Source organism: Archocentrus centrarchus, chromosome 13 (assembly GCF_007364275.1).
Source record: "Archocentrus centrarchus isolate MPI-CPG fArcCen1 chromosome 13, fArcCen1, whole genome shotgun sequence".
Taxonomy (NCBI): domain Eukaryota; kingdom Metazoa; phylum Chordata; class Actinopteri; order Cichliformes; family Cichlidae; genus Archocentrus; species Archocentrus centrarchus.
Genome location: NC_044358.1, coordinates 37053624 through 37125712, shown reverse-complemented (window position 1 = coordinate 37125712; position 72089 = coordinate 37053624). Strand labels below are relative to the sequence as shown.

At 40.5% G+C, this 72089-nt stretch overlaps 3 protein-coding genes and 1 long non-coding RNA gene across 4 annotated transcripts in view; 1 reads left to right on the top strand and 3 right to left on the bottom strand.

Annotated features, from left to right (window-relative positions):
* rap1gap2a (RAP1 GTPase activating protein 2a) overlaps window positions 1-29935 on the bottom strand; it is a 92182-nt gene extending 62247 nt beyond the window's left edge. Inside the window, exons 1-2 of the mRNA XM_030744743.1 lie at window positions 29829-29935; window positions 7009-7044 (exon numbers count right to left, since the gene is read on the bottom strand). Coding sequence (XP_030600603.1) covers window positions 7009-7044; window positions 29829-29869 — 77 coding nt within the window. The 5' untranslated portion in view covers window positions 29870-29935. The remainder of the gene's footprint in view (window positions 1-7008; window positions 7045-29828) is intronic.
* Window positions 29936-36236: 6301 nt separating this feature from the next.
* LOC115790510 (von Willebrand factor A domain-containing protein 5A-like) lies at window positions 36237-50450 on the bottom strand. The gene is made up of 17 exons (XM_030744306.1): window positions 50411-50450; window positions 50087-50289; window positions 49770-49992; window positions 47677-47843; window positions 47479-47593; window positions 47209-47357; window positions 47046-47134; window positions 46804-46948; window positions 46275-46354; window positions 46070-46184; window positions 45784-45942; window positions 45597-45700; window positions 45110-45330; window positions 37423-37497; window positions 36650-36798; window positions 36398-36521; window positions 36237-36316 (listed from the first exon to the last, which is right to left on the bottom strand). The coding sequence occupies exons 1-17, from the start codon at window positions 50448-50450 to the stop codon at window positions 36237-36239; spliced, it is 2238 nt and encodes a 745-aa protein (XP_030600166.1).
* A 1336-nt stretch (window positions 50451-51786) lies between these two features.
* Window positions 51787-53840, top strand: LOC115790508 (S-formylglutathione hydrolase-like). The gene is made up of 6 exons (XM_030744305.1): window positions 51787-51940; window positions 52164-52288; window positions 52382-52501; window positions 52900-52998; window positions 53143-53310; window positions 53497-53840. Exons 1-6 carry the CDS (start codon window positions 51787-51789, stop codon window positions 53593-53595), a joined length of 765 nt encoding a protein of 254 aa, XP_030600165.1. The 3' UTR covers window positions 53596-53840.
* Window positions 53841-62605: 8765 nt separating this feature from the next.
* LOC115791244 (uncharacterized) lies at window positions 62606-65128 on the bottom strand. The gene is made up of 2 exons (XR_004020852.1): window positions 64996-65128; window positions 62606-63374 (listed from the first exon to the last, which is right to left on the bottom strand). It is a non-coding gene; the product is annotated as an uncharacterized LOC115791244 (long non-coding RNA).
* Window positions 65129-72089: the final 6961 nt, after the last annotated feature.

The following is a 72089-nucleotide window of genomic DNA, read 5'->3' as shown; positions in this document are numbered from 1 at the left end:
CACCTTAAGCCATGTGTAAGACAGCAGGCAAATGTGAGGAGGTGCTTATTTTAGCAAATGAAGTGCAAATATAAAGAAACTAGAGCATGAGAAAAACCAGTAAAATAGGATACTGAGTCAAAACGAAAAGACCCGCAAGATTTTTCAGACCCACACTGCAGTCAACACACCAGATAAAGTTTTTTTTTTGGCAAAAAAATAGCAATAAGTAATCACCATAAATAATCAAATCATAAAATGTAATAATAGCAAGCAAATGCATGAATGAAACAAAACTTCCCTGCAGTTGGACCGAGGACCCACGTGCACTGTGGCCACTACAGGTGAAAACTTGCACTACAAGTCACAGCATCTTTCTGCTGGTTATACTGTGATGTACTTGGCGATGAAGTCTGGCCCGCAAGGCGAGACAACCGAGGTTCGTCACCATGGTAATGAGCCATGCTGGACCATCAGTGGATCATCAGTTCTTGCTGCCATGGCAACAGCCGTGGCTCCCTATAGGCTGCTGAAGACAATATGGCTGTGGTTTTGTCTTGCAGTGGTACAGAAACGAGTCTTCTGGGTTTAATGTGTATATCAGGATAAATTTATTTGGAGGATGCCATCATGCAGAATTGTGGCTTTAAAAAAACAGGCAGAGAGTAACATAATAAATTTATAAGTGCAAATACTTAGGCAAAAGCAAACTAAAACATGGCTCCACAAGACAGAAGGCAAATAAATAAATGAATAAAAAAGCCTCCAATTCATTAAGCATGACTTCTATTGCTTTAATGACATAATATTACATGAAAAAGTCTCTTCACAGCGAATAATTGATTCTTATGTCATCCCCAGTAGCACTTTCAACAGGTCTACATGATAACAGGTGGGACAGCTCTCTGCACTGATCTAGTGAGGGTGACAATAGAGAAACTGTTCCACCCAGTGGATCTTTTACTTCACTTCAGCTGGTTTCATTGCAGTGCACTGATTGCTTTTGGTTGTTGCTGTAGGAGTCAGTTTGTGACAAACGCATGGACTCAGCTCCCTCTTGTGGCGACAGGGGAGAATGAAATATGTGCTCACAGCACACACACACAAAGTGCGAGGATATCAAGGTTTCTAAATAGGTGACTATGTCCTACAAAGACTTCAACTTCTGAATCAAGAAAAAGATCATTTAAGTGATTTTAATAGGTGCTGTTACGTTTGCTGCAATGTCAAAGTTAATCATTATTATTTTCATTACAATAGAATCATTTATTATTGTGTAACTTCACTGGAATTAGAGGTGTGAGATGAGAGGAAGTGCGACATCCTTTGCTGAGCACACGAGGATGGGTGGAGTTCTACCACTTCCCACACCAAACTGCTAGTAATGCACCCGCAACTGTGTGGTTGCTTTCTAAACCCTTTTTTCACACGCTCAGAGGCAGAGGGAAACAAAACACACAGGCAAGGCCTGAAGTTGTATTTCTGGAAGAAGTGAACTGAAACTGAACCACCTGATCTATTCCAGCTTGTGTGTATGTGTGACTGTGGTTATATTGAATCCTGGTTCCCAAATTAACCCTCGCTGAAGGTCACAGTCACTGCGGGCAGTTGTGCATTAGATATTAACTGAGTGAACTTCTGTCCTCGCTTTTTTTCCCCCCTCTGTCGGTGATTGCAGGCTTATATTAAATTACGTGGCAGACTGTATTGTGTACACTGCATCAAGCACTTCCAATAAGCAAAACACAATAAAGCTGACAGCTCATTAAGGCTGCATACAGCCTTCCTGTGACTAATCACTGCTTCTTCTCCTTGTGCTATAGAGCAAAGCCTCGAGCTTTAATAAGCCATCACCTAAAGTAAATATAATACCAGAAGACATTCAGTCTCCTGTTTGTTCGGTGGTCACAACTCGCCACCGTTCCCTGCAATATAGAACGTACACTAAGAGAGAGATTAAATGCCAGGCTCCAGAAATAGCAGCGGCCCATTTGCTCTTTTCCATGATGCTGGCAACCAGATAACATTTACACCTGGCCCCAAAAACTAGGCTAGACAATGATAAGAGAGGGGAGCTTTTTTTTTTTTAGTTCTTTTTAAAAAGAAGAAGACGTCTCCTCTTATCATGTCCACTTTCACATTTCCTCGTCTCTCGAACCTGTCAGCCTTATTTCTGCCACTCACCCTGCTTCTCAGTCTGCACAATAATCCAGGGGGACGATAATGTAAACGTCTTTTATATTCGCAAAAGCAAAAAAATTAATTAAAATAAATGTACAAGTGCAGGCGCTGATGAAGTCTAGTTACAGCCTTGGAGAACACCACAGCTCTATCTGCATCACATCCACAATAAGCCGTCCATATGAGCTGCTTCAGATTTAAGCAGCTGCTCCACTTAAACAGAGCAGAGAATGAATGGAAATGAAATATAACAATGTATAATTAGCAACAAGTGGCTGTAGCCTCTGTGCAAACACACGTATGCATGCTAACAACAGTATTATCAAGAAGCCAAGCAGACAGCTGGCTGTGACAATAAAGCAATCTGTGGTTAACCATGTTAAACAAGATATCCACATAATTTGTTCTGGTTTACTGCACTGTGGAAACATTCTCCTATTGCGGGAAAAGAAAGCGGCTCTTACAGGAGAAAGCTGGGAGCTATGACTGTGACACAGAGCTTCACTAACAGAAACAGACGGATCAATCCTTTAGACTGATTTCACATCCTGTATATCCACCTCTCTCACACACACACGCACACACACACACCAAAGCAATCATCCGATCTGTATCAAACAGTGTGATGAGCAGCTCTATGACTGAAGCATCAAATATCCTGGAGTGACACTTTTATTACAGTCTGCTCCAGTACACTCTGATCTGTCCTGCTGCAGTCCACACTCCTTTACTTCACCACACGTGAAGTTGGAGTAGATTCCTTTCACACCCTGCTATAGTATAAGGATGCATGTTTTTACTGGGTCAACAGAGTACTCACAGCACCTTCAGGTTAAAAAAAAAAATCCATGCAATAATATGAATATATTCATAGGGATCAAATCACAAATCCACTTTTCAGACTTTAATAACTTCTCAGCTGGGGAAGAAACTACTCTACTGGTTTCATGAAAAAAAGTGGGAGGTAATATAGGGGGGAAAAAATCTGATTTAATAATGTAATAAGGAAAAATATACACGCTAGATAAAAAAGACTGCAGCTACTCACCACAGCTTGCGCGGCATCGTCACACAATATTAAGAAGCTGATCAGGTGCAACCTTACCCCCTTTCGTCCTTTCTCTCCTCTTTTATCCCTGTTTGTCCACTTGTGATATTCACTCACCCTCAGCACCACTTAAAGACAAAACAGATGCATGTGCTTGCTCACACGCACACACACGCGAGCACACACACACACATACACACACACACACACACACATGCACACGGGCTTGATTATGCAGTTATTAATGAGGTGACGGCTGTCCGGTGAAGGAGGAGAGATCTCTTTGTAGCAGCCGTGAGCAAAGAAGAGGCAGAGGGAGACCGGGATTAATGGCAGAGGAGAGATGAGACACGGGGAGAAAGGGTTGGAGCAACAGAGGAATAAACAGCGCACTCAGAACCAAGGGCAGACATGACAGAAAGGGGAGAGGAGAACAAAATAAAACCCTCACACCTGCTGCCCTGCAGCTGCAAACTTTGAAGTGTGCACTCCAGCTGATGTTTTTGTGCTTTTGGCCTTTCACGTTCTCTTGGTTCCTTTCCTGTTCCCTTGTGGCTTTACTCTCCTGTATGTTGCTCTATGTAGTCTTTTTCATGACAGAAATTTAGCCGACCAATGAATCAGGTATATGACCAATGTCCTGAGTATGAAGTGTGGATTTCAGAAAGATCCTGCTTGTATTCAGTAGATTATTCCAGCTGTCACAGGGCATTTCCTGTGACCCATAACCATATGATTCGCCATGACTACAAGAGTAATGAACTCACCTGTATCTATTCATCTAGCCCTGCTTCCTTATCCACAAATCAATGACATACTGTAAGATATGAACATAAGTGTCTTCTCCTTTTTTTTTTTCCAACCCCATAGTTCCTGCCTCTGCACTGTTTTCTTGCATCTAATGCTTGGATCAAACACACGCAAGCACACACACGCACTTACACACAGGTCGGCGTTATTCATTGCTCGGGCAGAGCAGGAGCTCCAGCAGAAGTCACGACTCACTCATTTATATTCAGACCCACTACAGAGTAGATGATCTAATGACACCTGGCCATGCAGGAGACACTGAAAATGTGTTTGTGTGCACAGCTGTTTGCATGCGTGAAAACAGATAAAAGACGAGTCCCACTTTACATGTTGCACACTAACCTGATTTATTTTTCTAGATAGACTACAAATTATAGCAGCATCTGCAGCCCTATTCCAGCATTTTGATCCTGTGTTTCTGGGCATGCTCTAAGTTATTATAGTTTGTAGTAAGTAGTTAACAGGCAGCCGTTCAAGTACTGTGCATGCAAACTTTTCACACCGTCATAAAACATCTTAATACCCAGTACTATTCTTGGTCCTCTTATTCTGGAGAAATTCAAAGCAATCACTTGATTAAACAGACTAAAAACAACTCTCCACATAAACCCAGACCCTGGATCTGTAAAACAGTAAAGTACGCTTGGAAAAATCTCTTTTCACACATTTAGTCTGTAATCTAATTTAAAACAAGGAACAACATGACTGCTTGTTTCTTACGCAAATCAACTTGTTCCAGGTATTTTGTCAAATCAAGATTACTGATCCTCGATTCTGCTAAATCCGCATGCTTTGTACATTTTATACTGTAAATAGTCCGGCCTGTTAAGGTTCAACACACAGGCACATCATGTACATTGTATATAGTGTTATTATTAGTAGTAGTATTAAGGTTAATATTGTTTGTTGATTTTATATATATTCTTTTCTTAATAGTGTGAATTATTATATCTTTATTTATATTTATAATAACTGCAGCTGCTGTTACACCCAAATTTCCCCTCTGTGGGACAATAAAGGCTGTTTCTTCTTCTTCTTTTTGTTTAAAAACAAAATCAGTTCTTATGAGTCTTGGAAAGAAGCCGACCTCTCGTAGCATAATATGGAGATTTATTTTGCTTGTCAGATGATACGTGTAGAGAAAGTCTTGACACTCAACTCACTGACCACCATCCAGACTAGCAAAAGTTTTTAAAAGTCTTTCCTGCATGTAAAAATCTGTTCAGTGCTCTAAAACAATCCATTTGGCATAATTAAATAGATGGCGCCATCACGGCAACTACGGACAGCGAGGCACAGGAGGTGAACACAATAGGTTTAAATAGATACATTTTTATAAGATTCAGTGAGAAAAGTAGAGTTGTATTCACACACACAAAAGCCCTTCACCTCTCATCACTACGGCACCCTCCTTTTGTGAGGCTTGCTGGCTTCTCACACGTAATATCCTCAGATTGGAACATGAAGGATGTACACAACTGTGCAAGTGACACAACTGTGGAAGTGACACAACTCTGGAAGTGACATTCACATTAGTGCTCTGCACCAGCCCAGAATAAATGAAGGTAAATGCAGCAGCAGTCAATCTACACCTCAAAAATTGCTGCACTGTGTAATTTCCACATCACCAGATTGTTTCTCTAAACCTGCAAAGTCGCTGCACAAATTTAAATCCACGTCAGTCAGCATCAATCGTCGCTTTCCAGCGCTGTGAAATATAAATGAAAATAATAACTGCTTGTTGAATGCTGTTAGTTCTTGTTAACAAAATGTAGGCATCCAGTCTAAGACCGAACAATGCCATCTAGCCAGTCAGCCAAACAAAAACAAAGCAAGTGGTCAGACAGCTGCAGCTACGATGGGTACTTATTGGAGAAAAATAAGGGTGTGTTATGGTACATGCGACCAAATTTCATGCAGCCACTGAGAAGTAGACCTCCATACGGACCAAAACAAACCAAATCCAGACAGAAAACATTTCAGTCCTCAGTGGACTTTGGGGGGTTCAACAAGCCAAGAATTTCTTGTTGTGATGGCAGCAGCCACTGAATTACCATGCTGCTTGCAAACAGTCTGAAGTGATGCACAGCAGTTCTTCATAGTATCATCCTTCAGCTGTAGGCTTGAACAATCTCAAAAAAAAAAAAAAAACTCAATACAATGTTAATGTCAGCTTACAGGCTTTTATACTAACCTAATGAAACTAGTCTTTGTAATGCCTTCTATAACTCTAGCATGTAGCAATGTGGCTTAAATATCTGCATTTCCAGTGCACCAGACCTATAATTAGTTATTATCAGGCCGCACAGTCCAAACAAACTTCACTGACCTTACCTGACTGGGTTTTTCCTAAGGGGGAAAAACCCAGAACATGCTGCTTAAGCCAGCATGTAGCATTCATAAACCGCATTCATAAACCACATTCATACCTGGGAGTCACGGTACAACCACACAATTTACATATGACAAATAATTTCCACTGGAGCAGGAGTGTCTCACTCAAATACTTGGCAATACAACTATTTGAGTGAGATGCTTCCTCCTTGTACAGGTATTACCTGCCAACAGGTACATGCTGGCAGTGACCGGGAGTCGGAGATTTGTTTGGAGTGCAGTGTGAGAAAGAGGTGTTCATTGATAGATGTGTGAAAAAATCCGTAGATCTATAGTGAACGGACCGCTGAGATTTGTAGTCAGAATCCATCAGTGTGATGGAAAATAGGCTTATCTTACCTTAAGTTAAGCTTTCAGAGGGTTTTTGGCTTAGGTGTGTTTACACAAAATATGGCTTTGTCCTTGACTAACAAAGTTTAGAATATGTGACTGAGTTTAGAAAGGAGAAGAAGTTTAGCAAAGCCAGACTCTGTCAGAGTGCCTGTGAAAACTACAGAAGGAACAGAACTTACCACAGCAGCCCGGGCGCTTTGCTGTATGTCATTCTGTCTCTAAATATTCAAAAATAACAAAAAACAAACAAACAAAACACTTACCGTGCTTTCAGTGCTGACAAAGTGGGCTTGTCAATCCTGGAAATGAAGCAAGAGAAGGCAGACACACACAGAGAGGGAAAACATTATTGATCATGCCTGATATCAATATGTCCAAGCAGCAATTCAGTTCTTGATTCTAATTACTCTTAATTTACAGTAATAAGGACATAAACACAGGAAGATGTTCAGCTAAAGATGGTAAAGAGCGAGATTCATGTCTCCACTGTGCTTCCTGCGCTTCTGTGGCTTAGAAAAAAAAAAAAAGGTCATTAAAAATGTGCTTGCTTCTGTTTGCATTAATAGATGCAGCAGGGTCAGTGTAATCCACTGCAGAGAGCGGAGCTTATGACAGACAGCTCCATTTAACAAAGTCGCCTCTCCACAAGCTGCTCAGACCATTTATGAGACGTCTCAGTGCTTCACTACATACTGGCCATACTACACATGAGAAACTGCTGTTCTGGTGACATTGGCGTGAGTCATCTGAGGTTTCTCTATAAATGAAACTATAAACATGTCGGGTCTCATTTTAATTTATTTTGTGTACGTGTATTTCAGAGGCAGCTGTTCTGTTATTAATTCTTTAATCCCATCTACATGGAGACTAAACCAAGGAGAACAGTGTCTATTTTACAAAAATACTGTTTATATTCTCATCAGCAAATGCATGCGTTACCACAACGTGCACAATACCCAGCCCGAAAATTTGAAACATTATTTGAATGTTTTCCACTCGTTTTGAATGATATCAATGATAGTCAACGATGATCAGAGTTCTGTGACGTTACATGGTCATGCAACACAACAGATAGTCAAATGTCAGAAGAAAAAGTTTCCATTTAGCTTCAGTTAGTTCAATATCTACCTACAATAACTACTGCATTTTATGCATAATTCTCTTCAATGCATTTTAAATTGATCTCTGTTAAGAAATCGAGTACAACAAAAGAAAAAAGACCCAACCATTTGCTGCTCTGCTGCAGCAGCACTTTACTGCCACAATTGAATCCTGCACTGCGCATGCTATGATAAATGAGTTAGCCTCAGTCATATTGTACTAGAGCAGCAGCCTGAGCACTTATAGAATTGCAGCTGAAAACATGCACCATCCACATTATGGATGAATAACTCACTATATGATACAATCTATTTACTCTCAAAGTTTAGAGCTAAGAGAAATAATACCATTGACTGTGTGGGTATGTATGTTAAAATACATTATGGGGCCAAAATCTCACCCCCAGATGCTGAAACAAATTTTAGCAGTAACTCCGCTACTTTATTAGGTACACCTTTCCAGCACTGGGTCAGACCTCATTTTTCATGGCAGTGCTTCAACAAGATGCTGGAAACATTCCTCAAAGATTTTGAGCCATGTTGACATGATATGATGTGGCGGCTGCACACCCACAATACAAATCTCCCATCCCACCACATCCCAAAGGTGCTCTGTGGGACTGAGCGCAGTGAACTCATAAAGAACTGGATGGGATCAGCATCAATACTCAGCTAGGCTGTGGTAATGGTACTGAGGGGCCCAAAGTGTGCCAAGCAAATATCGCCCACACCATTACACCACCAGCAGCAGCCTGAACTGGTGATACAAGCCAGTATAGAGTCATTGTTTCATGTTGTTTAGGCCAAAGAAAGAAATCAAGATTCATCAAACCAGGCAGCGTTTTTCCATATTTCTATTGTCCAGTTTTTGTGAGTGCATGAATTGTAGCTTCAATTTTCTGTTATTAGCTGAACAGCACCCAGTGGGTCTTCTGCATCCGTGTACCTAACAAAGTGGCCAGTGATTACATACAACAACATTATATACCATAGTCTGTCAGATTTTTCTCCAAGGAAAGTCATAGATGTCACAATTGTTTGATATAAACTGCAAGTCCCGCCTCTTCCTCACCTCTACATTTGATTTTACATTTACTTATGAACCAATCAGCAGATGTTTAAGCAGCTTCCGTGCATCCACGACTAGATGGACTAATAGTTAAATTAAACAGATGGACGGTAAATTTAATGTGACCAACATTTTGAAATTGTTCAAACACAATCCTGAAAACGTTTGCATTTTAAGGAACTTTACAATGAGCGCGATGCCAGTTTGCATCTAGATGCTGCGACATTTAAGCTCATACCCAAAATGAAGAGGGATCACCTTTCTTGGAAGCATCAGGGTGTATAACTGTTCTTAGCTGACAATGCACAAGAATTTCACAGGATGTCACAAGTTCAGCACTCATCATCACACCAGAGAGGTGCATGTTCCTGCCACACCCTCCCTAATCTGGGCAGCAAACAAAACATAATCCTGTAAATTTCTAATAGTGCTCCAAAAGACAAGAAGTATAATCCGCCTTAACATGTCCTTTAATCTCAAATTCAGCTTTCAAACGAAGACAATCCAAGACATAATTCCATGCACTTTAACACAATTTTTTATAAGAATTTTGTGAGTCATACCTTATCATGCCATATTCATCTTGCACTAAGCCTGTGGATAATTAACATTTAATCTTCAGTCACAGGGCATTCAAACATGTGCTGAGCCTGTACAGTGTATCGGTCACAGTAACACTGAGCTACTTGAAATAATTAATCCATTATTAGTCAAAACTAAAGCAACAATCGTTAACTTTTAGTCATTTTTGACCACTAAATTGTACTTTCTCAGAATCACCTTTGATTGGTGTCTACCAGTGAATTTTCTCACATCCATCCTGGAAGTTGTAAACCGTGATCTGTATTAAAAACTAAAACAAAACATGAAATTCTCTTTGCAAATCTGGTGCAGCACCCTTTTAAGAAAAACAAACAAACCAAAAAAAACCTCTTTTCGTGCTTGTTTTTTTTTCTTCTGCAAAACAACATATTGCATGCAGTGCTGCTGCTCCTCAGCTCTGTCTGTCAGAGGCTATTTCAGCCTGTCTGGCCTGTGCTGCATCAGCCCAGCTGGGAAGGCTAAGTGCTCTGAAGATGTGCTTCAGTGTCAGAACGACTAACAGCAAGGGAGCCAGCACAAAAACCCTCCATCTGACTATGTCACAGCATTCAGTGCTAAATGGGCTCCCTGGCAGCTTCATCATGGGAACTTCTCTCAGCCAATAGCGCGAGAGAACATTAGCAGAATGAGCTGCATCCCTTACCAGTAGAGCAGCAGCAGCAGCAGCAACAACAACAACTGCCAGAAGGCAGAAACAAAGCAGCCTGTTGAATATAATCCCTCCCTCAACAGAGACAGCACAGGGTGAAACTGTACATTATCACACACACACACACACACACGCACACACACACACACAAAGGACAAAGTGTTAGAGGTGTGACACAGAGGAGCAGCCTAAGCCCTCCACCCATCCTTCCTTTTCATAAAAAAAGTTTACATTTCTGCTCCACACACACACACACACACACATACCGTAACAACACCTAAAACACACTGCAGCTGACTGTAAAGCACAATGGGAGTGATTCAAACTCAGTGTAGAATTACATGTAAATGGGCTCAAATATGAGCATGCACACACATAATTCAAACTTTCACAGACACACACATGAGCATTCAATGAAAAAGGCAACATACCATCCAAATCCACCAAATGACAGACTTCTCCTCCTCAGCATTTTGTCAGTCTGACCTTCTCAGCAGTCTCTCCTCTGGGAAATGTGTACCCTGCTGTCAGTCTCTCCCTCTCTCTCTATATATATACTCTGTATACTTGCACTTTGTCTGTCTCTGTCTGACCCAGGCTCCCTGTCTCACTCCCTCTCTGGGCTCCTCTCTATTTGCCCCCCCTCTCTCTTCTTGCTCTTTTCCACCTGCCTCTCCAGAGCTGTTGTTTTCCAATTTGCCACTTGACCTGTCAACAACTTTCCTGAAACACCAGTCCTCAGGCTGTCAAACACAGGGGCAATCTGACACACTGACACATACAGGTACACACATTTCAGCTGGGGTGGGGGGAGGAGCCAAATGAGGAGGGGCCACAACCACCCATCTGAGTCTGTGGGTTTATTTCCCACACAAGCACACATAAAGAGCTACACATGCAGCACAGTTTTAATCTCTATAATCACAACAAAACACCTTCACACTGTCCACCAGGAAACGTGATAACTGCCTGCACTTTGTGTCCCCTGCTGAGCGTACTGATGCAATGGTGACACACAGTTTACACTCACAAATGCAAAAATGCTCCTGAAAGAGCAAAGATGTGCACGGGTATAAAAAAAAAAAAAAAAAGGCAAATAACTTGTGCATTTTGATTGTATAAACTTCAGGCTAATGCTGCACCAACCAATGTGTTCTATGCCATTTCCATTTGTAATCTATTAAAAGTGTATTAAAGGGGTGTGTGTTGAGTGGAAAATATGCCAGTTGCTTAACAGAGGAGTCAGACTGGTTTATTTTTGTTGCACTACTTAGCATTAATAACTCCTCTGAAGGAGAAAAAAAGAGCAGCACAGTTGTGCAGAAAGACTGCACTGAAACCTCTCATGTTGTGACCAAAGGGAGTGTCCTTCCTGACGCCCTTCCTTCTCACTCTGTTGACGGGTCTCACTCTCACAATTAATATGCATACAGTGTAGTGAAAGAAACAAAAAAACGGTTTGAGCAAACCTAATGGGACACATAGATTTCTTTTTTTTTTTTTTTAATTCCCAGACTCACTCCATGCACACCTATAACACACAGTTCATTTGAAGCACAGCTGCATGTACAAAGCTTTTGAGGGAAAAACAAACCTACATGCCTCATCTGTGGTTCTCTGTGCAACTGTCTGCAGAGGTGGCAAAATAGAAACATTCTTCACTTCAGCAGAAGTGCAGATGCTCGTGTTAACACAGGTAAAAGCTTTTTCCTGAAGAAAAAGTGAAATATACTTTAAAAGCTGCTATTTGAGGGACATTTCTAACAGCTATTTTTGTGCAGAGGAAACTGAACTTTGTGTCATATTAATATAATAATATTAATACTCAGGAATCCAAGCTCTGTTTCAACCTAAATTCTAATTCTAATGACTTTACTCAGCTTGAACATATGCTATGTAGAAGACCAGCAGAAAAAACAGATAAAAAATCTAGCTCAGTTTGCTGTTGCCTACATTGTAGATGGGCGATATATATATATATATACTTCATTACTTCCGACCTCTGGTGATCTGTTACTTTCAAACTTCACAAAGTTACAAAGAAAAGCAGCATACACACTGCAGCTTTATATACTCAGCAAACAGCCAGCATCACGAAGCTTTGCTTTGCATAAACTTTAGCTCAAAACCTGAACTGTAAATGTTCATGTTTACATTGTACTCTCGGTCCTATTGTTAAACTGAGCATTACTACCAGGTCTCAGACGGCCCAAAATGATGCCCAAGGTTGAAACTACTAATGCTTTGGTAAGGGCTACCACACGACCTTCGGTGGTGATTCACAGATTATGTAAGCGATGAGGTACTACAGGCTGCTTAAGGTTGCTGGTGAGGTTTTTTGTTATTCACCCGCGCAAAATAAAGTGGGAGGATATGCCACCATACCCTCCATCCAGCCGGTGTCGGTCCGTGAGGGTTTATCTTTCCGCTCTATAGACTCCAAAACCACAAGGAGCTGAGCCGTGAAGTTTGGCACGTGTTCTTTAGTCTTCAAATATGTGCAGCACGATATTCGTATTCCTGGATGTTTAGTACCCTTCGTACAGTTTGGTTTGGATGTGTTTATCTGAAGTGGAGAGTAAAGACACGGAGGATTTCAGGCTGCTAATGTTAATACGATGATAATATATGCATATGATATGCAACCTTTTTCTCATGCCTGATTGGCTTAGCTTAATCAAGTGATCATATTGTGCTGTGTGATTGTCTTTTTCTAATTTCTTGGACATTTTTTTTGTGTGTGTGTCTGTTCTATATGGAAGCTTGTTTCCGCCACTAAAAAAATTTCGACTTCTTTTTCTCAGTGGCGGCTCCAGAAATATTTTTCTGCAGGTGCTAAGGGGGGGCTAAGCGTTTTACTGAGGGTGCTATGAAGGATCATTTGTTATTTCAGTTCTCAACACACACACAGACACAAGCTATTTTCTTGGGGGTGCTACAGGGGTGCTATGACTTTTCCAAGGGGAGCTATAGCACCCCCTTGCACTCCCCCTGGCGCCGCCACTGCTTTTTCTCGATGTTATCTTGACATCTAAATTTATTTTATATTTTCATTAATTGCAGGAGGATACCCCATTGGTGATGGATCTTGTTTTGTTTGCTTTTTTTCTTGTAGTTGACAGATGTCAATATCTTAAGTTTATGTTTCATAAAGTGGGAGCTGCTAAGCATTGTGTACTCATTAATTGATTGCTGCCACTGACATTTATCAGAATTCAGGAGCTGAAAAAATATTTCTGGAAAATTTTTTGTGGTGTGTCACGGCGCAGTTGTGGTGATAGCAGTCATACGTTACAAAACAGGCAGATGTAAAACTCAACACTTTTGTTTAAACTTAAACCCCAGATGGGGCTAAGCAACAATTAACAAAGTCAACCCCCACACTAGTTAAACGCCTTCATCTACGGCAAGTGAAGTGACAACATGATGAACGAATTGTGCAACAGTAGAAACATAAAAAGAAAGTAATCCATGTAACGATGATGTAAAGAGCTGAGGAATAATTCCAATTATGAGCAAGTAAACCAGCTAAGAGATTATTTTAATTTCAGTTTAACTATAAAATAAACTTAATAACAGCTTTCTAATTTCACAGGTCCTGGTTAGTGCTTTCGTGATGCCTGTTCCCAAACAGAGATGCTGTTTGCAAAAATAAAATTTGCCTTTTTGCTAATCCAGCCACCATCCCAGTGCAGCCCTGTCACAAAGCATGCAATCACTACAACTAATAACCTACACCTCTTCAGACAAATATTGTATCGGTTCACTTACATTTTTATTCTTTTAATTTTCAGGGTCTTTCTTTTGGATTGTAAAAAATTGTTTCACTTATTCTTTTCCATATTGAAACAAATATCACATCCTTCTGTCTTTGACGAGAGCCTTACTTTCATTTCCAGTCATTTCAAAACGCAGAACAAGAAACTAAACACGCACTTTAGAAGCCTGTTGAATATGATGACAGTTAAACGCTTTCACAATGAAACCGACATGTTTTGTCTCCTTAAGTTTGGCACTCACTCTCCCTCTAGTGGTTTAGAGATGAAACTATAAATACAACCGCAACAGCAGCAAAATGCGAATATGAGAAACACGAGAGTTAAAAGGAGAGAAAAATTGTTGGATCTGAAACTTGAACTGTGTTGAAATTCTTGGTTTTGCTCACGTACTGTAAGGAAGAAAAACTTTTGGATATACTCATGGAGGACAGTCCATAGTGTCATGGAAGATTAAGCAGAATAAATGCTTAATGCTGAAGCATCTCATGCCACTTTATGATACACAAATAAATTGGTTTTGGCCACAGGAATCTGTTTTCTGCAAAAATGATTCAAAATCAAATGTACTCTACCCGGCACCTAGCTGCACACAGGAACAGTTAGACACGGCTGGTGACGCAGCAGCTGGAGAGCCAGATGTTACTCTCCTCTTTCTGTGGATGAAAGAGAAAAAAAAAACCCTACTGAACAAATGTAAAATAACAACCTTTTGCACACCCCCCCCCCCCCTCAATTTCTGTTAATCTATTTCTAAGAAATACTAATTCCACATATTATAGCAGGGGAGGAAATAAGATTAGTGATTGAAGACTATTTCTGTTTTTCATAAATGTCTCAAACTTAATGTGTCATTAGGATCGAAAGTATAACATAAGCCATGAACGTGAAAGGCTGTCACTATGGTGATGACATCATTTAGCCGGTGTGTCAAGTACACACCCTGTAAACAGTATTGTAAAACTGTATGGATCTTTCTCTTGGTAAAAATAGCTTTAATAAAGCATCGTCTGGAGGGACAGTAACTGCATGGTGGGCAGTTCTTTGTTTTAATTACTTGCTGCCAGAGATAAGTCAGAGGATCATCATCTCTTTGTTTAGTGTTGCACAACTTCATTTCTTCAGTCTAATGCCAATATCTATTTATACTGTAGCAATTGTACCATGGCCAGTTTTCTGTACCTTTGAGCAACAACATTGCCGCAAGTGCAGTTTTATGAACATTTTGAAATAAGCATCTTTATGACGGCCATATTTCCCCACAGTTATAAATGCAGCGCATCCAGTTTGTCCTTGAAATCTGAAACTTGCATTCGCACCACTACCGCCACAGTTTCTGTTACCGCAGATGTTTGTAAGTGGGTTGGGTGACATCACCCGACAGCAACCAGTTGGCTGATGTCACTGGGTCACCGCAGTGTGTTTTCTACTGATAAACAACACCAAGTGCATGGCAGCTGTTACACTACATGAATTTGTTCAAACTGTTTCAGTATGAGGAGTTTATCAGCAGTAAAGACTGATAATGGCACTGCTTTGTGCCACAGACGTCACGCTGTAAAGAGAATACATGGCACTCAGACAATCCTGGAATTTATCTGAGCCTTCAGGCGTGCTAAAGATGGCGATTTTCCCATCCCTGCATGAAATCAGTAGCTGAAATGGGAAACATTAGCCAGTCACGTCGATGCACTGATGATTGCTCACACTGGAGGTTCACGACTGTTTTAGCTGGGTGGTGGGGTCTGTGCTTGTTATTGGAATAATGATATAGAGAGATGTGAATTCGCTTGAGTTTTGTTCAGTGCGCCCATGTGATGAGCATTGATTGAATGACTGATCGCATTGTCACTTGTGATTGAGCCTTTGATAAGATAAGATGGCATTACTTTGGCCTCCAGTAACACTGTGAGAAATCTTGGAGTCATTTTTGACCAGGATATGTCCTTCAATGCACATATTAAACAAATATGTAGGACCGCTTTTTTGCATTTGCGCAATATTTCTAAAATTAGAAACATCCTTTCTCAGAGTGATGCTGAAAAGCTAATTCATGCATTTATTACTTCTAGGGTGGACTATTGTAATTCATTATTATCAGGCTGTCCTAAAAGCTCCCTGAAAAGCCTTCAGCTGATCCAAAATGCTGCAGCTAGAGTACTGACAGGGACTAGAAAGAGAGAGCAGATTTCTCCCATATTGGCTTCTCTTCATTGGCTCCCTGTTAAATCTAGAATAGAATTTAAAATTCTTCTCCTCACATACAAGGTCTTGAATAATCAGGCACCATCTTATCTCAAAGACCTCATAGTACCATATCACCCCAACAGAGCACTTGGCTCTCAGACTGCTGGCTTCCTTGTGGTTCCTAGGATACTTAAGAGTAGAATGGGAGGCAGAGCCTTCAGCTTTCAGGCGCCTCTTCTGTGGAACCAGCTTCCAGCTTGGATTCGGGAGACAGACACCCTCTCTATTTTTAAGATTAGGCTTAAAACTTTCCTTTATGATAAAGCTTATAGTTAGGGCTGGATCAGGTGACCCTGAACCCTCCCTTAGTTATGCTGCTATAGGCCTAGTCTGCTGGGGGGTTCACATAATGCACTGTTTCTTCTCATTCACCTTATTTACTTTGTTTATACTCCACTCTGCATTTAATCATTAATTGATATTAATCTCTGGCTCTCTTCCACAGCATGTCTTTCTCTCCCCTCAGCCCAACCGGTCGTGGCAGATGACTGCCCCTCCCTGAGCCTGGTTCTGCTGGAGGTTTCTTCCTGTTAAAAGGGAGTTTTTCTTTTCCACTGTCCTTTCCACTGCTCATAGGGGGTCGTTTTGACTGTTGGGTTTTCTCTGTATTATTGTAGGGTCTTTACCCACAATACAAAGCGCCTTGAGGCGACTGTTTGTTGTGATTTGGCACTATATAAATAAAACTGAATTGAATTGAATTAAATTGAATTGAATTGAATTGAATTGAATTGAATTGAATTGAATTGAATTGAATTGAATAAGATAAGATAAGATAAGATAAGATAAGATAAGATAAGATAAGATAAGATAAGATAAGATAAGAGTTTCAACAAAATGAAATAGAAAAAGAACAAATGAACTGTAGCAACAGATATTATAAAAAGATTATGTACAAGAAGAAATAGAATATATTTATTTAAATAATGCACAAAAGTCTTGAGCCACCCCTCATTTCTTTATATTTTGCTAGGAAAATGAGAAATAGGTGCAGTGATTTAATGAAACATGGAAGGCTCTTCTTTATTTTAGAGATGGCTGCAGACACTAACAATTGTCCAGCTCTCCTGACCTCCTTTGTACATACTGACAACAATTACAGTCCAAAATTTTAAATTTGGATTCATCACTTCAAAAGCTCCACTGACTTTTCAGTCCAGTTCTTGTGTGATGTGGCATACCTCAGCCTTTTCTCCTGGTTTCCCCTCATTAAAAATGGCTTCCTGACTGCCAGCCTTCCACTGAGACATTTCTGATGAGGCTTCAGTGAACAGTGGATGGATCCAATGAAGTTCATTGCTGTTTTTTTCAGACATTGTTCATGTGCTGTAGATTGATTTTTATGCCTGTGTCTTCATTTTTTGTCCTCCAAATGTCCAGTTTCCTCAAAAATCTGAAGGACACCGTGCTAAGATATGCCAAGTTTTCAGCTCACAGTGCTTTGGGAATCACCTTGTTGGCGTATTTTATGCCTGTCATGCTGTGCTATGTGTTTTTGCATCACACTGCTAGTAATAAAGTGCCCAAAGGCACAATTTAAAATTGCCTCTTTGCTAAGTTGTGTGTTATGTGTAGATACAACACTGGCCCCTTGAGTTAGGTGCCATTTATATGCTTGGATGATTCATACTTCAGTATTAACTGTCCTAATAAACAACCTTTGAAAATGGTCAGGTACACGGACTGGACTGAAAATGAGTAAAAAAGCAGCCAATGTCCAAAGAAAAACTTTGAAAGACCTTAAAAAAGCCTGGAGAACGAAAGTCTGTCTTCTTGGAAGTATACACATACAAATGAAATGTAAAATATTTATTAGAAAACTGAATATCAATATAGATATCGCATGTATTCTGTGGTAAAATATTGCAAAGAAGTAAATGCTTAGAAAATATAGATCGGATTGTGGTACAGTGCATCACTTTAAACTGTATTCTAATGAAGCTGTAAATGTGAAACTTTGCACATGCATAGTAGAAATATGATTTATGAGGAAAGATTTAAATCTTATTTTAGGAAAAAGTTGCTCAACTTTTGAAGAGTTTTTTTTTTTATTGAATTTTTACATATATGCACTTTTTATGACCTGGTGACCATTGAAGTGATGACTCCATCCATTTCCATCCATTTCTATAGTAAGAGCTTCAGCTCTCAAATTTTCAAATCTTCTGGATCTGATAGCCGTCAGGTTTCTGTGATATATAAATGACTTGGCTAATACACACAGGCACAACACATTCTTGTCATGCCTGCTTGGTGCATTTTCTTTGCTGCTTATGTAAAGCCTGATTTGACTGCGTAGTTAAACCCAGTGGGCCATCTGTGTAACAGGCCTTGAGTCATTTCATATCTTAGAAATATCCCTGATCAGTGTCTAATGTCACAGCACAGGTTTTCTTTGCACACCAGCTTTCTAACATGCTTCTGTTAATGTGATGCTAATGAAAGAATATTGACTCAAAAGCAGCAACAGAGCATTTTGGATGAGGGATACGAGGGTGTGTGTTTTTTGCACTTACAGTGTTGTGTGTGAGTTGTTGAGGGAGAGGTGAGAAATACTGCGTAAAGAAGCAAAATGTGCCAAAAACAAAATTAAACTAGAACTAAACATAGCATCAAATGGGACATTAATGTCATCTTTCATTTCATAGTCCTGTATGTGTCACACTGTGTGCATAAAACTATTTACCAAATACTGAACATCTCACAAAGGTAAAAACTATCTTACACCAAGTTGTATTACATCATACTCCTCGGTAATATTCATCCATTAAATCTACAATAATCCTGTAAATTGACATATCTTATAATTGCAGATCCCGGCAGTAATAACACTTCTTTTGGAAAAAGAAGACGGTCTTTATTTCATACATGTTTCTGATATTTGCAATCGCAAGGATGCATTCAGGACTCTCCATGCTTTTCTCAGAACTGTTTGCACAAAATACCATTTTCAAACTATAATTTCTTTTCTCAGGACTGTTTCAATATGAGACCCCTTTGCTGGCAAAACCAAACAATCCCATCAAAACAGCTTTTATCTGTGTTGAAAATAAAATGTTTTCATATTATATTCACAGCCTGTATACTGTAAATAACACTTAAGAATAAGTACTCGTTACAAACCCTAATCAAGAAAAATGTGTGTGAGGCAGGTGTTTGTAGCCATCAATTGTTAGTTTAAAAAAAAAAAGATGTTTACAACCTGGTAAAAAAAATTGATGTTGGTCTCTATACTGTGAAATGTATTTTGCATATTTAGCCACACTTATATGTTTGAGATCATCAAAGAAATTTTAACATTTTAGATAACCTGAGTAAATACAAATTGTAGTTTTTAAATGATCTCATTTTTTTAAAGGAAAAAGGCTGTTCAAAACTACTTGAAAAGTAATACCCTCACTTGTTAAATCACAAATTAGCTGTGAATAACGGCAAATGACCAAAATGATCCAGAACACAGCAGCAAGTCCACCTCTGAATGTCTCAAAATAAATAAAATATATAATAATCAAAATGGAGGTTTTGGAGTGGTCTAGTCAAAATCCAGATTGAGATGCGTTAACATGAACTCAAACAGACCATTCATGCTGGAAAAGCCTCCATTCATTCATTCATTCATTCATTCATTCTCTTCCACTTATCCTTTCAGGGGGGCTGGAGCCTATCCCAGCTGTCAAAGGGTGGGAGGCAGGGTACACCCTGTACAGGTCACCAGCCTGTCACAGAGCTAACACAGCCTCCAGTGTGGCTGAATTAAAACTATTCTGCAAAGTCCTTCAAAATTCCTCCCCAGTAATGTGACTGCTTTTTCACACAGGGTCAGGTAGGTTTGGACTGCTTTTTGCCTTTAAAAAAAAAAATAAAAAATTAAAAACTGCATGTGATATTTACTCAGGTTATATATATTGTTTGTGCAAAAAAAAAGTGACCAAAACACTAAAATGCTGAGCCTTCAAAATGTGGAATCCAAAACAAATGGGTTGCGTCACAACAGCTATGGCCATCTTTTATATACAGTTTATGATGTCATCTATGCATTTTGAACTCACCTATTTCAAAATATATACAACCATGAACAATGTTGCATTATTTTGTGTTAACAGTGGCATGTGTGCAGTAACTGTGATTATCTTCTTCCATCTGTCGCAAGTGCATAACAATGCAAGGTGTTTAAGTGAGTAAGAATGTGTTAAAGGGGGTTGCAAATAGAGAAAACAAGATACGCAAATAGTGTCTATATGTGTAAACTGCCAAAAGGGTGATATATTCAGTAAATGTGTTCAGCTCACTCAGCACTGGGTTCAGAGTTTTAGCAGTCAGAAAAACTGTAAAGCAAACAATGCAGTGGTCAGTGAGTATGTTTGTGTTGTATGAAATTAAAGCAACCATATTTATGTCTCACAATTTGTTCTTCACATGCTTGATGAATTCAGTTTCAGCCTTTTCTCTCTTCCATCAATCCAGTTTAGTTTATTTCACTTTAGTCCCTCATGTCTTCCTAGATAGCATTCTTCCCGGCAGCCGGTGGCAGTGGGACTCCACAGGAGAGGCAACATTTCCATCTTTATTTCTTCTGTGTCGCTTCTCCCCTCTTTTATCTCTTTCACAGCCATGTAATGAGGTATTTAGTCATTAGATGGATTCCCAGGAGAGGTGATACACAGACAGATGCGAAAGACCTTTCTCTTTTCTTCAGCTAACTCTCCCTCCCTCCTCCCAACCTGCCTCCCCTTCTGTTTCTAATAGGTTACTTAGTCATATGAGGTTTCACCAGAGGGTTGCTGATTTAGTAATAGAGCTGATGCTCTGCTTGATGGCTCCTGCCTCATTCCCATTAATCGCCATCTGTTATAACACACACAGAGCATAGAAGTACTAAAGCTGCCTATTGATCAGCTACCAGAGAATATATGAATGTGTCATAGCATTTCTTTTTCTTTGAATATTTCCTGCACACAGATGGTTTCTAGTGATAAGTTTTTGATGCATGTCTGCTAAAGGTTTTAGTCAGTTTTTAAAAAAAACACCTTTAAACCCCAAAGCCACTTTATTACTGGTGGTATACCTTTTCAACTGCTCATCAATGCAAACATCTACCACATGGTAGCAACTCAGTGAATTTAGGCATGTTGACATGGTCAAGATGACCTGCTTATATTCATCAGACTCATCACGAAATATGATTTAATTGACTTTGAATGTTGCATGGCTGTTGGTGACAGACGAGTATTTCAGGATCTGCTCATCTACTGGGATTTTCCTGCACAACAATCACTGATTTTAATGGTTGGGGATATTTTCTTGACACACTTTTGGCCATTTTGTACCATCTGAGTACTATTTCCATGCCACAGCCTACCTTTGGTGGGCTGTGGCAGAAGATGGCTGCAGCTTAGGGGGTAGAGCAGGTCACCTACTGATCAGAAGGTCAGTGGTTTGATTCCTGGCTGCTCCAGGCCGCATGCCAAAGTATCCTTGGGCAGGACACTGAACCCCAAGTTGCTCTGATGCAAGCGTTGGAGTGTGAATGTGTGTGAATGTTAGATAATAAAAAAGCACTTAGCTTAGTTAAGTCATGGAAGTGCTTGTATGAATGGGGTAAATATAAACGTGTTGTATAAGCACTTTGAGTGCTCAGACAGAGTAGAAAAGCTCTATATAAGAACTAGCCTTCTTCTTCTTCTGAGTATTGCTGCTGACTATCCCCATCCTATAAAGTCCACACCACAGTGTGCCCTTCTTCTGATGGCTGCTTCCAGCAGGATAACTTGACATGTCACAAAGCTCAAATGATCTCAAACTGGATTCTTGAACATGACAGCGATTTCTCTGGCCTTAAATGGTCCAAAATATCTGAGGACTGTTTCCACCTTGTTGAATCTGTGCCACAAAGAGTTAAGGCATTTCTGAAGGCACAATCGGATCCAACCTGGGACAAGGAAGGTGTACTGTGCCTAACAAAGTGGTCATGAGTGTACAAGGTAGTGTACAGCTCTTGCTGGTCTCAAGCCAGGTTAAATGGGAGGTGAAAAAAAAAAATCTGTGCCAAACCAATTATGCAGATTGACCTGCTGAAAAGAGTAAAATGTTAATGACCAGACTTCTGTTTCCTTGTCTGAAAATAAAACATAAAGTGATGTAGAATTTCCATGTGCTGCTGCAATCTGATGCTGCACAGGTTGGTACTGGAACAGTAGTTTGAGTATTTATTATGGGGCCAGATCACAACGGGTTTTAAGAGCAATACATCAAATCTTAAACTCAATACTAAATGCAGTGGGTAACCAGCATCTTGTAAGAAGTCTTTGTCCAGCATTTTGAACACGGCATTTTGAACAATCATAAGTCTATTTAATCCTACCTGATTGAAACCTGTTAAATAACCATTACAGTAATCTAACCAAGAGGAAGTACAAGCATGAATGATAGTCAGAGTGTCACAAAAACCCAGTACTGATTGTATCCTTAGATAATTCTAGTAGCAGGGCCGGGCAACCTTATTTAAATGCTTTTCAACTCAGGACCAAGGGAGGACTTGGTACTTGGATGATTGTCTGAACCAATGATGAGAATTTCTGCTTTATCTCAGTTCAAGTTCAAAAGAACTGCACACATTCTTCTCTTAATATCAATTATATATCAGCCTATATAATGAAAAAATGATATGTCCCAGTGTAGACCCCTGAGGGACTCCACAATTCAGGGTAGAGTGAGGAGAGCTGTGGAAACAAAACATTTTCATTTGTTCAGATATGAGCTATTCCAGACATACCAAACTTCATCCTCTTTATGATCTACTGTATCAAATGCTGTGCTTGAGTCAAGTAACACAAGAGCAGAACATGTGCTGGCATCAGCAGTTCTTAAAATGTCCTTTGTCACGGTAATAAGTACAGAGATGCTGTCAACCATTGGCCACACAAAAATTATGTAAAAATCAGGAGCTGTTTTGTTTTTTTTTTCTTTTCAGCACAGTGGCGTGGTGATTAGCACTGCTGCCTCACAGCTAGAATGACATCTAGAAGGTGTGGGTTTGATTCTAGCTTGGTCCGGGCCTAGCTTTTTTGGATCACATGTCATTAATTTTATCTTCGAAAAAGTTGTTGCTGCTATAATATGATTTGAAACTACAGGATATAAAAGATGATCCCCTGTGTTAACTGGAGCTCTGGGTCTGTGCTTATAGGTATGAATTAAAGTAGAGTAAATAGTTGGCTTAATTGCCTTCTTAAACTGTTCATTGAAGGAAATAATTAATGCTTTTTATTTCTTGATAATGTACCTGAACATTTGTTGTCTTCCATCTCCTTTTAACCCTCAGGCATTTGTGAATGAACATTACTTGTGCCTCTCTAAAGTAACTGAATTACAGTGATGCACTGCTTATTTATAATGAAAATAAAGAAAGATATTACAGAATGTTTTAAGGGGAAATATTTGAATATGTTTAATAAGCAGTTTAACTAATTAAATGGAATATTAAATATAGCATGTAATTAAAATATTTACTTTGAAAGATTTTACTTAAAAGTCACATCTTTCAAAGCAACTGAAAAACATCCTTTTCTTTAAAAAAATAACACACACACACACACACACACACACACACACACACACACACACACACACACACACACACACACACACACACACACTTATTGTTGCTGTGTGTGTATATATATATATATATATATATATATATATATATATATATATATATGTTTAAATAGTAATTAAGCTAGTAAAAATATAATTTTGTTTGGACTGAAACAGATGAGGTGAATAGTGGAACTTATTGCGCTTTATTGTCTGAGAAAATCAATTTGGAACTACTTTATTCAACATATGATAAAAATCTCATAAACTTTATTTGATTGTTAGGAAAGGAACCCCCTCAGCTGTGTCAGCTGTAGATAGATATATATAATTTTGGTGCAGATTTATTTTATTTTATTGCATTAGCTTGCACTGATTTTAATTTCCTTCTCATATCTTTCCTTTTCTTATTTTCCCCCATGATCTTGATTCTATCTCTGTGCAATAAACCCTCCTCTTTCTTGCATTCTATTTTTATTTTCCTATTTTTTTCGCCCCATGGTTCATCTCTTTGTTAGTAGATTTTAGTAAAAGTGACAGCGAGCCCACCCGTACACCCACTCTTCCAGATCACCCACGCAGAGAAAGGGGAGCGCACATCCATAAACAGCAGGCATCACATGCACCCATGCACACAAGCACACAGACAAGCATTCATAAATTTCAACACATGTACAGTACAAATTCATGTTCTCAAATTAATAAACTGTGACATGTGGACACCTCCTCCACCCACGGGTCCCACAGTGCTGCCATTCCTTTTATTTTTTTATTCCCATTATTCAAAAACATTGATCAGGAAAAAAATGCACTTATTAACATACTTTCCTTTTACTGCCCCAGAAGCTCAACAAGAAAGACTCTGCAAACACAATGTGACACCAGCAGGGGCAAGTGCAATTGCTCAGCCTACATAAAAGCAATTTAATCAGGTGTACTATGAGAACATGGCAATTTCCTCACAGCATTTCATTTTCCACATAATGGGAACACACAAAAACAAACACGGGCTGCAGAAGTTTGGAGCAAATCCCCTCTGCAGCTTATGACTCATGTGTTTCTGTATTAAAGTGTACATTGATCTCATCACCAAAAAAGGTAAGGGAATAAACAGGAAGAGCGTAATCTTTTCTGGGGGCTAAATGCGGCTAAGTTGGAACCAAAGCAAGATGGAAAATGGTAAAATGAAACTGAGTTAAAGGGCAATAAGTGTGAGTAAAGAGCTATAAAGGGGGAGGAGGAACCATCAGAGAACTGAGATTTAATGATCAGAAAATACAGTTTGGAGGGAAAAAAAGTTTTCAGTCTTTAGAATCATGAGTTCTGCATTGATTACTGATGAAATGTGGTCTGAGCTACATCTTTATACAATTTTATAAAACCACTATCTGTCAAAAGGAAGAACACACAGAGTTGTACTTTTCATTCATTTTTTTTAAACACACAAAGAGTAACAACTCTCTAACAACTCTGGTAGAAGTCAGTGAAGCTCTGTGCTAACAACTTCTCTAAAAGCTGCTTAGAGTGAGATGTTCCAGTCGGGGAGATGAGATCACCACTCACTATAAATAAGTGCACACAAAGCCTGGTTACCGACAAAGTCTGCTGCTCTCAAGAAAGATTAGATGGTGTGAACTGTGCAATGATTACAACATCACAGGACCAGAGAAGATGCACTACAGTGATGCACAAAATCGCTGGAAAGCATTTCTAGGATGACAACACCATGTGTACAAATGGGGGGGGGGGGGGGGGGAATTCAGGACTGTTGTTACTCTACCTACAAGTACATGCCCTGCAAACATCAGTGAGGGGGAGGGGGGGGGGCAATAACATCCAGCATGTCAGATGTGTGCAAAAGACCACCTCAGGCATTGCTGATGAGCCAAAAGTTGATCTTTCTGGCAAAAAGGTATGCCAGATGAATGCCATGCTTGATGGGAAAGGGCAGGGTGCATCTGTGACGCATGATGGAGGGATCATTGTCACTGGGGGCTGGATTACAGTCATTAAGGAAACAGTTACTTCAAAGTGACCCAAAACACACGAGCAAATCACCAGCAGAATGGTTAACAGAGAAAAAAAAAAGTCATAGAATGAAGTCAGAGTTCTACACTGAGTGAGATGTTTGGGCATAACCTGAGACTACTCAAGGATTTCAGTAAGGAAATTGAAATGTTAGCATGCTATTATTTTAGTGTCTCTCTTTGTCTGTGGTTGTGACCTTGATGAAGATTAGGGTGGATTGTGAGTGATCAGTACAGAAATCTTGGGGATTCCAACCAGGTTGCAAACTTCTTGCAACTGAACAAAGAAATCATGGAAGTGGAAGAGGGAAAAAAAGAGAGAGGGGGAGAGAGGACTGTGAAATGTTGATAGTTTGAGGGATTCATAGACGTGATAATAACGGACAGAGAAAGGAGGAGAGGACAAGAAGAGTTGAGTCGTGAGGAAAGAAGGAAGTCTTTAAGTGCTGTTTGACTTTTACAAGGCCTTTAATCAGCTCAAGATAAAATGGGGGCAAAAGATATGAAACAGGCAGCATGGGCACGATAGATAAACGCAGCAAAATGCATTAACGATTTACAGTAACATAAATAACACACTCTGAATTGCGTTTTTTTCTGAAACACTGACTCGCCATAAGAATGTATGCATGATGCACAGTGTGCAGTTTGTGTTTGCTCACAGAAAATGGGACGAATCCTGATGTCTCTCCGTCTGAGATGTACAGATTAGCCACCATCCATTTGAACTGAATCATCAGTAGATTGTGTGAAATGCTGCCAGCAGGACCAGCCGTCCACTCGACACTGCAGAACTGTGATTTGTAAAGTGTTTTAGTCTGGGACTGCTGTGTCAAGAGTCTCTTTCTGACTTTTCGGTTGATGTGACGATTGTGAAGCTCCAAAGGCTATAAATATCCCAAAGTCTGCTCACTGACCATTCATACTCGGGGCGTTGCAGCTGGGGGTACAGCTCCTGACATCCTGGTCAAAAATGCATTGCCAAGTGGTCTTTGTGCTAAAGCAAAACACTTGCAGATTGCTAACTGCTCGTTACATTTTGTTAATGTTTAGGTGCTCACCTAAACATTAACAAATATGAGAAAAATATAATTTAAAAACATGTCAGTCAGATCCCACAGTGGAAATATGCAGGTTTATGTAGTCTTTTGAGGAATATTATAATAACCGTATAATCTCTTGCAGAACGTACACAGAGTGCTGTGGACACCATGGATGTTTAGTTGGCTCTATTATAATACTGTCTATTCTGCTTAGAAAAAGACAGGAAGAAGCCTTTGCAAGTTGGTGCTCTTGAAATTATCATCTATTGTCTGATGACCCACGAGAGGCAGGAAAAGACTAGCAGTGGAACGGCAACCACAGACCCTGTAATGTCAACATAATTCGGCAGCTTGTAGTAATAACAGGCAAAAAAAGAGAAGCAAAGTGGGAGGCCACAGAGGGGTTCTTTTGTGTGTGATTTTTAATTCACCCTTATTGATTCTGATTTCTATTGACTGTTGTTACAGCATTTTGTTACATCATTTTGTTACATCATTTTGATCTCAACAATTACACAATGTATCTCAGCAAAGATTTTCTACTATTTTCTACTCTAATATTGAATATTGCATCGTGAATCCTGCTTCTATGTGTTGGATAGTCGCCTGGGCACCTTTGCACAGTCTGTAACTTGGGTCCTGTCAGCTGTGGTACACTCCTGGATCTGGTGCTTAGGGCCTGTTCTTGTGCTGCCATGCTCAGAGCCTCTGTGCTGACCCTTAATCCCACCTTTTCTAGCCACTGGTAGAATTTCTTGATGTCAGCCACTTCCTCTGTCTGTCAATGGTGTACCCCATGCAGGGGCTTCTTCATGCATGATAGTTTATCTTCTGTCTTCAGGCGCTTGAGGCATTCTTGGAGAAGCTCATCTTAGGGAGGCCATCTTCACAGCTTCACGGATGCTCCGTGATTCATCCCATCGTGGCTCCAACACTCACTAATCCTCGCTCTCCCTCTTTCCTTTGCTCATAGAGCCTCAGGGTGCTGGACTTCGGGTGCAGACTTTCAATGCGTTGTGAGTTTTAGTGTCTTGACGTCAGTGCCATCTATCTCCTCCTGTGGCCAGCTCATTATTGCAGGACCTGTCTTAGCTTCTGGAGGCATTTGGCTGTGCATGTTTATTATGGCTCCTGTTGACCTATAGGATACCCAAGTGCTCTTCTGTATATCTACTATTCTGCCTTCTGGCCACTCCACCCCTTCAGTCCAGATCACCTTCCATCTTTTCACAACCATTTGGCTACACTTATCCAGTCCGACTGGAATCCCGGTATCCTCGCTGAGGTGGATCAGTGAGTTAATGTCTTGCTCACTCCTGGCATACAGCTTGATGTCATCTGTGTACAGGAGGTGGCTGATGGTCATTACGCACGCACGCACGCACACACACACACACACACACACACACACACACACACACACGCTCTATGTTCCATGCTCAATCAATCAGAAAATATCATACAGATTAAGGTGTAAATAGAAGTAGAACTGTAGTCATTATAAAAATAAATAAATACAAAATACATGAATAAATAAAAAACTTTGGCCTATTGTTTCAACAAAACAACATTGTGATGATGCCACTGCTATGAAACCTAAAGCTTTATTCAGTTGTTCCCTTATTTACAAGGCGTCCCCACAGCAGATGGATCCATAAATTTCATTTAACGTTTTTTTCTTTTGACAGATGTTTATATCCCAGTTCCTTTTGTGTATTAGGCAAACAGCTTAAACACTATGCCACAGAACCACTGGTGACCCTGCTGCGTGACTGATTTTAAATTTCTGCAAACTATTCAGTCAGGGATGTAAAATCTAAATTTAGACATTTTTAAGGAGATACCCTTCAACAGAAAAGCACCATAAAACAAACAAACCATAAAACAAGCAACTTGGCCAAGCCCACATCTGACACGTTTAGCTGCCATGAGACTTCTAATTCTAATTCTTCTCATTCCCACAGCACCATCATGCTGAAATATAGCAGGATGCAGCATCTCTCCAGCTGATCCAGGGTTTTTATTGGCTGCTGCCAGTAGAAACTCTCCTATGGTGTCATGCATCATGCTTCCTAAGGACAAAGAGTAATGATCCTAATTTTATCCTCGTATTTCTCCTTTGCCACTGCATTCAGTAGGGATCATGTTTCCATATTAGACTCACACACATACACACTGTATACATACACATAAGCACAAATGAGTTCCCACTGGCACATGGTTGGAAAATTCACAAGTGAATTACGTGTACCTGTTGGCTCATACACAGGTCAGAAAAGTAACATATCAGAAATGATTCAAATGCACTTGTTTTCCTCTCCTTACACTTGTAATAGATCAAAGCTACTTGTTTTTTTTAGCGTTTGAACAGCAGTGTCTTTTTCTTGCCTTGAATTTCCTCCTGTGGCATGTATATTGGTGACGTGAGATGAATTTATGAAAATATTAAGAAACACTGTTCTTGTCCACCCACTCACATATGCAGAACTTCATGCCCCCACTCACCATCCCCCAAACACACACACACACACATAAACACAACATGGTGTCATAAACCACCAGAGAGTGCACCACCATAAAAAGACATTGCAGCACTGTTGCTGCATTAGAGGGAAGAATATCTGCGTGCCATCAGATTCCCAAAGGCTTCTTCTCAGCACCCCCTCTATGCACACAGACAGATTTCTCCCAAGTTTAAGAAAATACAAAGAAGACAACAAGTAAATGAATAAAAAAGGGAGCACGATCACTTTCCCTTTATTGCGTGCATGTCTGCAGATCACAAGTGTCAGATCGAGCCTAAAACCAACAAAAGCCTGTTACTCCAGCTGGAGAGTTCACACACACACACACACACACACACACACACACACGCTCTTCCCATCAGCCATTTGGCTCTCAGTTAGCTGTTGTCAACAGCAAACAGCAGCAGCAACATCTCGGCTCCAGAAGAAACGAGGGTGAAAGCCTTACCTCGGCTCCCCTGCAGATCCTTTAAAAGCTGGAGTGAACATCTCGCAGTCAGTGGATGGTGCAGCATTAGCAGGAGACCAGTGGACCAGAGGAGAGGTTGAGTGTAAATGTGAGAGAGAGAAAGAAAGACAAGGAGAGTGAGCAAGAGAGAGAGAGAGAGAGAGAGAGAGGAGAGAGAGACATAGAGGAAAGGGTAAGGGGAGAGGGAAAGCATATAGGGAGAGGGTGCAGCGATAAAGCACAGGGTAGGGCAGAATTATGTGATGAGAGTGAGAGTAAGAATGGGAAACAGTGTTACCATGGAGAGGACTACACCCAATCTCCTTTAAGCTTATTAAGAAAAGGTTAAAAAAACAAAAAAGACAAAAGAGAAAGTAGCGCTGAAATGAGAGAAAATGGCAACATTTGTTTTGGCAAAGGCAGAAAAGACAGAAAAGCGAAAGATCAAAAGAAATAGTTGGTAGAAAAGGAAATGAAAGAGGAAGTAACAGCGTAGCGGGGTGAGAGGTAGACCTGGGGCAAGGTAAGCTCTTACTCATCAGTGCTAGGAGCAACAGCAGAAACGCTCAGGTCAGAAACAGATGCATGATGCAGATTTATAAAATACAATCAGATTTTTTTCAATACATTATAAAAAAATATTATATTTTTCAGTTATTACTGTAGTTCAGTGATTAAATGCATCTGTTTTTCTGTGATGACTCTGCTGGCCCATATCCTAATAAGATTTACAGTATAGTGAATACAATGAATACAGTAATTAAAGTGAAAGTCAGTGAATTAAAGGGGATATGTGAGCTCCAGCTCTATATTTATATATTTATATCTATATAGTAGCTTTGCCTGACTTGGACCGACTGGACCTGGATTAAGCTGCCATGTTTTTAAGGATTCCCTTCTTAAAAGCCTGCTTTCTCATTGATTGGCTGTGCCCTGCTGGGCTTCCACAAACCTTAAACATATAGGGAACTCAAAGCTGGCATGAGGTCACAAGAGTAGGAAAACGTTTTAGAGGAGAATTGTTAGTTTACGGGGATCACCGTCACATATGCTGACATCATTATTTGCAGCCTAAACATGAGCTTGCCGCAGGAATCTACCAGAACCACTTCCAATCAGAAACGTACTTTTGATTTTGAGCACACCTGATTTGATAAATTAGCTGGAGATTAGCTGCCTTTTCTTCTCTATATCATGATTTAAGTATCTGTGGAGCTTTTCCATCGAAGGACTGCCGCTCTTCTTCACTGAGTCTATTTTAAACCACAGAAGGAGTTGTTCTTCGGTGAGTCGATGTGCTGAGAGATTTGGGTAACCTTTGCTGTAACCCAAGCACAGAGGTTACTCTTCTGTTCTTCCCCTTGTCCTTTTGTGTAATAAAAATAGAAGCAATGTCCATGTCTCCACTCCTCAAAAGCTGTAGCTCACCCCACCATTTTCCTTCACACAAACTGAAATCAGCTGATTATAGCATAAGTGCACAGGATGAAAAAAAGCATGTTTGTTTGATTTCTTTCTATCCACCGAGCATGCACATAACTGAAGAACCTTTCAAACGCAGGAAACAACATGACTGCAGCTGTAATGTAATTACTAAATTTAGTATGGTAATGTGTTGCATTACTGAAAAATGTAATTTGATTATGTGTTGCACCCAACAGTGAGGGCTGCTCAGCACATTTCAAAAGGTGCAACTTTTCTGGTTTGTGTTGCACTTTTTGCAGTTTCACTACTGCTTGGAGTAGCTGGTGAGCGTTTGCTGGTTTGAAAAGTGGGTCTGGTACCAACCTAATGCTACTGTATGATTGACAAGTGCCTGTATCCTGTGTGTGCAGTGCCCTTGGTTTCTCAGTCAGATCCATCCTTCGATTTTGATTTTGCAAATCAACATGGCAACAGAAGAAAATGTTCAACTAGAGGTTTTTAAAAAAGAGGCATCACAAACCATTGAGTGCAGGCTAATGTCCATGATTTTTACAGGGTCTATGAGTGCACTGAGATGACATTTTTACATTAAAAACCTTTGATTTTGAACACATGGTTCCTGTTTCAGCGAACAAAAGCCTTCTCTCCCTCACAGGAGTGTTATAAAAGGGTTTCAAGTAAAGGTCATCGATTTAGAAGTGTGACACACATTTTATCTCACATAGACACAGATAGAAATACAACAATCCACCAACACCATGAGATCATGGGTGTCGGTTATTCAGTAAAGTTGACCCCCCACTGTAGTACAAAGGCTGTCAAATCAATCTCAAACACATACATACTGCCCCACACAGCATGGCGTGTGATTGATGTGCAGCTCAGAGGCCACAGTGTTCCACTGATGACCCTAAAAAAAAAACAAAAAAAAAAACACTGGCCTCTCTAAACTATTTCTTATTGATCTGGTTTCCTGCCTGCAGCTCTACTAACACACATAAACACCCAGCAGTCATACACAGTCATACAGAGAAAGACGCTAACTGGGAAGGGGGGTGGGGTGGTGGTGGTGGTAAATTGGCTTAATTAAATTCACCTCCTCACTCCACCTAATTGAAAGACTGAAGCAGACACAAATGAGCCTACAGGTGCATCCACAGTCACTGCCCCCCCATACATATAGACACACCCACCTATCATTTGTTGTGTTTGTCTTCTTTTCCTTTAATCTCCAGGCAGTTTGATGCTTGCAGATCCTTTGTCAGTTCTAATTGGTCCTGCTGGTTGGGGTTGCCTTGGAAACCAGTTTAGAAAGTGTTGGCTGGAGGTCTGCCAAAGGTTGTGATAAGATTTGCTGTAATGACCCACTGTAACCAACACTGTGCCCTTTATGCAAACAGAAAGTAATTCCAGTGATGCCGTTTGTTGTCTTTTTATCTATTTCAGTAAGAAAAAAAAAGTAAATGCAGCTTTCTTAATTTTAACATGAAACATGGTGCATGATGGTACTGAACAGGTAGGGTGTGTTTCACTTTAACTGTCATCAAATCATCCATTCTTTGCACAGATTAGGGAAGAATTTCTGTGATGCAAAATGGAAGAGCTTTGGCAGCTGTTGGTCTATGACAGCGGGTATCACTGTTGCACGCTGTCTACCATAGTAACAAGTCCCCCACCAAAGGCCTAAATCTGTCTTTGTGAGCTTTGCTAACAAGCAAGATGTCAGAGTCTTTGTCAGGGTGAGCTTATGGCACATGCCGGAAGCTTCTATTCAAATTATGTAGTCAGCTATATATATATATATATATATGTGTCTGACACTGTCTCTCTCTCTCTTTCATCTCGTGTCCATTCACTCAGGGCAGTGACCCCCAAACTGGGAGAATGACTCCAGCAGATTCCAGGAACGACATCCGAGATGTCTGTGTGTGTATATGTGTGTGTGTGTGTATATATATTATATATATATATATATATATATATAGCCAATGCCTCAGTTTCCCTGTGAATGTTACAAAACAAGGCTTACACAATCATATTCTCTCTATGATTTTCTTATTCTTTCCACTTGGACAAGTATTTTTTCATCACAGTCTCAATATATTAATACTTGAAGTTATGTAGAAACCATTCCATATCAAATTTTCTGAGACAAAGCTAAGTGTATAATAGCCAGATAACATCTTGAAAGCGACCCCTTTGAGATCTTCAGTGTAATACCAGATTAATGCCTGGGTCAGAGTGCTGTAAATAGGAGACAGGAGCATGTATCATCACAAGTAGCACCAAAGTCTACTGCATTAAAAGTGCATGGTAATCTTAAAGGTCATACGGCCACAAATTAGGTTAACTATATGCAAAGAGAGGAAGAATGAAGTGGGACAGAAACAGGATGTGTATGGGAGAAGGAAGAAGATAAACTCTTACTCTTTTGTATTCAAATTAAGAATCAGAATGCAGTATCATGAGACCATAAAACTACATACCTTTACTGAGTAATACACTTTTATGTTTGCTGAAATTTGTTTTTATATTTTATAGTCAGTATTCAGTATAATAGTTAAATCCTAGACTCAGAAGAACACAGTTCAACACAGCCAGGCTTTCTTTGCACTAGCTGGCCTCCCAAAACCTAAAACAGTTGGAGATAATGAGTTTCATGACGGTGATTATCAACTTTCTGTTAAGGCAGGCTTTCAGCTTCACACTGCACACTCATATAAAAAGGGGCATTTCACATGTCATTTGACTCTTCTTCCACACAAAGGGATCCCTTTGAGTGCTGCTTACTCCAGTCAGAGACATAATGATAAAATGGTGATTAAAAATCTATAAAGAACATAAGAAACAGTAAAATGCAACACTGTTGCAAATAAGATAGGAAATAAATGGTGCAGAAACCTGTTAATCTGGTGATTAACTCTGAGTACACTCTCAGTGCTGCTGTTTATTTCTAAGGTAATGGCTGCACATTAGAGCTCTAATACTTTAAACTGGATACCTGATTAACTCGATGTTAATCAGGTCAAAATCACGAGCTGACGTGATGCGTTTCAAATCTCCAACTGTTTGTGGATTTCAGCGCAAGTGAAATTACCATAATAACCACATTTTGGCTTTGAAGTGTACTTTCTCAGCTTTTAGAAACTGTCTCGTAATTATGGTAAATGCAAAGTTCACTTGCACAAACATGTCGGCAGTGATAAACTCCGTGTTTAAGGCTGTTAAGAGGAGTATCGGGCTGGAGCTTATCCCAGCTAACCCCAGTAACTGCATGTCTTCAGATTGTGGGGGGAGACCCATGCAGACAACATGCAAACTCCACACAGCAAGAGGCCCGGGCCAAGGTGGAATCAAACCCAGAGGTTATGCTGTGAGGCAGCAGTGCTAACCACCGTGTCACCGTGCTGCCAAACATATCTTCAATCCAATATCATCAATTCAGTCTGTTAAAACTGGTGTAAACTAGACTTTTGGAAGGTGCAAAACCTGATGATATTAAGTTGTTTGAATTCAAACACATAATTACAATAAGATAGACCATTAAAAAAGTACAGTCTACTCAGAATTGATCAGTAATGTAGCAAAATGACAGCTGTTTAAGTAATATAAACTCAGTTTATTTCAGTAGAAGCTGTTGATTGGACTTGAAAACACAATTACAATAAAAAAGGACATGAAACAGCTCGGCTTACTCAGAATTAACAAGCAATATTCACATATTAGGCAATTTTAAGTAATATGAACTCAATATTTTTAAGTCGAATCAAAATCTGGGTTTACAGTGTGCAACATGATTATTTTATAACTTACACTGTCGCCAAAAGTATTCACTCACTCACTGAAATCATTGAATCCAGGTGTTCCAATCTCTTCCATAGCCACAGATGTATAAAACCAACCCCAGGTGTTTGACCTGCTTTTGGACACAGCTGACCGTCTTCCATATCATGCACAGTATAAAGCCTTCATTGCATATTTGTGAATCAGTTGTATTATACTGAGCTATTAAAGAAGAAATAAAAAACACAAGGCCAGACATTGCATTTGCTTTAAACAAGTAATCCATTTAATAGCTTTTATTCTGAAAAAGTGCAAATGTGCTTTAATGCAACATATGTGCTCTAAATTACTTAAACAAACTTGGCAGTGGTAGTGGTATTGGTATTATAACAAAGTGGAAGCAATTGGGAATGACAGCAACTCAGCCACTAAGTGGTAGGCCACGGGAGAATCACAGAGCAGGGTCAGTGGATGCTGAGGCGCATGGTGTGCACAGGTCATCGCTCCAGACCTCCAAGCTTCATATGGCAGGCAGTTTTCAGAATAAAAGCTTGACGTGTAATCTCTGAATATACATTATATTTAAGGGTGCCTTTAACTCAGGGGTTAGAGCAAGTCACCCACTTACTGGAAGGTTGGTGGTTTGATTCTTGGCTGCTCTATCCTTGGGCAACATACTGGACCCCAAGTTGCTCTCCGATGCGTTCACTGGAGTGAGAATGCTAGAAAACAATTAGGTGTGAAAAAAGTGCTTCTGTGAATGTGTGAATGAGGCATGTTGTATAAAGTGCTTTGAGTGCTCAAGTAAAGTAACAAAAGAAGATAAATAGTGGCTGTGCCCCTTGGTCCCACTCTCACTGTTTTTTTGTTTTTTTTAAAATCCGAGATGGCAAATGCATCGGAGACTTCAGAAGCAGGACATCGTAAATCAGTGGGTGATGTCACAGTGGCTTCTTCCATCTTTTAGATCCAGTCCACATGCCAATGAAATTATGGCAGGTCTGTGTGGACAAACAGTACCACCCAGTCCACTCAGTCAACTCTAACAGAGGCAGCACATCAACATTGTGGTAAGTAAGGCACCTTAGGTGAAGAACAAAAAAAAGTGGCACCTGATAAAAATCTAACTCTGATAATATGAGACATATACAGCATAGTTAAGCAAAGTTTCTGTGCACCAATCCAGAAGGACGAGCAACCTCAGAGCCCCAGAGCATCTTTTGGTACGTTGCAACCCAGCAGTGCATTTCCAGCTTCCAGACACACCGCCACACACAGTGCTGAAAATAAAGCAATATTAAGCACAAACACTGTAAAATAAAAAATAAGATAAATAAATAAATATTTATTAGTCTTATTACCCTTCTGAGCACAGAGCCATGATGCAGCCTTCATGGCCAGAAGCTCCCACTCGTCTTTTGCATCCATCTTGAAACCATGAAGCCAGATCAGAGCCAGAATGGTGGCCCACACTTCCTTATTGGCCTAATTCAACAAATTAAAAGCAATGCTTATGCTGAGATTCCAGACCATTTCTCACATCATATTGCCTTTATGTGAAACTACTAATGAACTCTTTCTGTCTCTGCATAAATTGTATATACCAAACCTACCAATGCAGGTTTCAGGTTTTCCACCTCCTTGCTCGTCTTTCCCAGTGTGGAAGCCAGAGCTGGATCTAGCAACCAGCATCCAGAAGTCTCCTGCAGTGATACCAGCTGCAGCAAAGGGTCTTTGACTGGCTGCTGAGACTCAATGCATTCTGCATTCCCGCATAAAGATGGTTTTGTCATTGACATGTCATTGAATAAATTATGCAAAGAGGCCATAGTGACTGTGAGGAAAGCTGTTTTTCCACACATACAGTATAAACACAGATACGCAATAGAAATACTGAAAAATGGCCATGGGCATGAATGTGGTGGTAATTTTGGGCTTGGCCAAGAAGTGTGGTCAAATATCCAGCAAGAATGATGCCAGAAGCTTGTTGATAGTTACCAAAAGTGTCTACTGGAGGTGCAACTTGTTAAGAGACATTTAACCAGATATTAGTGAGGGTGTGTATATATTTGAGCCTGTATGTATACATCTGAGTCTGTGGATTAGAGAAAATCCAAAATAAATTTAAACTAGTGCACCCAATTCTTGTTTTTTTTAAGTCATTAAATATGTATGATGTACAATCATTCCACCCTGGAAAAAGAACAGTTCAAAGAAATTATTATAGCCCAAAATTACCATGACATTCATGCCCATGATGAGTAAACTTCTAACTGTGCATACTGTAGGTTACAGAGTCCAGACAAAGCAATGTCTCTTGTATTGCACCGAGTCTTTGACATGCATATTTCAATAACACCAGTGAGAGAAAAAAATGTCAACATACCACCTGCTGTCTTACTCTTCTTCGGAGGTGAGGCACTTTGAGCACGCTTGAAGCGCGACCCAATTCTGCCGAAGGCTGTTGATAGAGAAGAAATTTTAAGCAAATCACGACAGTCTAATTTTTCTGTTTTCATACATGTATAACAGGCCTGAACAATTTTTTGGTTTTTGGTTTCCAAAAGAATAATCCAAATATTTTTGAGAGATATATATGCAAATGATCTTGTTGACAAGAATGGAGGTGTGATGATGCTGCTCACTCTGCCTGCCCTGTCCTTCCTCTTTCTGGTTTTGTGTAGGAGTTGGGCAGGGTGTGAGAGGTGGGTCCTGAGATGAAGCATGTCTGCTGGCACTTGGATTTTTATTTATTTATTTTTTTTTATAAAGAGCTTGGTGCGACCATTCTCCCCCTCTTCTCCCCAGCAGGATTGCGGTTTGTTTGGGTTTCCATCTTTTAGGGACCTCCAGCACCCGGCTGCATTCACGCACTTGTCCACAGGACCTCTCCTTTATTTTAATTAAATAAATTCATTAAATAAATTTTTGCTCCTGTGTGGTCTCCCTGTGTTGCCTGAACTTTCAGGCTGTTCACAATGGAATGAGGGCTTATCCATTTCAAAACTTGACAAATGGGACCTCGACTGGGATATTTAAACCCACTGGTAAGATTGGCGTTTGAGTCAGTGTTGGTGGTTTACTTAGCTTGATGTTGTTTAGCTGAATTTCTTTTTTAAGTACAGCCTGAAGTAACTCTGGTACTTGTGACTTAAATGCAAGAAAATTTATTTGACATAAAACCAAGTCAAACATTAACGTGGGGTGAAAAAGAAAGAGGCTGAGCAGTTCATCTGGACCAGCTTTTATAGCCAGGAAGGCCCAGGTGATCCATATTACCTGATGACCCTCATATATCATCGAATTATCAGAAAGAACAGGCCAGAAGACAGTAGGTGGGGTGTCCAAATTTGAAGCAAGTTTAAAAGATGATTTTGTAGCTGCTTTTTGGTGGGGCTGTTGTGGTCGTGGCTCTTGTGGTAGAGCAGGTCATCTACTAATCTAGTCCAGCCTGCGTGCTAAAGTATCCTTTTACCCACTGTTCTCAAGCTCGAAGGGGAAGTATTCCAGAGTCTGGTGGCCTAGAAATCAAATGGAACAACAAGGTGTGACTCTGGACAGAACTGTCTCAAGGAAAACATTGAAACTAAAAAAAAGGCAATAACTAGCAGGAACAACATTCTTGGCAAATTGGCAAACTCCTCGTGGTAAGCAGATATGAAGACCCTAAAATCAACTGGATTTCTACAAACTATTCCACTGTAGAATACTGCACTCAGGTGCGGAGGAGGTCAGTCCATGCCAGCAAGATCAACCTGGAGTTGAATAGTGCATGCTGAGTCATCACAGTGCCCCTTCCTGCTTTGCACAGGCTCTCTGGTATTGCACCTCCCAACCTGTGATGAGAGACATTATCAAGAACTGAAAGATACAAACAACTAAATGACATATGGCACCCACTGTTCAACCCCTCAACTGCAATCCTGCAGCAGTTTCATGACCATAGAACCTCTCCGTCCTTGCCAGTCTAAGACATATGACTGCAGAAGTGAGCATAGAGCCACCAGAGCCCACCCAATCATCCCCTTCAACAATTACCTAGTGGAAAATCATTATATAGGAAAGACTGGGTCACCCTCAACGTAGCCTGATCAAAAGTGGGCAAAACCAAGGATAATATGGACAAATGGGGCCCAACAACAAGCACAGAAGGCTCCTATAACAAACCAACTCAAACAATGGAGCATATTCTTCATGGTTGTCCTCGAGAACCTGTATGCACCAATCAAGATCTTAGGGATGCCAACAACAATGCTCTCTCCTGGATCAAGCATTGGTGTGAAAAGATATAAAAGAAATATACAACTGAATGTCATCTGTATTGCAGTGATAAGAAATGGCCTTAAAAGTGCTCAAAATATGCCGACGAGAGAGCAGTTAAAACAGAAACAAAGGACCTAAAACAGAACCTTGTGGCACACCATAGATGAGAGAAATGTACTCAATAGCAGCAGAAAAGCACAGAAGAGGATTTGTTTTACGTAGGATTTATTCAGTTAAATACCATGTATATACTGTATAGATTTGAGTTTGTGTGAATGAAAGGCGCATGCATCTGTGTGCTCTCGTACACAGGTATTCAATATCTAGAAGAAATCCTTTACCTGATCTTACTTTCTCCTTAACAGAGGTCCCTGCAGAGTGGAAAAATCAAAAGGTTAGGCCTTGTTTGTGTTACTCTATGTCCTTAACATTAAATTGGTGCAGTGTGGCTAAAGATCAGTTATATCTTTTGCTTGAAGGAGAATGATTGCCCTTAACATTTCAGAACCTCGATGGTTTGGGTGCAACGCATTGGTTGGATATTTGTGCTACCTTGACCACTGCTGGGCTGACTTGAATTCACTAAATTAAAGTCACGACGGTTTAAATCTGTTACACACAAAACAATCATCTTGATTATCATCATTTAAAAACAGTACTGAAGTTCAGACAAGCAGAAAACTCAATTCAAATAGAAAGCCATCAAGGGCAGAACAAAACACAATAAAATAAAATGGAGGGGGATGTAAAAAGGCAAAGAAGTCAACAAAAGCATGAATACCAGCAAAATACAAGAAAATTGAAAAATGATGCGGCCAATTTTATGAAAATTCATCTTATTTTGTTTTAATTATTTCTATGATTTGAGCCCTCATAACTTCATAAGTACATTAGAATCAAGAATGAAATTTTCAGGGTCAAAAAAACCTCATTGTGTGCAATTTTTTGATAGTCAATATTCAAAACATTTAATATCTGGACGCTTTATTTGCTTCTCTCACAGGAGAGAACTTCAAAAAGCTTTCTTTATCAGTTTATAGAGTTTGTGTCTGTCTCAAGCTCTGATGCTGTTCCCCCAGTAACATACAAAAATACTTTTAAAGTTTAGTTTTTACAGTACAAACTGAAACTAGGTTCAGAAGCAAAATCCTAATTCCAAAAAAGTTGTAACACTGTAAAATGTAAGGAGTAACAGGATGCAATGATTAACAAGGCTCATATCCATCTGCTCCCAGGGTGGTTAAGTGCATGTGTGTGTGTGTGTGTGTGTGTGTGTGTGTGTGTGTGTGTGTGTGTGTGTGTGTGTGTATGCGCCAAAAAATAACATAGAACCTACCTTGACCACTGCGTGGCTGAGGCCCCGGTGAACCCAAACAAAAATAACGAATATTTGAATCTGTGTCACACACAAAAAAAATAATCATCTTCATTATCATTTAAAAACGGTACTCTTGAAGTTCAGACAAGCCAAAGTAGAAAACTACATTCTGGAATAAAGAAAGCCATCAAGGGTAGAACAAAACAAGACACAAGAAAGAGGAGTGGAAAAAAATTCATCCACCAAACTGTGGGCTTTATTATACGAGCAAGAGCATTTCACCAACATCAGAATACACCAAAACCCAACCAACCTGTCTTAAGAAAAAAGAAAAAGTGACTAACCAGATTAATCAAAGTCTGGGTGTAGAAAACCAAATGAGAACCAAATAATCACCAACACCAAACAAAATATAACACAAAGAAGGAACATTTACACATATACAAATTCCCATAGATAATTCCATAAAGTGTGTTTTAATTGATTTTATATATCTATATTAAAAACACCTTAACCTAAATGCCCCTAACCTGGCACTTTGGTTTGTTCCAGGGGCTCATAAGCAGGTAATTGAGCTCCTTTTGCTTCACATTCTGTTGAGGAGACAACCAGGAGAAGGTGAGCACTGCTAACATTAGCACTAGTGATGGTGAGGTGAAGCTTCATGAAGCACTGAAGCTTTTCATTCAATTGGTGAACCCATGGGCCGAAGCTTCATTTGGTCTACTGCGCCATCAAGTGGACTAAATGTAAAACAGCAGCCAGTCCTCCTCCATTTCTCCATCTATCATAACTGTCACTTTAACAATAGCACCAAAAATATCTAACTCAGCGAACTCATCCTCAGTCAATCCTCAAACCATAAATGTCTAGAGTTTTTTTTTTGTTTTTTTTTAATCAACCCTTCCTCAACTAATATAAATACAGATAAAGGTAATGGAACCCCTGGACTCCATTACACCATTTCATAAAATTCAGCTTATTTTTGATGTGATTTGATTTTTCTACCTTTTTTCTGAGTGCTCAAATTTCAGGGTTGGAAAACAGCCAAAATCTCATTCTTGTTGAGCACATTTTTTTTCATTAGTCAGTGCCCAGGCACAGTTGATTTCCAAAGCTCATAAACCCATCTGCTCCCAAACACATCTAAAAAAAAAACATTTGGAACAAGACTATGTTTACGACTGTGCAGCATCCCCTCTTCTTTTAACTGTACGTAAACACCTGGGAACTGAGGAGATCAGCTACTGGACTTTTGGGAGAAGAACATTGGCCCACTCTTATCTGATAGTAGATTCTAGCTATTCAGCAGTCCTGGGTTTAATTTGTAATTTGTGTTTCATGATGCGCCAGATGTTTCCATTGATGAAAAGTCTGGACTGGAGGCAGGCCAGTTCTGTACCTGGACTCTTCCATGAGGGCACACTGTTATAATGGATGGTGTAAACAGCATAGCATCGTCTTGTAGAAATATGCAAGGGCTTCCCTGAACAAGACATGTGGATATGTTGCTCTAAAAGCTGTATATATCCTTCATCACTGACAGCGCCTTTTCTCAGAATAGCAATTCCACAGGCACTAATGTACCCCCAGACCCCAGAGATGCAGGCAGACCCACGGCTGAGGACCTTAGACTGTTCATGTGGGTGAAGCAGGTCGAGAAGGGCACTGAGGTATTTGCAAATGAGAAGAAGGATCTCGTAAGTAACGCGTGACTTGACCAGGAGCCAGATGAGATTTATGAGGGTGAGGTGGGGGTGGCCAAACACAGTTGCTACTTGACCAGATGCACTTCACATAAAAGCTGAAACACTGGCAGCACCTGTGCCATAGAAATGCTCTGTTTCACATTGTTTATATGAATTTACTGTATTTATTGAAAACACAGCTTTTTACCACAGTGTAGTACAGCAGGCACCTGCGCGGAAGTAAAGACATTACGGTGCTTGACTTGATCTCTTATCATGAATCACAACAAGTAGTTTAAAAAGAGTAATGAGGATGTTCAAATGTTCAAAATGTGAAACTATTTGAACGTCTTACACATAACATGTAACCACATAGAGCGATACACACAGACACACACACACACACACACACCACCTGTCCTGTCTCCCTTCTCTCAGCCACTCACATTGATGGAGGACACAGCCCTGTGGGAGAGCTCAAACTAAATGCTGGTTTTTATGTAACACAACATCAGCAACAGCGCAATATTGCTCATTTGCTACTCTAGGTGATTCTGCATTTCAGTTACTTGCTCAGGACGCCCATAACAACTCCAACTTAGCCTGCAAAACAAACACAAAAGCAGGAGATTAAGTAACTTTTGGTTCACGAGTGACGGGAGCAAGAGACTGACAGACGGATCGGGGCTGCATCTGCAGTTATGCAGACGCTGCTCCGGTCTGTCGTGGTAAAGAAGGAGCTGAGCGTGAAAGCAAAGCTGTCGATTTACTGGTCAATATATGTCTCTACCCTAACCTATAGTCACGAGCTTTGGGTAGTGACTGAAAGAATAAGATCGCAAATACAAGTGGCAGAAATGAGCTTCCTCCAAAGGGTGGCTGGCCTCTCCCTTAGAGATAGGGGGAGGAGTGCAGCCATTCGGGAGGCGCTCAGAGCAGAGCCGCTGCTTCTCCACATTGAAAGGAGTCAGTTGAGGCAGCTCGGGCACGTGACTAGGATGGCTCCTGGGTGCCTCTTGGGTGAGGTGCTGCAGCCCCAGGTAAGTGGAAGAGGGAGGGAGGATGGATGGATGGATGGATGGATGGATGGATGGATGGACAAACACAAAATGACAACAACAACAACAAAAAACTCTCCAGATTCCCCAGCATAGTGCTTTGGGGTCTTTTTTTTACTTTTATCAAAAACACTATAATCCACAAAATGACAGTTTAAAAAAAATGAAATTCCATTTAAATCTCATCTGTCTTACCATAATTCATCTTATCAATCATTAAAATAAGTTTCTATTATGAGGCGCAACTCTTCATTACTCAGAAACATCATCTATCATAGATTTAAGATGAGAAAAAGAAGAACATAAACTTCAGACTTTACATGAGAATTATTAAACAAAACATATCTGGCCTCTGAGGTTATTACATTAACCTACAAAAGCTGAACTGTCTGTGTTATACTTTTAAGATCCCTTAATTTTTTTTTTTTTTGAGCAGTGCAAATATTTATTTTACCCCTCTGTTTATTTATAATATCATGGCTCTGATAGAGCTCTGAAACTGTAAGCTTTATCCATCCTTTAAACACCAAAGGCTATTCAGTTTTGCTCTGGCGCTGCCCCACAGCTTAATAAAGCCGACATGGAAATCACTTTGGTCTACGTCAAAGTTAAATAAAAGTCATTGATTGAATGTGGTCGGTGAGGGCCTACAAATGTAATGTATCTATTTTCTAATCTGTGTTCTAGTAGTGTAACGTTCAAGGACGTCAGGGACAAGATTGTAGACCTGCACGAGGCTGGAATGGGCTATAAGACCATCAGCAAGAAGCTGATTATTCTGAAATGGAAGCACTATAAAATGATCACCAATTGCCCTCTGTCTGGAGTGCCATGCAACAAGACGACAAAGGAATGGCTATAGAAGAAGCACGTTAAAGTCATGGAGTGGCCCAGGCAGTCTCCAGATCTCAATCCTATCGAAAATCTGTGGAGGGAGCTGAAGCTTCAAGTTGCCAAGTGGCAGCCAAGAAACCAAAAGGATTTAGAGTTTCTGTAAAGAGGAGTGAGCCAAAAATCCCTCCTGTGATGTGTACAAACCTGGAGACCAAGAAGTGTGTTACTGTTGTGTTTGTCAACAAGGGTTTCTCCACCAAGTACTTTGCTTACTTTGCTTGGGGATCAAATGCTTATTTCACTTAATGACACACAAATCAATTTATAACTTTTTTCATATTCTGTCTCTCTCCATTAAAATGAAAGTACCATAAAAATAGAGACTGTTCATTTCTTTGGAAGTGAGCAAACTTAGAAATTTAGCAGGGGATCAAATAATTATTTCCCCCTCAGTAACAGCAAATTGAGAATAAAAAAATATGTTTTCTGCCTCATGAACTAAGTGCATGCAGTGCACATTTCATGCTGCTGTGACTTTAGGCCTGACTTCCTTCAGTGGTGTTAGGTACAGGTCTACAGGCTGCATGTGTAAAATGTATCTCTTCAGCAGAAAAACATGTTTTATATGTTTTAAAACATATCAAATAAAATAATCAGAGAAAATGTTCTGCTTCTAGACAACTTTATGCTGAAACTTTGAATATAACCTGCTCCAGACCAGGTAAGTGTTCGATATATGTTACTGTGGCAATCTAACCTAGTTAAGAGAGCCACCTCGGTGACAATGAAAACTCTGCCTCAGAGGTTAGAATATGTTGCAAATAATAATGCTTCATAGTATCAGTACTCTGAGTTTGCTCTGTGCTATTAAAGTAGCACTTATAAGTAAAACCCATTTAAGCAAATACTCACTGCTTAGTGGAATATATCTGGATATCAGGGGTCCTTGTATAGCCTCGCCACTGCTTTTGTTGACAGCAATGAAAGCAGTAAAGGCACTGATCACTACCGACTGGATACTGAGCTGCACCACCTTATTCTTTACTCCTCCACCTTGTTGTTCTCTGTGCTTTTTCTCCTCCCTCTCAAAGGAGTGAATCAGAGCGCGAGCAGCCAACATGTGGACTGTTAATCTGCAGACAGGAGAAAGGACGAAGTACTGTTGGGATTTAAATTAAATTTCCATCCTAGTAATGGATCAATAAGGACATATTTACTACAACTATTTAATGACTGGAAATCAGACATGAAATTAACTGTTTTTCTCACTGCTATGAAAAGACTAGCATTTAGATGTTGTGCTCTGAGTTAAAAGGAAATGTCATCATGTTGACATACTCACTGTGCTTCACTTTGTAGTCAGTATCTAATTCTACTACCAGACTAACAGCTCATTTACCCAGTGTCTGCTGCAGGTCTGAGACTGAAGTGCAGCTGGTTCTCAGAGGGATGACCTGCCAGGCTGTACTTCACTGTCACACAGCCCTCTGCTGCCTCTGAGCTCTGAGACAGAATTACAGTGTTTGAAGTCATGTTAATGACTGTCATCAAATACCTAAACAACAACATGACGGTGCTGCTTCTACCTGTCCAGTGAGCTGGGCATAAATCAGTGACCTCTGACCCTGGAAAAGTGCTGTGATTGGTGGAGAGAGGACAGTGACAGACACTTCCTTTGGTAAATCCCATGTGACTGAGATGTCGACCACAGTCGGCTGCAGAGCAAATCGCAGCAACTGCATCACCTGAAAAAGAATTAAAAAATTAAAAAAGACTTGTTGTAATTATTAAATTACAGTTTCTTCTGAAAAACAGGTTTCTGTGGTGGTGTTTAACTTGACTTTGTATTTTAACTTGAGTTTATTGTCTTACTTTTGGTTGCATCCTGTCAGTCCCTGTGATGAACTGAGCGTGACCTCCTCCTTGCTTGGCCATCCCATTGATGAGAGCAGAGCTGGCCCCTTCCCCAATCCCAAAAGAGAAACACCTGCAGTACAACAGTTTTCTTGAAGTACATTGAGGACATGTTGGACATCCTCAAAATTGTGTAGATATAGTTGTGTGTTTGTGGTTCCACCTGTGAGAACCTGAATTCTTCTTCACCAGATCTATCACTTCTTTGGTGTTCCCCACCTCTCCATCAGTAAAGACAAACAGCTGAGAGGAGAGTTGGTACATAAGGGACAGAACATCAGACCCAGAAACACACAGTTTGTGCTGAGAGCTGAGTTAGCTTTCAGAAACACAAATGGTTTTTATGATAATGTGCAAACAACAATGTACAGTTAGTATGAACTCCAAACAAAAGTGTTACCTAAACACCACATTAACTTTGTATGCCTCTTCCAACTGGACATGAAAATGAAGCAATAAGAACAAACTCTCATCCATGGTGTCTGCAGATGTCTGTGTACCTCTTGATAAGATAATATTTTCCCGGCCTTGATCATGTTGTGGGCAAACTGCCTGGTTCCATTATAGGAAAAGAAAGTAATTCACTATACCTCACCTCCTCATATTTTAAGGTGTTTTAAGTTTACGCTTAGATGAGTATTCACTGTAGTTAAGAAGTCATTGTATTGTGTGCGTGTGTGTGTGTGTGTTACCTGTCTAGTCTGATTGGGAATGCAGGGCTGGCTGTAAATATGTTTGAGGGGCTGCAGGATCTCCGTTCCTCCCAGATTAGCCTCCATCTGCTCAACTTTCTTCAGAGCCTCCTTCATGGTCTGCTGGCTGTACTCCACACTCTTACTGCCATCACACAAACATGCACCAAAACACACAAACATGCAGATAATTTACCAAACAGAGACTTTCTTGAGCTGACTGAGATGAGGGTGAAACTTACCGAAAGATGTGTTCATATCTGGACCCAAAACTGTAAATGTTGAAATAGCAGCCCATTGGTAAACTCTTCAACAGGAGCAGCAGAGTATCCTTAAGAGAAGAGGGAAAACATGGTGAGGTGCTGAGACTATAATTTGATAACTGTAACACCACATTATAAATACCTTGGTACTGCGGATGTTAGTATTACTCATACTTCCAGATCGATCCACTAAGAACACAAACTCTCCACATGCAGGTGTTGAAGACATCACAGACTGGGGGAACTCAGGGTACAGACTCACCATCACCACTGGATCACCCATCAGAGTGCCTGAAAAAGAAAAGGGAGAGAAAAATTACACAAATTTTATTCCAACACATTTAACTCCTGACATGAAGAATGACAATGAAATTTTTATTTGCAAACCAACAACTTCACAGTTTTCACTGACCTGCCTCAGCAGAGGCCTGTCCTGCCTCCACCACAGCAGTGGGCTGGTGGACGTCTTTGTAATAAATCAGCAGTTCAACATCTCTGTCAAACTTGTGTCCTGCAGCCAACTTGACCTGCAGACCACAAACACATTCATATTTAGTTCTCAGTAATCAGTAACAACCACACACAGCAGACACATCAGCACTCTACCTACCGTGGCCTGGGTTTGATCAGTGATGAGGTACTGGAGAGGGTCCAGGGAGCAGTTGGACTCTACTTTAGAGACTGGACGAGGAGAGGACACTCGGGCAGAGAAAGACAGACTGTAGGGCACCAGAGAGGCTGGAACAGAAGTCACCTGGACACCTGCACCTTCACTACCTGCACACAACATCAGGTTAGAAGTCAAGTCTCTGTTCCAGTTACAACTTTAAATGACACAGAAAGAGGAGAAAAATTACATTGCAGTTACAATAATAAGTAAACATGCACAGAATAGTCATATCTCAGTGAGCATCAAAAAATCACTACTTCTGGATAAGGGTTATTAACTTATTTTATGTATTCATTCAGTCTCTGTTTCTTTTTATTGGTAGTTTAAATTTGAATAGAGTGTAGCTCTTCTTGTAGTAATAATAAATTAAGACAAAAAAAAAAAAAACTTATGTAGAGATGTAGTACACACTGAGGTGTTTTTTATGGAGTAGTCTAATAGTCCTTTAGAAAAATATTTAGTCAGCCACTTATTGTGCAAGTTCTCCTACACAGAAAGATGAGAGGTCTGTTATTCCCATCATAAGTACACTTCAACTATGAGAGGCAAAATGAGAAAAAAAATAAAAATAAAAAAATCCAGGAAATCACATCGTAGGATTTTTAAAGAATTTATTTGTAAATCATGGTGGAAAATAAGTAATTGGTCAGTAACAAAAGTTCAACTCAATACTTTGTAACATAACCTTTGTTGGCAATGACAGAGGTTAAAAGTTTCCTGTAAGTCTTCACCAGGTTTGCACACACTAGCTGGTATTTTGGCCCATTCCTCCATGCAGATCTCCTCTAGAACAGTGATGCTTTGGGGCTGTCGCTGGGCAACATGGACGTTCAACTCCCTCCACAAATTTTCTGTGGGGTTGAGGTCTGGAGACTGGCTATGCCACTCCAGGACCTTGAAATGCTTCTTACGGAGCCACTCCTTTGCTGTCCGAGCGGTGTGTTTGGGATCACTGTCATGCTGATAGACCCAGCCATGTCCCATCTTCAATGCTCTCACTGATGGAAGGAGGTTCTTGCTTAAAATCTCACAATACACGGCCCCGTTCATTCTTCCCTTAAACAGCCCCAAAGCATGATGTTTCCACCCCCATGCTTCACAGTAGGTATGGTGTTATTATGATGCAACTCAACATTCTTCTTCCTCCAAACACAACGAGTTGAGTTTTTACCAAAAAGTTTTATTTTGGTTTCATTTGACCACATGATGTTCTCCCAGGCCTCTTCTGGATCATATGCTCTCTGGCAAACTTCAGATGGGCCTGGACATGTACTGGCTTAAGCAGGGGGACACACCTGGCACTGCAGGATTTGAGTCCCTCTCAGTGTACTGTGTTATGGTAGCCTTTATTAATTCGGTCCCAGCTCTCTGCAGGTCATTCATCAGGTCTCTCCGTGTAGTTCTGGGATTTTTGCTCACCGTTCTCATGATCATTTTGACTCCATGGGATGAGATCTTGCGTGGGGCCCCAGATCGAGAGAGATTATCAATGGTCTTGTATGTCTTCCATTTCCTTACAATTGCTCCCACAGTCCATTTATTCACACCAACCTGCTTGCTTATTGTAGATTCACTCTTCCCAGCCTGGTGCAGGTCCACAATTTTCTTTCTGGTGTCCTTCAACAGCTCTTTGGTCTTGGCCATGGGTCTGACTGTGTGAGGCTGTGAACAGGTGTCTTTTATACAGACGATGAGGTCAAACAGGTGCCAATACTACAGGTAACGAGTGGAAGACAGAAGAGCTTCTTAAAGATGAACTTACAGGTCTGTTAGAGCCAGAAAGCTTGCTGGTTTGTTATTGAACAAATACTTATTTTCTACCGTGATTTACAAATGAATTCTTTAAAGATCCTACAATGTGATTTTTCTGGATTTTTTTTTCTCATTTTGCCTCTCATAGTTGAAGTGTACCTACGATGGGAATTACAGACCTCTCTCATATTTCTGTGTAGGAGAACCTGCACAATCAGTGGCTGACTAAATACTTTTCTGCCCCACTGTATATATATTTTTTTTCAACCCTCAATACATACCCTGAGGTTGGTATTGAGGGTTGAGCACAGCAGGCAGACAGAACCTCAGCCCATCATCAGCCTGCACAGCCAGCTCAGTGACGTACTCCAACCTGATGGAGGCGCTCTCTCCTGGAGGCAGACTGCCCACACTCAGAGAGAATATATCTGGACTCTGCTCACTCTCCTCCAATAGGAAGACCTGCTGACCGGAGCTCAGAGCATCATCATACTCCTCACGAGCCTGAAGGACGGAGACACACGTCAGTATCATTCACTGTGTTTATTGTTGTCTTTAATCTTACTTATAATGAGGTCATATTTACTGTCCAGCTCACCTCCTGTTTCTCCTTCACCTCAGCTACAATCTGTGTCTGTCCAATCTTAGCACTGAAATGACAGACAGCAGCATCTCCAGGCAGAGGGAAGACAAAAACAGCCTCTAATGGTTTGTCCTCCTTGTTCTCGTAGTTCAGAGTGGAGACCACTGTAGCCACATGGTCCCTCACCTCCAGCTCCACCTCAATGCTCTTCAGAGGAACTGACAGAGAAACAGAATTAAACCTACAAAATCATAATAAATTAAAGTCAAACCAAAAATGTCTGTCCCTCCTTGTCTCCCTGACACCATCTTTATTAAATGTTGACTGCTCACATCTTACCTTGTTCCTTCTGGACAGTTAGCAGACCACAGGGCACCATCTTATTACCTACGCACAGCTAAACAAGGGATTTAATTTTAATATAATTGTTACATTTACATGTCACTGTCATTTACATGTCTTACAAATAGAGACAGACAATTCACTCAGACATTGCTGAATGGTGTAACATCAGGTCTTTTTCAAAAAGCTTTCAACAAAACACCAAAAGTAATAAATAAATGAACTAATACAAATAAAAATAATTCTTTAAAAATATATGAAATATTATTATGGGAAATACTTAAGAAGAAATGTTTTATTGTCTTGTATCAAATCATTTATTTTATTTTCAAATAATATAATTGTCATGATTGGCTTTATGGCAGACAGGAGATGGACCCAAGATGCAGGACTCGGAAGCCAGGATGTAGGCTGTATTCCAGGAAGCAGGTTTAGCTAACAACTCTCTTTGTTAACCCTGAAATGAAGGAAACTTTTTTGTTCCAGAAACAGAATTAACTCTGAGTCAGTTACCATCGTAACAGGTTCTGTGACCCTAACCTGGTCACTGGCAGGTTTCTCTCTGACTCCACCCCTCCTGCTGCACCTGAACCACCTGTCTGACACTCCGATTCATTTCCTCATTCATAAAGTTGCTGTCAGAGCGAGCAGAGGAGCGAATTCATCTGCAGACATTTTTAAAAGTGCTGAAATCTCAGCTTGATGTCAGTTCATCATCTTTTGTACGTAACATGAGTGCTTTTAGAGTCATTCACTTATCAACAGGCTGTAAGGACGGAGACAGCGACAGTGGTCAATCATTTGTCGTGATGTAAAAGGTCACTGATGGTAAAATGTCTGGATCTTGGAAATTATGTGAATGTTTGAAGTTGAGGCTGAAATGTTTTTAGGACTTGAAAACTGAAGTAAATATATTTAAAGTGACTTGAATACTGTCAACATTTTGAGAGTTATGGTGTCTGAAATTCAGAGTATGAATCTTGACATATTTTCCACTGAAAATCACCTACATCACTCCTAGTGGGCCTACCCAGAATCGGATCAGCAAACCATGTCTGAGTCCACTTGCACAGCAGGAGGGATCCAAAGCGGATCAGGTGCATGAATTTAGATCATATTATTCCCAGATCTAGTTCAGACTTCAGTTAGTTCATCCCATCCAGAACCATTTATAATGGCTTAATTTTTCCCGATACAATCTGCATTCTTTTTTTAAAATGGCTCATCCTCCCAAAACTGTACTGAAACCTGTAAAAGCTAACAATATTGACTTTCTTAAACCTCGGTTGTCACCATTAAGTGTTAAATCAAACGGACACATTGGCACATCGCTCGATCCAGAGGATGATGTCATCATCTTACAGTACGATATAATGCCTGTGCAGAGGAGCGGTGATGTTGTGATCAGCTTTCATGGTCTCTCCGCAGGCCTGACGTGCACGGAGCAGAACTTCATCACCAAAGCCGGCAGTCAGCTCGTCGCCGCGGTGCACGGCATCATCATCGTAGCTCCGGACACCAGCCCACGTACGAACCCACTCTGACCCAAAGCACCTTAACATGAGTGCACTTTCTCTTTGTGCTGATGTTGATTCCCACGCTTTGTTTTGTAGCCTTGGTTCTGCTCAATGAAATTTTTGCGGAGTATAAAGGCTACAGTTTGTTCAGTGGGGTCTCTTCAGCGTTCTTCGAGCATTTGTGTTGATCTTTTTTCTGAGATGTGCATCGGCCATCTCTCGTCCTTCCTTAGGTGGATGCAACATTGAAGGGGAGGATGAGAGCTGGGATTTCGGGACTGGTGCTGGTTTCTATGTCAACGCCACCCAGGAACCGTGGAGGACCAACTACCGCATGTACGCCTATGTCACAGAGGAGGTGTGATGGATTTAAGTCTTCCAATCACTGCAAAAGCCTGCAAAATTACTTAAAGCCACTCAGTGTTTTAAATGATCTTCTTGCCTCTGTCAGCTCCCTAAACTGATCAACGCTAACTTCCCCACCGACCCAGAGAGGATGTCCATCTCCGGCCACTCCATGGGCGGCCATGGGGCGCTCATCTGTGCTCTGAAGAACCCTGGGAAATACAAGGTACTGTGTGTTTCACTTGTACAAGAGGACAGTTAGTTAATCTATATATTCTGTAACAGACATCAGTTTTCATTTTCCCAAAGATCAGTCAAGGTCTACCGTATGCATTTCTGCCTCATTGTGCAAATGAGGAGGGCTGCCTTCTTGCTGCAGCTCCTCTACTATTGGTCAATAAACAGGAAGGGCTGCCTTCTCCAAGAACCTCTTTAAAAATCCGACAATCATGAAACTCCATTTCACATTTGTTTCACTTTGTCTCCGGGAACCTCTGTGTAAACATTTTAATGCCACAGATCATCACCTGCAGGCTCGCCTCGCCTCTCTCTTCACTTCCCATTGGTAGAAACATTTTGTGAATGACTGAACGGTGCTGATGGATTCTGATGTGTCTCCTGCAGGCTGTGTCTGCATTCGCTCCCATCTGTAACCCGATGCAGTGTCCCTGGGGACAGAAAGCTTTCTCGGGATATCTGGGCTCTGATAGGTCCACATGGGAGGTAAGAACACTGCAGATTGTGGCCTATGAAAACATTACCTCCACACTGCTGGATGAAAATCTCGGAGGATGAGAATTCAGCCACCTGAGGAGAAGGAAAGGGCAGTTACGGTCATCACACTAATTCTCCAACTCTTTCTTTCAGGCGTACGATGCTACTGTGTTGGCGGCTTCGTATTCTGAACCTCAGCTCGACATCCTCATCGATCAAGGCCAAGACGACCAATTCCTGTCAGCCAGCCAGCTTCTCCCCGACAACCTGATTGCCGTCTGCTCCGAGAAGAAAATCCCCGTCGTCTTCAGGCTGCAGCCGGTCCGTTCCTTAATACAGCAGCTTGTCATTGTAACCTTTTTATTTGAGAGAAGTTTGATTGGTTTATCATTTCTGATCGTCTTGTATTTATGCAGCTATTTAGTGTTATTCAAAGACAGTTTAAAAGAAGTAATGCACATCAAACTTCTACAGCTTGAGTTAAAACGAGGTGTTTGTCTCGTGCAGGGCTATGACCACAGCTACTTCTTCATCTACTCCTTCATGAACGACCACATCAAGCACCACGCCAAGTACCTGAACGCCGCAACTGCCACCACAGTTTGACCCGTCAGTCCGGTCCACTCTGAGCCTGCTGCTCTGCTGCCATCACTCACCTCTTCTGTCTCATTTCTCTTCTGACCTCCTGCAGCACTGAGCGTGTTCAGTACCCGTTTCTCAGAAACCCAACTCTGTAACCAAGCATGTCAGGTCACTGACGTTTCATCCCACTTGGAAGCCTTTGTGCCTTCACTCTAAAAAGCACTTACCTGAAGTCTGAGATGAGAAGAGAAACGTCTGTTTTTAGTATTTTGGGGGGAGCTGTGGTTACAGCAACAATGTCTCTAAGATCAGGAAACGTTCCTGTGACTGCCAGCATGTGGGTTTTCTTCAGGCTCTGAGTCGGGGCAGAGGTCTGTCAGTTTTTCATCAGAATTAAAACAAAAACTTGATCAGATCCATTTTGGTGTTTTGTCCTCATTGAATTCCCGTTGGATGTTTTACAGCTTATTCAGTCAGAGAGGATCTGCAGTGCAGTCACAATTACGCTGCAACTTAAGTACAAAAGCAGCATTTTAGGAATTTACACATTTTTGCCTGGTGGGGTATCATCATCATCATCATCATCATCATCATCAGGCAGGCAAATCAGGAAGGATACCATACAGGCTGCTCTTACTGAGAGCTACAATCGCTGACACTTTGTAATTTGGAGATCTTGATAGAATTGATGCACCTTTTTATTTTGCAGGTTTCCCGATGGTGCAGTTTTATACAGACATGGACAAATTTATTGGTATCCTTCCATTAAAGAAAGAAAAACCCACAATGGTCACTGAAATAACTTGAAATCAGACATTGATTTGAATTGTGGTTCAACAGAATTAATGAAACTGGCCTGGACTCTTAGAAAAGATGGAGAATCAGCTGACCACAGGGACATGTTAAACTAAGGTGTGTCCTGTAATTAGCATCACAGGTGTCTTCTAGCTTGTAATCAGTCTATTTAAAAGGTGAGAATTAGTCACTGTGCTGTCTGGTATCACAGTGTGTGCCACACTGACCACAGAAAGCTCAGCACAGAACTGTGTCTGGAGATGAGGGAGACAATTATTGACAAGCATGTCAAAGATAACTTGAAATAGATCTTTATAATCACTGTTTGGTCATGTGTACTTCATGCCAGTGCAGGTAATACAACATTGTGCTTCAGCATTCATACATGATGTTTGCTTCTGGTGATTCGGGTGTTTCAGGGCAGGGATTTTTAACACTGATGAGCATTTGTGGCTGTGACACCTAAAAATGTGGCTTTTGAAGTGATTGTAAAGGTTACTTAGTTTTGCCACTAAAAACTTAACTGCTTGGTCATTTCAAGTCCACAAAGCAGCGTGGTGTCGGTCACTGCACACAGACTGGTCATATACGTCACCTCCCATAAGAACCTTCATCGTTTCTCAACCTCAAACATTTCTTCAGTGTTCTTTTGTAATGAAGACCGTGCTGCATGTTTGAGGTAAGACATCACACAGCTGATATACTAATAATCTCTTTATTTTATGACCACCCAGCAAAAATGGCATCAAAAAGGTGTTTCAATCACAAACAGCCAGGCCTTTTGGGACGGATAAAATAAGAATTTTGCTGGATGTGTGCTTCAATGTTATTTCCATGGCATATAAAGCTAACAAGTTATCGAGTTAAGTATAATATTAGCCAGAAACCCCTATGGTCATACAGGAATGTCTGACTACGGTTCTTACCATAATAATGCCAATCACAGAAAGTGACAGTGTTTTTAAAACTACAGTCAGGTGCAAACTCTCGGATGTGTAAGGAAGCATGTTTTACTGCACAACTATATTTACTAGTTAAACATAAATGCTTATAATACAAGGATATATTATAATGAGTGTTATTGGACCCAGCAATATCTCTTATGAAGTATTCTGTTGGCTTTCAAGGTAAGAAAATGCTTTTGGTCAAATTCTTGTTTGTTGTTCATTGTTTATTTTCTCTGCAAAAGAGAAAAACTCAAAAGTGCATACAGGGAAAGTGTGAAACCACGCCATTAGGTACAAACTTTTTTTTCCTTCATATTTTTAGTTTTTGGAGCCGTAAATATATCAAGTGAACATGCAGTTGAGCCGCAGAAGAGAGATGGACTGATCTGCTGATTAAAAATATTGCTACAACTGCCGCATGTAATTGATTCATTCATCAAAACCTTTACTCATTGATGGCAGATTGCTTTGGGTGGGGCTGTTGTGAGGCTTTGCCTTTTGCGTATGTTTTTGAGATGTCATGTGACCAAGTTTCACATAGGCATCAGCCTTTCAGTGTGTCACCGATAAGCGGCTCCAACCAGCTTTTGAATTCAGGGTTTGATTCCCGCTCCTTTCTGAGTTTAGACTGTGACATGCTGAGCTAGCTGGACGCTTAGCTGCAGTGATCGGTGCTTTCACAGGCAGTATATGTACTATTCCCCACAGACTTGAGTGTTTTTAATCTAGCTTTTCCCTGACACCTAGTGGAGACTGAGAGAACACGTGTTGTATGATGAATATGTTTGAAAAGAAAAAAAGAGTTAACTAAGGTTTGGAGTGTTAAAAATTGCAATTTCAAAACTATTTTTGTGGGGGCACTCAATGGGATCATTAAAATACTGTGATAAACAGCTATAAATAAAATGTTTATTACTACATTCACGAAGCAATGAGGCTACACACACAAAAACACAAGTTAGTTCTTCCTGTACCTGCTGTGCTGCTGTACATACTGACAGAAACCTCTTTTGTTTAGTTTTCATTTATTTAAGGATATGAGGAGGACAAAGATAAATTAACAATTTAATAAAGGTAGCAATTTAATAAAGTTAAGTTAATAAAGGTAACAAATTAACAATGCTAACAAATGAATAAAGGTAACGAGTCAATAAAGATAACAAATTAATAATGCTAACAAATGAATAAAGATAACGAATAAAGGTAAGAAGTTAATAAAGGTAAGAAGTTAATAAAGATAAGAAGTTAATAAAGGTAACAAGTTAATAAAGATAAGAAGTTAATAGTGCTAACAAATGAATAAAGATTAAAAAAAAAAGTTCAGTTACGCTAAATTATAAATTCAATAAAGTCTCCAGTAGCATGAACAGTGGACTGCTGAGGCTCTGTAGCAAAAGCACAGGGACTGATCTATTTCAGCAGTGCCAAGAGGTCTTCTTCAGGGTCGCAGAAGAAGGCAGACATGGGTTTGATTAAGACTGGAGAGGCCAGCAGAGTGGATGTAGGGGAATCCACAGGAGTAGCAGGACCCAAGCAGGGGTCTGAGTGAAGGAAGACCGGCTCCTCAGGCAGTGGAGCAAGAAGAAAGGCATCGAGGTGGTCAAACGCTGATAACAGGTCTTCAGCAGTGTCGCCGACAAACGTGGCCATGGGTTCAGTTGGTGCAACTGTGGATGGAGGGGAATCCACAGGAGCAGCAGGACCCGAGCAGGGGTCTGAGTGACGGAAGACAGGCTCCTGAGGCAGTGGAGCAGGAAGAAGGGGATCGAGGTGTTCAAGCGCTGATAACAGGTCTTCAGCAGTGTCGCCAGTGAAGGTGGCGATTGGTTCAGTTGGTACAACTGTGGATGGAGGGGAATCCACAGGAGTAGCAGGACCAATGCAGGGGTAAACATAAGGAGAGTATGATGTAGATGCAGAGGGGTTTGTATGAGCTGTAGGGGGGACATGATTTACTTGCGGCAAGTGGAATGTGCCATACGCAGGCACGTTCACACTTGGCCACTTGACCTGTTCAGGTTCCTGCACAGGTTTAGGTGCAGATGCTGCAACACAAACAGAAACTCAATGAGTCTTCAGAGACTTTTAAAAATACCTTCAAGACAAGCTGTTGATTCTTAAATCTGCAGTAAGCAACATACAATAGAAATATTGAATAATTGGCATTTGAGATGAGTCACAGCGAGATCAGTTTTTCAGGAAATGAGGAGGTTCTGTACATCAGTTGTATTGTTTTGGAGGACAGTTGTTTTGTCATTGTAACATTTCCAGTGTTTTGAAAATCTGTAGTAACACTGAGCTTCACTTGAGGTTCTGAGTGAGCAGGTTTCTCTTGTTTTAATTTGAATGTTCAGTAGCACTCAAAACTGAGACTAGTTTAGCGTTTTAAGTGCTACTGAACATTCAAATTAAAACAAGAGAAACCTGCTCACTCAGACCTTCAGGTGAAGGTCAGGGTTATAAGTCTCAGTAAGGCGTAAAAATATTTCCCAAATAGATTTGTCATCTGTTGAAATGCACAGAATTTACAATCTTTGATCTGATCTGGTAACACTGCATTTTTGTCTTGTTCTCATTTCAGTCCATATGAAAAAAAATCTTCTCTTACCTGTGCTGCAGGGCGCGCCCCGAATTCTCATCCTCTTTTTGCCCTAAACACAAACACATGAGATGAGCTTACACAAACTGAAAGTGCAGTGATGTGGGCATGTATGTTTTCACTTTGGACTTACATAATTGTCTTTAGTAGACCAGCCTGGATGTTGTTGGCTATGGAGCATTTTCTCCTCATTGGCCTGCTCAAAGTATTTGTCCTGTTGGTCCTTTGACAGGGACTTCCACTGTGGACAGAAGAACACACTGTCAGCATATACACTACTACTACGCATAACTACAGGACAGCTGGTACACATGCACAAACATGAACATAAAACATTAACAGATGCATCAATCTATGCAGAGTTACACACTTACCCTCTCTGCCACGACTGCATTCACAGCCGCACTCCCGTTTATTTTTAATTCTGCCTTCACTTTTTCTCTCTGCTCCCTCAAAAAGAGCATGAAGGCGTTCGGGGGCTTTTTAACGTATGGCCTGTCCTCATCCTGGTGGCCATCACGCTTCCTCTTTCTATAGGAGTAAAACACAGAGTAAGAGCGCATGTTACCACTGTGTGCAGCTGTGAGGAAAGTATTTTAAAAACAGGAGTAAATCTGTATAGCTGAATCAAAGCACCATTAAAGGAGGCTGATTACAATAATTCAGGCATCAGCAGATAAATGACAGATAGCTGTAGACCATGAGCCAGTCCCACTAAAAAAAGGTCTAAAAGCAGCAGAGCAAACTTACTTTGGAGAGGGTGTGCGGAGCGGAGGAGCAAAGGACGCAAAGTCAGACACCAAGACTCCGTTCCTACGCAGATATGAGAGAAAAGAGAGAGTTTATGAAGATACAGGTGTTCGGTAGCTGTGTTCTCTCATGTATGTGTTTGTGTGTTTTACTTACATTTCTCCGATAGGACGGAGGTACTCGACCACGTAATTCGGGAGTTTGAGCACATTGTTACACTGAAAACACACAAACCACAGAACAGGTGATCAGACAAGCTGCAATAGTATCATCTACTGACCAGGTGGCAGAAGTTACCCTGCCTCTTAGATGTGAACACTGAAGCTGAACATGTGAGAGAGCAGTGTGAGAACGCAGTGTGAGAACAGGAACTTACCAGGTTTGAAGGAGCAGCAAGACGAATGATGGGTGCTGCTGCTGCTACTGTGGGGACACAATTTACAGGCCACTGAAACAGTGTGGGTGTTTGCCCCAAAAGGTTAAATGTTGCATCCTCTGCAGTACAGTTAACCATTGCTCTGTCCATCTTCGTGACGGAGGTTGAGGTGCTCTTTCTGTATTTTGGTGTAAAATATTCAAAAAAGTTTGTTTGGAGCTCTTCAAAGTAGGTGTTGACACAGCGATGTCGGTTGGTGAAGTGAATTATTTGAACCTAAAGAATCTTTTTATAAGGTTCTATAGAACAGTTACATCAGTTCTGAACATTCCATTCCACTCCTGTCTGTTTGCAGCATCTCCTCAGCCACAGTCTTCAGTGCCGGATCAACCTCCTCAGGGACCCCAGGGCAGAAAATAGTTGGCAGGCCCTCACTGAGCCTGCAGTACATATCAGTTCACTTCACTTCAATTCAATTCAGTTCAGTTCAATTCAGTTTTATTTATATAGCACCAAATCACAGCAAACAGTTGCCTTATGGTGCTTTTTTTCATTGTAAGGTAAAGACCCTACAGTAATACAAAAATATAAAAATGCTTGTTCCCTTAGAAACCAAATTATAAGTACACAAACCAGTTCTCAAAAATCTTAATATTTGTTTTCTTTTTGGAGCAATATTTTTCTCAATATTTCTAATACAATATGCAAAGTAGCTCATCAGTTATTGAAGAAAACAAATGAACCTAACTCCACTAACTGCATGTGTTTGGGCCATGGGGGGAACCTCTCTAAAAATAGGACTGTTTGTTCAAATAAAATCACCTTCTCTTTAATGACTTTAAAAAACAGGAATTGGGTGCACAAGTTTGTTTTTTTTTTTCTTTACTCCTCACAGGATCAAAAGTATACATACATGAACCTCCACTCATATTTGGTTAAATAATTCTGACTGGATATGTGACCACTTTTCAAGCTTTTCAAAGTGGTTTAAAGACAGTTGGTAAGTTATGTCAGTGTATCAAGAGGAGGCTTTTAAATATTCAGGTTAGTTTAAATTACTAGTAATAAAATAACAGGTGTATGAATGTATTTGCATACACCTCAGAAAGTATATAGCTGCGCCCCTGAATAAGAGACAATCGTACTGGAGTCTCCTCCATCACCGGGATGGGCTCATTGCATACAAACATATTAAAGAGGAAAAACAATGTAATTTATGTTCCATATAATATACAAACAGGTCACCTTGCTGTACTGTATTGACAGTAAACCTCTGTGCTGGACTGGTGCACAGTGTCTGTGTTCATGGTCAGAGTTACATGAAGTGTAGCAGAGACGAGTTTGAATCAAAGCTGCTGACGCTTAGATTCATTCACTGAAGTCAACATTTATACAGCCTGCTACTTTTACTTTCTTACTTTGAGTACATTTCAGAGCCTGTACTTTTTTTACTTTTACTCAAGTAAAAAAGTTGAACCAGTACTTCAACTTGGTCGACTGGGGTCTCGTCTCTCCGTGCTCCTTACAGGTGGCTGGGGGTAGAGTTTGGGCTGTGGGCGGCTGTTGACTTTGTGCTTCTGGAGGGCTTTGGCTGTCGTCTGTGGGTCTGCCCTGGTTGGTGATGGTGGGGGGCCTGGGTGGGTCTTGCGATCTTGGGGTGAGGGACCTGGGGTGCTTGCAGTGGCGGCTCTGAGCCGGGTGACTGGCCTTTTGTGCGCCTGTCCCGGTGAGGGGTCTGGTGAGGGAGTGCCTGTCCCCAGTTGGGGGGGGTCGGCCACAGTGAGTATGGCCATCATCATGGCTTTGCTCACTGTGCCGCGTTGCCACCCACCCCTCCCCCTTTTAATTACACTATAGACATTACGGCTAACGACACGTCACCATACACATAAGGCGTCAGGGGGCAGACATGTTCCCCAGAAGTTGCGTGGTGGGACTACTGAAGTGATCCCATTCACTTCTTCGCTGCTGTCTGCCCCTCAGTTTTATCTGCACCTTAGACATTGAGGGTTTTTGGGGGTAGGTGTGGATGAGCACTGCTGATTGGCAGTCGGGTGCTCATCATGCATCTGTCCCCTCAATTTTAATAGCACTCTAGTTTTCATACAGACATATGTTGGAATATGATATATGCTACATACATTTACTTACGTACGTTTACTTCCCTGAGAAATTTGTCTGGAAAATAACTTAACTGATTAAAAATACAGAAGCTTATAATGTTCTGTGTCATCATGAACTTTGTGTTCTGACTGTTAAAAGGAAGCTCTTCCTCCCCACTGCTGCCAAGTGCTGCTCAAAGGGGATCGCTGTTATAGGGCCTTCGCCTTGCAATTTAAAGCACTGTGAAGCAGCTGTTTTTGTGGACTGGCACTATATAAATAAATCTGAACTGAGTTAGCAAGCTTTGATCTTTTTAAACTTCCCAGCCCAGCTTGGTGGACTCGCACCATTGCCTCACAACAAACCCGGGTTCAAACCCAGACAGAGTTTCTGTAGGTGCACATGTTCTCCTGTGCTTTCTAGGAGCTCTAGTTTCTCCTGCCATTAAACCCATGCTAGATTCATTTTTTACCCTGGAGACTCACAATCTAAGAAATCCTGCATCTAAAGAGTATCACTCCTGCCCCCCCCAAAAAAATTCAATGGAGGAGAAAGAAAAAGATCTTACAAAAAGTTATCCAGCAGCAGGTGTTTGTTTCAACAGGTGAGGTCTTTACTGATAAAGTGAAATACAGTACAGTATATACAGTATTCACAGCAGTTAAGGCGACGTTACAGGGATTATTCATGCATGTAGATTTGAGTTGCTGTACAACAAGAATTAAACAAATGTTCACAAAGAGTTACAAAAGGGTATATTACATCCAAATTTGAACAAACCTGAAAATAAGTCATAAAAATTAAATCTGCTCCCAGTCAAAGTACAAAAATGTGAGTACAGGCCATTTCTGGACAATAGATTTGTACAAAAGAAGAAACATTAAGAAAAAAAAAACAATAAAACACTGCTTTAGGTTCAGCAGGCACACATTTACATAATTTACACCAGCGTCATGTTTCAAACTTTAGGATTTAGTGGCATCGAGAGGCGTACATCTCTCCTGCAGTGAGCGTCACTGAAACACCCTCTTTAGAGACAGTGTTTCACTTACAAGTGATCATACAATAATACAATACTATACTACATTTCTACTAGTAGCTCCCCTTAAACACCACACACTGGCCATTTAAGCTCTCCAGCTCATTTTCAAAGGTGATTTCAGATTTTCTCAGTTGCCAAAACAAAGATATAAATACAAGTTTAAAGTGCAGATTCTGTCGGGGAAGCAGCCAGTTTGGTTTTATTGCTTTTTCCCTAAACGCGGTGACATCATGTGGAAAATGACTGAAATCCATGATTATGTGAAGAAATGTAGATACAGATTCAAAATCAGCAAACTGGAATCATCCGGCTCCCTTATTTATATCACAGCTAAAGCTGGCACTAATCCTCATTATGGTAGTTTTCTGACTGTTGGGACTTTAGTAGATCGAAAAGGTTCGATATCAAGAATGTAAGACATGTTTTTTAATAACTGCTGAATCTTTAAGTAGCTCAAGCTTTGGATTCCAAGCTGCACAGAAAACAACAAACAACAACAAAAAAACGAAAACATCATTCCTCATTCACACAAACCTGCTGGTCCAAGAGTGTTAGACGCTTCATGTGGTGGAAGCACAGGCTCGCTTTAAAGGGGCAGGAAGTACATTTGTAATCACACTTATCTGATAAAATATAGAGGGCACACTTTTGGAGCAATCTACATGGAAACATGGGAAATTAAAGCATTTGAGCTTTTCTGCACCTCCGTCTACTGTCCAACCTTTTTTTTTTTAAAAAAAAAAGCAGCTTTTGTCAGTGTAGGGTATTTACTTCTTACTTTGGAGGTATGCAATATATTTTTCCACCTGGTCCCAGATATTCAATTCAATATCGTTTAAAGCATTTTCTCATTTTTATTGTTGCTTCAACAAAAAGTGAACCTCTAAAGCGTAGTTTAAAGTGGCCGCATTGGTTGTTGCACGCGCAAATTGAGACATCATGGTGGCGTACCGAGGCACGCAGGACTCACTGCAGGCTTCTCCTGAACCTCAGCATCAGCGCTGGCAGAGGGAAAGAAGTCAAAACAGGAAGCACAGAGACTGCAAGTTTTTTTTTGTTTTTTTTTACACAAAGTCTCATCTTTTCAAATTGTTGTGATATCTGACAACCTCCCGCACTGATAACACTGAAACGGCAGCGAAGACCGACCAAAGGGCAGCGTGTGGGTGACAGTGGTGACCATAGACGCACCTTGACCCTGATGTTCTTTCGAACTACAGACCTATATCTAAATTACCATTTTTATCCAAGGTTCTTGAAAAAGTTATTTTTAATCAACTTCAAGCATTTTTAAGTGGACATGGAATGTGGGAAAAGTTTCAGTCAGGTTTTAGAATGCGTCACAGCACAGAGACGGCTCTTTTAAGAGTTTTTAACGATCTGCTTTTAACTGTTGACTCTGGTAGCCCCGCAGTTTTAGTACTTCTAGATCTGTCAGCTGCCTTTGACACTGTGGACCACGAGATCCTTCTGTCCCGCCTAGAACATGAAATTGGCATTAAAGGCACGGTTCTGACTTGGTTCAGATCATATCTTACTGACAGGAGTTTCTCTGTCCATCTAGGAGACTGTTTTTCTACCGCAGCAAAGCTTTCTTGTGGAGTGCCTCAAAGGTCCATTCTGGGCCCAATTCTTTTCTCATTGTATATGTTGCCTCTAGGGTCAATTTTTAGGAAACACAATATTTCTTTCCACTGTTTTGCTGACGACATCCAGGTGTATATGCCCGTCAAACTGAACAGCAGAGATCCATGGGAACCCCTGCTGAACTGTCTAAGTGACATTAAGTCCTGGATGAGAAACAATTTCCTAAATCTTAATTAAAACAAAACCGAGGTCATATGCTTTGGCAAATTTGACCCCTCAAGCAACACCTCTGGCACTCCGAGTCATTTGGCTCCTCACTGTCGTGATGCTGTAAAAAATCTTGGTGTCATTTTACATAGCAATTTTAAAATGGAGAAGCAAATAAGTGCTGTTACTAAAATCAGTTTTTACCAACTTAGAGTCATTGCCAAGGTAAAACCTTATCTCCCGCAGCAGGACCTGGAAAAAGTTATTCATGCTTTTATTACTTCCCGCCTGGACTACTGTAACTCCCTGTACTTTGGCATAGATCAATCATCTGTGCGCCGCCTGCAGGTAGTCCAGAATGCGGCAGCTCGTCTTTTAACTGGTATAAAAAAGCATGAACACATTACCCCGGTCCTGTCATCCCTTCACTGGCTCCCTGTCCATTTAAGAATCAATTTTAAGATTTTATTGCTTACTTTTAAAGCCTTAAACGGACTGGCACCTTTGTATCTGTCTGAGCTGCTTCACAGTCACACCCCTGTAAGAGCTTTGAGGTCATCTAACCAGCTGCTCTTACAGAGGCCTAAAACCAGACTAAAACAGAGAGGTGATCGAGCTTTTGCAGCAGCAGCACCAAAGCTATGGAATGATCTACCTCTCCATATCCGCACAGCTCAGACGATACACACATTTAAATCTTTATTAAAAACACATTTTTTTTTCCTTGGCATTTGACTGCAGTACTACCTCCTTTTAGACGATTGCTACATGGTATTTTATGGTATTTGTTTTAAATGTTTTTAGTTGTTTTATGTTATTTATTGTCTTTTAATGTCTTTATTTTATTTATTTTTATTTATTTATCTATTATTATATATATATTTTATTTTATTAATTTATTTATTTTTTTTTTTTAATTTAGTATAGTCTTTGGGGTTATAGTTCTTGTACAGCACTTTGGTCAACGTCGTCGTTTTAAATGTGCTTTATAAATAAACTTGACTAAACTTGACTTGACCTTCAGCCATAACACCAGAGTCAGCGTCATGAGGCAAAATCTGAACAATGGTGTATTTCTTATATGTGGAATTAATGCTGTCAAGTCTGTCATGAGGTTGATTCCTTTGACATTTTTTTGTGTGCTTTTAGGGTATTTGTGTTTGTTTTCCTGAGCCTTATGCTTTCATAGTTTCATCTTTTTTAGAAAGAAAACAGAATTATGAATCATTAAAAAGCTCATCAAGATTATTAGCAACTTATTAGCAACTAATGTCTAAAGGAAATTAATGTCTAACTGAAGTTCTCATTCATCTGGTCTCGTGGGTTTGACAGCCTTATCAAATGGAAGGAAAGTTTCTGCTATTTTACCGCTGACAGATGAGATGAAGTGATATTATTTATATGAAAATCGATTTATAAATCATCATCGGTCGCTTGCATTCTTTGGTTGGTTCTTGCAAACACTACAAGGTCCTCTTGTAGCTGCTGGAATTTTGGTTGGCTGCCTGGAATGACCTTCAGGAGGTGAACGCCACTCCTGGACCTCTTCATTAATCGATCAGATATTATAAATACACTGACTTGATGATGTTTGTGCACTACAAAGCAAAACTGATGGGTTAGTGATTATGCGGAGCCCAGAATTTTAAAAGTCACAATGACAGCTCTGCTTTTAACCTGGTTTAAGTAACTTATTCTAACTAGCATCAAATGATCCGTCCTGTCTCCAACCACAGAAATAAGTCTGATATGTTGCACTATTTGGCAGATTTACTGAACTGTTGTGAATAAATGGAATCATACAGAATAATAATAATACCTACTGCCCCTTTAAAATCTCACTCTGAGTCAGGTCTGTACAACTACATGATTCAAAAGGCCCAATGGCAACTGCCTTGTTTTCCACACACGCACTCAAACTCACACACACAGATACTGATGACAGAGCAGGCTGTGGAATGAAGTGTCAACAGTGTAGTAAAGCCAAACCTACCCTGAGTCACACAGTCTCTGATCTCACACACCGACAGCTCCGGCCTGAACCTCACAGGGTTGAACCGGTTTACCCACAGAGGAGCGTTTATCCCATCAACTACAAATTTACTCTGCAAAGCAGCAAAAGACTGATCGGACTTTAGTTTTTAAACCTGGGTTTGTTTGTTTTTAACATAGTGTTTAAAGAGTTAAAAAAAAAAACAGTGTAGTCTGAGACTGTCTGCACCAGGGTTACAGCTACATGGGGTCTCATCTTCACACCCATCTCACCCTGAAAGTCACATACAGGTGGTCTACGAGCCCAGAAGCTCAGCCATGGACATGATTACTCAACAACAGGCCTCTGGGCACCGACAGGTGGAGCCCCCCCCTTCTACAGAGGAGAAGGTCATCCAGAGCCTCTGTAGTTTTCTGATCCATGACAAGCATTTTTGTGGTCCTTGTGGATGTTTTGTCTGCTGTTTTTGTTTTTTTTTAAAGTCATCATGTGTGTAATACAGCAGAGCTTCTCTGTGGTTTTTCCGTAGTCATCCTGAGCCTCACTGGTTAGATTTTGTCTCTTTTTTTTGGTCTTTTTGTAGTTATTTTGTGTCTCTCTGTAGTCGTCTTGTGTCTCCATGTCATCATATTGAGTCCTTCTGTAGTTTTTGTGCCTTTTTGTAGTTATTTTGTGTCTCTTTGAAGGCAAAATGTCTGTTTTCTGTTTTTTTTTTTTTTTGCTCCAGAGAAAATGAACTGATCGCTTCAAACTGGGGCTCTGAGCGGGGCCACCCTGATGGCATGGGTGCCCGGGGCTGTGCCTGTAGGCCTGCTCAGTAATCCATCCATGACCTCACTGATGCATAATGTCCCCTTGAAACACTGACTGGTGTTTTTGTTTGTTTCACTACCACCACACGTTTTGGCACATTAGCAAACTGCATCTCATGACAAATTCCACATTAAGGACTCCCCCCCCACACACACACACACACAAAAAAAAAGGATGGTGGGTGAGAAAAGGCCGAACAATAATTACCTGGACTTCAATCCATCAGAAGCTTGAACAACACAGATTAGTGTCCCCAGACGAACACACACTCAGACCTGCCTCACATGACTCCACACAGTCATGTTAAAACTTTATAAAAACACATACAATTATACCTAAAATATATTAGAGAAAAATATTTTGGCCTTTTTCTTCTTTGACTGTATACAACAACTCAAGCGGCTTTTCTCTGCATCTCTTTAGATTATAAATAGTTTTGTGTTTAAATATAAACTGCAGGTAGAAGCCGACTCCCTCTAAGTTAAGACTAAACTATTTTGGTTTTATTCTTTTCAGGGTACTGAGAGCAGCGCACTCATTACTCACACGGTCCAAAAACACTTCACCAGAAACCTCAGTACAAAAAAGAAATTATCTGTAGAAACATAACTGATAATTTAATACAAATCATTTAAGAATTTTCTGACGCGTGCATAGACAGCATGATAAAACCTGGTGAAGTTGGTGCTACAGACTGAATAACAGCTCCTAATTTAGAGGATTTAAAACAGCTGGAGCCACAGTCAGAGAACCAAAACTGACTTTGAGAATAAAGTTATAATATCTTTAATATTTTAGGAAATAAATGGACAAATTAAGTAAATCAGTGAATTAATGAATGAATAACCCCTCCCTCCAAATTGCAATATTACTGTATCATTACTTTTTTCTTTCTTATAAAATTTCATCCTCTCTCACATTATTTGTGATATTTTTCCCTAAAATATTACGCTTCTATTCCCAAAATCCAGCTTCTCTTTCTCTCACAGTGGCCTTCATGTTTCAAATGTTTGGTACCCACCAGTGTAAGAACTCCTTAAAAAAAAAATGTGTGGTTGGGTTTTTGTCCTTCAGTGATGTTCACCTGAAGGAGCAGGAATCAAACAGTTTACTTGAAGCAGATTTAAAGGTGCTTAAACCATCAGGTTCTGGTTTTCTAGCAGCGCCTTTTGCTTGGCATGATGGGAAAATCTTAATCGTCCCAGAAATTCCCTCTGATGAATTATTAGACAAACACACTTCTGATGGGTTTAGTTCCCGTAACGCCATTTTTCATCCTTGAATACTATTTTAAAAAACAAAAACAACAACAACAACAACAAAAAAAACCACTCTGTTACTTATGCAGAATAATCAGAGGCTTTTTGTAGCATCATGTGAAACCACATCAGCGTTTTGATCCAGGTGTGTGTTTGTGGTACGTGTCAGTTGGTTGAAGCTCCGCCCGTTTCCACTGCTCACGTCAAGACGGAGTGTTTGGAGGAGGCCTCATCCACCAGAGCCTGCACTGTGATGCACATTTACACCAGGCCTTTCTCCTCCAGGATGTGGTGAGGAAGACACAGTTTGTCCTGGGAGAGCAGAAACAGGGAGGGGGAAAAAACAGGGGGGGCAGGGGGAGAGAGAGAGATGAGAGAAAGGGGGTGGACAGGGAGAAAGAAGAAATGTGGGAGCAGATGTAGAGGCAGAGAGAGACAAAGGCAGCACAGGATTTAGTGATCACTTAACTGTAACGTCTGTTTCTGTAAGCATGCCTGCACGTGCAGTCCCGTCTCAGCCAGTGCTGCTGAACATCTTTCCTACTGAGATTTCTGTTTGAGTTCATGTGTAGCGAGTCTGCACTGATGCAAACAGCGAAGCGACACGTGATGCTAAGTTAACTTTCCGTTACACCTGGACTCGGTTTCAGACATTTTCTTCTACTACTGCTTCGGTGTGATGACCACAGACACCATAAAAGATACCGTGACATCAGCCACTCATTGGCTATTGACAAGATGTTAGTCACAGAGTGTGTATTTTCACACCACAGATGAGCCTCCATTTTGACACACAACACTTAATTTTTTTTATTCAGTATGACCCAAAATGACCGACTGAGCCTATAAACTTAGCCGGATGTTGTTTGTGGATATTTCCCCATAAACTTCCATAGGACTGGAATCCATCTGGCTGCCTGGTTTCAGGCACTTCTGCATTGTCTTCATTTTTCTGTCCACATTTTTTAAGGTCTATGGTGCGGACACAGTGACAGCAGACATACCTAAAATAGTCATCACAAGCACACAGCTATGGCCCCACCCACCATCTGTTAAGACTGATTGTTTGCTTGTAGCAGCCAATAAGAAATGTTGGTTTAAAGGGAGGAGCTGCACCGAGGCCGCTGCAGTGGAAATAAGGGTTGTTCTGAAGATTCAGGTAGACTTACTCAGTGATAAAGATAGTATTGGAATATCATTAGATCTGATCCAGTAACACTGCTGCAGTGACTGTTATAGAAAAGTGTCTTTATGGTTTTAAAATGATGTATCAGTCTGCATGTGGTGAGCCATAAAACGACCTGAGCTCAAACACAGGAACATGGAGATGATGGATGATCTTGGGGTTCACTTACTAACTTTTCTTTTGTTTTGGTGCTTTTATTAAAGCTGTGCAGACCTAAATAATGTCTGGAGTGAAAGGATCACATAAAACCTTCACGTGTTGGACCTGAAAAGGTTATCAAAATAGGCATATCAAATCCTAGTGGGATTAAATTGTCCTATGGCCATCTCCCATTTTACATACATGAACTTCTGCTTTAGGTTCCTATGCTTTCCTAAACAATGACACTGCAGAACAGAAAACATCCCTAAACTGTATTTATTACCAATCTTTAACAATGTCTAATATCATACACAAGTCATAAAAATAATCCTTCTTACATGAAATCTGTGCAGAGAATGTGGCGTCAACAGCAGCTCACATTTACTGTTCAAATCATTTCATGGAATGTAAACAAACCGTCAATTACTTCAAATAATCACATTGTTCAAAAGGTAATTATGTTATCCAGCTTTATGCCAATCATTCATAAATAAAGATATTTACCATACCATCATTACTATAAACCAAAGTACAAGAGAAGACCCCGGTACTCATTCACCCAATGAGCTGACAAGCATAGGTGCATTTTTAGATTCAGTGGGCACATCTCCACATTCCTTTAGTTTAATCCTCCATATGTCAAACCCTCAAAGATAAACTGCTTAAGATGATTAAGACATAACTCATAAACTCATCTGGTTACTTTAGCCCTTCAAATATTCCTCAAAAACAGTTACATTGCATTATCAGGGTGCAGTAGAGTTCAACCGTGTAAATTAAAAAGCTCTCAGCAGGTGCTGGAGTAACGTAAATAAATAATATTCCCATTTTTCTCGAGTTTCAAAACATCATACATCTCATAAATTGAGCTTTTAGAGAATCATTTAGGCAAATAAATACACAAAAATACATCCAACTGATTTCAATAATCAACAAGTGAATTATGGCTTCCGTTTGCGCCTCAAAACTTTACACAATAGAAAAGAGCAAATACTGGTTGTGCGGGTCTGTAATGCTGAGCGTCTCCATTCAGGAAACATGTGCTTCTGCAGTTCACCCTTTCTGTGAGTTGGGATCAATTCAAGCCTACAAGTGCAGTCAGTCTGAAAGAAAAAAAACCCCAAAGAGCAGAGAGCCATCAAATTAAAGTTCATGTTCGAGAAAACGAGACCTCAGCAGTACCCTCGCAGCCAGTTTGGAGGTCTGCAAATTTTTACATCCGATTAATACTTAATTCATCACAGCATTATTACGACTGTAACATTCAGTGTAGTGTGGCATACAGTAAAAATACAGCACACAGAAGTTACATGTCATTTAAGAAGCCATGGGGAAGAATTTACTGTACGTTTGCCTGACTTTTATATAACACCGTTAAGCACATATAATGGGCTAATTGACTGGGTCCGGTTTGTCATTTTTTTTTCACAAAGCCTGTCAGAACCAAGTTCAGCCAAATGTTTGAATGCAGTTGGGTCCATACGTTTTGGGACAGTGACCTTTTTATTGTACACCACTACAGTGGATTTTAATAAATCAATAAACATGTGATTGAAGTGCAGATTTGCAGGGTTCAAATTCAAAGGGTTTATACACAGTCACTCATTCTGAGAGGCTCAAAAGTAATTGGACAAACCTACATAATTTTAAATGTGTCAATACATGAAAATCCTTTGTGATCAGTGAGTGTCTGGAGTCTGGAGCCCACGGGCATTAGAAAATGCTGTTTCCACCCCTGCTATGCCTTTGCTGCAGCCACTTTCATTTGCTGCTTGTTTGTGAGTCTTTCTGCATTCAGCTGCTCTGCTGGGTTAAGATCAGGTCATTGAAGAATATCCCATTTTGTTCCCGTTTCCTGCTACTTCTATCAGCAGTCACATCATCAATAAACACTAGTGGCCCAGTTCCACAGACAGCCTCACCTGCCCATGCCGTAACATTTCCTCCACCATGTTTGACAGATGACGTGGTACGCTTCAGATCAGGAGCGATTTCTCACCCACTCCATCATTTGCTTTTCCCATCATTCTGGTACAAGTTGATCTTAGTTTCATCTGTCCAAAGATTTTTTTTGTCATAACTGTGCAAAAACTTTCTGGCAAAGTTTAATCTGGTCTTCCTGTTCTTGAGTGTAACCAGTGGTTTGAACCTTGTTGTAAACCCTCGATTTACATCGAGGCATCTCTTGATTGTAGACCTTGACAATGACACGCCTACCTCCTTAACCCTTACATATTTTGAATTTGACAACAGTAAACATACCCTAAATGTCATTCTTTAAGCCTGAAATTTGATTGATTTACCTAAAGTGATCCAAAATACACACACACAATAAAAAATAAAATATTTTTGTATATTAAGGCTGTTCTGGGTCAAATCTGGCCCGTATCTACTGAAACTGATTTGAGAGCCACCAATGTGGGTCAAATCAAGAAAAATGACGTTTTTAGAAAATTGTGAAACTCTACATGCTGTGTCTGTGTGTATTTGCTGTTTTACAGCTATTGCCACCACATTTGTCCAGGTTCCCGCAGAGACAGACGCCTGCTGGATGACAGGGAACCTTGAAACAGTAAAACAGCATCGGCGTGATCACATATGGTACACAAAAGGAACAGAGGTCAGAGTGTGCCTTGAGAAAGGATGCCTGATCTGTAACATGGCTGCACAGTGGTTAGCCCTGTCACCTCACAGCAAGAAGCTTCCTAGTTCAAATCCCA

Excerpts from the sequence above, each read along its gene's own strand:
- LOC115790510 (XM_030744306.1), bottom strand. The coding sequence starts at position 50,450 with ATGGTGCCCTGTGGTCTGCTAACTGTCCAGAAGGAACAAG. Across the intron at positions 45,943-46,069 it reads CTGACAGGATGCAACCAAAA|GTGATGCAGTTGCTGCGATT; the intron begins GTAAGACAATAA and ends ATTCTTTTTCAG. Across the intron at positions 45,331-45,596 it reads AGACCTGCAGCAGACACTGG|ATTAACAGTCCACATGTTGG; the intron begins GTAAATGAGCTG and ends TCCTGTCTGCAG.
- LOC115790508 (XM_030744305.1), top strand. The coding sequence starts at position 51,787 with ATGCCTGTGCAGAGGAGCGGTGATGTTGTGATCAGCTTTCATGGTCTC. Across the intron at positions 51,941-52,163 it reads AGCTCCGGACACCAGCCCAC|GTGGATGCAACATTGAAGGG; the intron begins GTACGAACCCAC and ends GTCCTTCCTTAG. Across the intron at positions 52,999-53,142 it reads CTGATAGGTCCACATGGGAG|GCGTACGATGCTACTGTGTT; the intron begins GTAAGAACACTG and ends TCTTTCTTTCAG.